The sequence below is a fragment of the Lactuca serriola genome, chromosome 7, assembly GCF_051521515.1.
Source record: "Lactuca serriola cultivar US96UC23 chromosome 7, Lser_US96UC23_V15, whole genome shotgun sequence".
Classification (NCBI taxonomy): domain Eukaryota; kingdom Viridiplantae; phylum Streptophyta; class Magnoliopsida; order Asterales; family Asteraceae; genus Lactuca; species Lactuca serriola.
In genome coordinates, this window is record NC_136414.1 from 160,483,603 (window position 1) to 160,555,691 (window position 72,089).

A 72,089-nucleotide genomic window follows, 5' to 3' on the forward strand; every position below is an offset into this window, starting at 1 on the left:
AGTTTCTTGCCCCTGGGAGCAGGTTTGTCGGCATCCTTGATGGACTGAAGCATCTCTGGAGTCACCTCTCTAGGACCCGAAGGAAGAAACTCATTGTAGGTCTTGATGATGCGGCTCTCCCCTGATACACACGCATACATTGACTCAGGAATTGAGCCAACAAAGAGAAACTTGGAAGGATCGGTGACGATGATCTTTGTAGTGTGGAAGATGCCAATTGAGGAGAGTGGAGAAGTGGCCACTATGGGGACATGATACTTGTCCATTGCCCATTTGCCGACGAGCGCCCAGAACCTGGCATAGGAGATTTCAGTGTGTCAAGAAGTAGAGGCGAGGCTTTGGATCAACTGCTGCCATAGAACTGAGCCATAGTTGAGGTTGATCCTATTCTACAACCCATAAAGAATTGTCATGAACAGACGATTGGCCCCATCAGAACCTGCACTCCTCTCAGATAAGCCTTTGAATAATATCGTGAAAAAGCCATTCCATTGAGGAGGAAGACACGACTTCTTGAACTTCGTGACAGTGGTAAGGATTTCAGTGTAACCCATGTTGTAAAACATGGAGAATAATTGACCCACAAAGATTGAATCAGGGTTAACCCTCGACTCATCAGGTTCAAACCCTAGAAGCGAGCAAAATCGTTGTTTTGAGATGGAGGTTTTGGTATTAAGGATGTCAAAGTAGATGCAATCAACAAATTTATCGTACTGAGCTGTGGAGAAAATCTGGGATAGACACTCCATAGGCACAGTTTCGACCTTGGTCAGTGCGAGAACCAGTGGAGAGTATTTGAGACACTCCACTATGGGATACATGAAGGCATCATAGGAAACTGGGGTGAGATCAATGGCCAAGCTTTGCTAGGATCTGATTGGGAGAATATGGGAGGTTTCATGAACAGAGGAGGAATCCGCCATTGTTGAGTGCTTCGAAGAAGAAGATGAACAGTGGGAGAAAATTGTCTTTGTTTGCTCTCAGAAATTTGGGTGCAGTAAAGAGGTAAAACAACTAGGGTTTAACCCTTTATACCGTGTATAGAGGTGAGAGAAAAATTCGGCCCCAAATCCTCTTGAAACGCGAATTGGTTCCTGAGTTGATTGAAGCGTGACAATTGGCAACCCTGATGATTATGCATGAGACAGAAAAACGTTTCCATTTAGCACGCCTTCCCAAAAATACCTTTTTGAATTCTTGAAACCTTTAGTCTCCCGGCTGAGTCATCATCTTATCTTTAAAATGAGCTGTCATTCATTAAATAAAAACAAACACTTAGAAAAACCACAGGATCCCCTTGTGAATATAGCATTAAGAATCGGAGCTACATAAAGAAAAGTAGCTTGTAGTGAACCAAACCAGACTTTTGGAAAATCAAAAAGATTTTCGTGCATAGAGTGTCAAAGATGAAGAAATAAAGCAACATCTATGTGGGAATTTGTGATGTCAATATAGACACGAAACAGTGGATCCCGGGCACGAATCTCTTCCTTCAAAGTCAAGAGAGACTTTAAAGTGTCTGTGTGGATTCCCGTTGAATTATGATCAAGCACTTGTTAAGAAGTGTTAAAAGGCATCTTTTGATGTGGCTTAGAAGGGTGGCTTTCGCTTCAGTTCAGAATTCCAGATCTTGACATAAGATAGAAACCGAATGAAGTACTTTGTGAGACCAATGTGGTCTATTGAACAAGTAGGTTTGGACAATATTTAGTGACTTGTTGGAAATGTTTAGTGTGAAATCTCAAAAATAATTTAAAACTGGATTTTATGGGAAGATATGTTATGGTGTGTAACAATTTCAAAAGAATCACACAAAAAGAAAAATAGAGATTTCATGGTACAACCACTTGGGTGGTTTCGTTAATTCATGGGTGAAAGCTAGAGCAAATTTAATTGTTCACCGTCAATGCATAGTTTGTATTGAATTTTGGGTTTCACTTAGCACGTAGTGACACGAAGCTAAGATCATAAACACAAAGATTGTGTAACCATAAACCTCAGTGGTTATTTCTGAGAGTCTCAAGGGTTACATTTACGAACCGAAATATGATGAAGAAAAATGTTTGAGGTGTTGTAAAGAAACCAAAGTACCTCTGCTATAAAAAGAATGACCAAGCAGAAAACTCTTAACTCATATGAGAAAAGAGTAAGGTAGCTCATGATTACAATAAATTTAGCAGCTAATTGGGAATACGAGGTTTGTTTATACCCAGTTAGTAAGGCTTTATTCAAAATCAGTTGAGACTTTAGACAACATGCAGCAGCATGCTTCTAGGGACACTTAGCTAGTATAAAGTGTGAGAATGATACCTGCCCCATCGATATTCCAGAGACAATAAACAGAAGTAAAGACAAAAAAAAAGAAAATATTTTTGGAATTTTGATATTTTTGTAAAGAGAAGAACAAAACAAACCAAAAATTTTTTTTGAACCGAATCAGAAATGGACTGAACGCTCTGTTCAATTCGGCTCCCAAAAAAAATATATTTTTGGAATTTTGAAAAACAATTGTACAAAAGTATACAACCAAAGACATCACCTTTTTGATATAAGCGAAAACAAGTGCAGTGGGACCGAACCCGAAATAGACCGAGAGTTCGGTTCATTTCACTTCCAACTTTTAGTTTTGAGAAGGTGTTTTTGGTACCGACTCCGATTCCATCATACCTAGGCCTTGTAGGATTTTGTTGAAACTTGCTTCAGGAAGGGCTTTGGTGAAGATATCGGCCAGTTGATCAATGGTTCGAACAAAGTGAATTTTGACATTTCCATCTTCCACATGATCCTTAATAAAGTGATACCTCCGTGCTATATGCTTGGTCTTGGAATGTTGTACTGGGTTATCACAGATCCTAATTGCACTTTCTGAGTCGCAATATAATGGGATCTTTTTCATATTGAGTCCATAATCCCGGAGTTGGCTTTGGATCTAAATCACTTGTGATGTGCAGGAGGCGGCTGCAATGTACTCTGCTTCGGCTGTAGAAAGAGAAACACATGTTTGTTTCTTAGATTTCCAGCTAACCAACTTCCCGTCTACGAATTGGCAGCCTCCTGTGGTGCTTTTTCGGTCTAGACCACATCCTCCTAAGTCTGCATCTGAGTAGGCTTGAACGAAGAAACCTGAGTTTGAGGGATACCAGAGACCGAGAGAGGTGGTTCGCTTCAAATACTGGAATATATTCTTCACTACCAGCATGTGTGGTTCACGAGGATTTGCTTGAAACCTGGCGCAATAGCATACTGAAAAGATTATATCGGGCCTACTAGCGGTGAGGTACATCAGGGAACCAATCATTTGGCGATATAGCGTTATGTCGACTACTGGTTTTTCCAAAGATGGTGTGTGCTTGGTGCCGAAAGCCATAGGGACTTTGACCTTTGAGTCTCCCATCATGCCGAATTTGGCAAGGAGAGTCTTTGTGTATGTTTCATGGTTGATAAAGATGCCTTGGGATCCCTGTCTTATATTTAAACCAAGGAAAAAGTTAATCGGACCCATTGAGCTCATTTCAAATTTAGTCTCCATCAACTTCCTGAATTCAGCTGTTAGGCTAGGATTCGTGGAGCCGAAGATGATATCATCGACAAAGATTTGAACGATCATAAGGTGGTTACCTTCCTTTTTACGAAAGAAGGTTGGGTCAACCGAACCTTGTTTGAATTTAGACATCTTTAAAAACTTAGTTAATGTTTCATACCATGCCCTAGGAGCTTGTTTCAGACCATAAACTGCCTTATCCAAGATGTAGCAGTGATTTGGATGCTTTTCATTTACAAAACCAGGAGGTTGCTCCACGTACACGGTTTCTTCAAGTTCCCCATTCAGAAATGCACACTTCACATCCATCTGATAGACCTTGAAATTCTTGTGTGCAACATAGGAAAGAAATATTCAAACGGATTCTAGCCTTGCAACCGGAGCGAATGTCTCTTCATAATCGATTCCTTCTTCTTGGAAATATCCTTTCACCACTAGCCGAGCCTTATTGCGGATTACATTTCCCTCCTTGTCCATTTTGTTTCTGAACACCCATTTGGGACCGACAACCGAGGCATCTTTTGGTGTTGGAATGAGTCTCCAGACCTTATTTCTTTCGAACTCATTGAGTTCGTCTTGCATTGCCTGAACCCAATCAGAATGATCGAGACCGATATTGATGGTCTTCGGCTCTATTTTGGAGATGAATGAATTAAACATGCATAATTCTACTTTGGAGAATAGAGCAGTTTGCTTCGCCTTCAGTTGTGATCGAGTTAGAACCTTTTCTGATGCATCACCCACTATTTGAGATACAGGATGATCTCTGGTCCATTTGGTGAGAGGAGGATAATTGGGATCATAGGATGGATCCAATTCAGCATTTACCATTTCTTCCAACTCTGATTGAATATCATCATCATAATGCATATTGGAATTCTCCCCCTCGACAGTTGATGAATCATCTGGATGTGAACCAACAAATCTTTTTCGACTGGGCTTTCGGGCTGATCCGGACTTTCAGTTGCTACAGAACTTTCGGGTTGTTCCGGACTTTCGGGTCTGGATGGGCTTTCGGTTCTAACAAAGATTGGATTCTTCCCCTTGCCATGAGTATTATCGTCGATTGAAACTGATGGACCCTCCCCCTGGAAATGTGATTCCTGTCGATCTGAAGAGAATTGATTCTCCCCCTCGACCGAAGTATCACTCTGGGGAGGTTCGTTTCGAACTGGTTCTTCTCTCATTTGTTTGGCTGCGTCTTCGATAATCTTCTTAAGGTGATCCATCTTGTTGTCTGCTGCCGTGGCCTCAGAGTGAGTAGCCTTCTCAGGTTCATCAAATAAATCCATGAACTGGTCAAAGAAATTGGCGATTGAGGCTGTGACTTGACTTGTTTGAGAGAAAATCTCTCCAATTGCTTCTTCGGGAGACTTCAACTTCTTGACGTAATTATCATCGAACGTTACATAATAGGTTTCTTCAATTCGTTTAGAACGCTTATTCAAAACCCTGTACGCCTTTGAAGTAAGAGAATATCCCAAAAAGATGCCTTCATCGGCTTTGACATCAAATTTGTTGCGATGCTCTTTGGAGTTGAAAATGAAACACCTCGAACCGAACACATGAAAGAACTTGACATTCGGCTTCCTGTTGTTAATAATCTCATAGGGGGTGAGAGAGAAACGCTTGTTGAGATAAGATCTGTTTTGAGTGAAACAAGCTGCAGCATTGGCATCTGCCCAGAAATATAGAGGAAGGGAGGCAAAACTCAGCATGGTTCGGGCCACCTCACACAGGGATCGGTTTTGCCTTTCAACAATTCCGTTCTGTTGAGGTGTGTAGGGGGATGAGAAATTGTGACTGGTGCCTTTTTCTGCTAAGAAATCTTCGAATTCTTTGTTCTTGAATTCCAGTCCATTATTGCTCCTGATGTTTCGAACGACTTTTCTCAGTTGCACTTCGACCTGCTTGATAAAGATCTTCAGCTTGGGAGTCGCCTCAAATTTGTGCTTTCGAAAGAATACCCAAGTAAATCGTGAGAAGTCATCAACAATAACAAGGATGTACTTGTTACCGCCAATTCTCTCGATTGATGATGGACCACATAAGTTGATGTGAAGCAACTCAAGTGGTTTAACAACTTTGGTGTTTATGATTGTTGGGTGACTTTGGCGACTTTGATTCCCCATTTCACATGCAGCATATAAGTGTTCTCGATCGAACTTAAGCAGTGGAAGTCCCCGAACATGACCACCGATGACTAGCTTGTTGATGTCTTTGAAGTTGAGGTGTGAGAGCCTTCTGTGCCACAACCAACTTTCGTCTGAATGGGCTTTGGACAATAGACATATGGCTGGATTCCCTTTGATTGGGTTGAGATTCAGAGGGAACATTTCACCTTTTCGTTCAGACTTGAGAATAACTTTGTTGGATTTCTTCTCAATTATCTCTGAACCTTCGTCATCGAACGAGACTTTGAGACCTGTACCTCCCACCAGTTGAGACACACTGATGAGGTTATGCTGCAACCCCTCTACATACGCCACCTTCCTGATTGTAAAGTCTCCATTTGTTATCATTCCATAACCCTTTATCGTTCCATAGGAGTTGTTACCAAACTTGATGTTACCACCATTTTGAAGGGACCGAAACTCCCTTAACTCCTCCTTCCTTCCTGTCATATGACGTGAGCAGCCACTGTCTATGTACCATTCTTTGTCGAACTGCTCATCACTTATAACCTGCAAAAATTAAGCAGATTTAGGAACCCAAAGTTTCTTGGGTCCTCGTGAGCCTTTTACAGAAACAGGAATAGTAAGAGAAACATCAACAAGATAATTTCGATTTATTAAGGTTGTTTCATCTTTCCTCTTAATAGTAAACACTTTGATTTTATTGGAGTTAGATGCAGGTATTTTGGATTCAGGTTCGGGAGTTTGGACTTTAGCTTGCTTTCGGTCATCATCTGCTGAGGAAATCTTACTTTTTCCTTTCAAATCCTTCTTCGAGTGTGAGCTTGGTGTAGGACGAGAATTAGGCTTAGAAGAAGAACGACAAGAATTAGAGGAATAGAAATTAGAATGAGAATCTTTCCTGACTTGAGGTTCGAAATGACCCTTTCGGTTGTGATCATTTGAGAGACCGAACCTGGACCTTCGGTTGCTATTTGTTGATGGACCGAAACTGACTTTTCGGTTGTTGTTGGTTGCTGGACCGAAACTGGGTCTTCTGCTATAAAATCTTGATGGACTGAACTCTGGTCTTTGTCTGTTGTTGTTTGGTGGACCGAAACCAGGCTTTCGGTTGTTGTTACTTTCGGGACCAAACTTATCTTTCCGGTTTTGTTCTTTCTATGGCCTGAAAGTCTTCTTCTGGTTCTTTTGATCCAATGGACCAAATCTCCTTTTACTCTTATTTTCTTCTCCTTTTGGCTTCGAGTTTCTATCAAAGTGAGTATAGTGAGGATTTTGGGAGCGCCAAAATTGATTTCGCTCTGAGAGATTTTTCTTTTATCTCAGATTTCTCTGCTGTTTTTGAGTTTTCACCTGTTTCGGTTGTCTGTGAATATTTGCCTTTTGTTTCGGCTTCTGAACAACTGGTTCACTTTCCATGGAAGAGGTTTCGCTTTTTGAGGAGACGCATTCTACCGGAACCTCTTTTGTGCCACTAGAACTGGGCACGTCAAAGTTGGTAGGTTTATTGAGTGGTTCTGCCACATATCTACCTTTGACCTTCCATGATGTTTGCTCCGATAAACCAACTGTTTCATCTACGTTGTCTATCGGTGCAGACCAGAAAAACTCATCACATCCATCTGCATTATCTTCATTCACCATTGCAGTGAGTTCGGCTATCTGATGTTCGGTTACTCTTGTGACCTTATAAACCTGATTGGGAGTGGTTCTTACCTTTTGGTATACAACGGCCTTTTCTTTAAGGACTGGGGACTTATTTTTGGATAGACGAGCGAATTCCACAGAATTTTCTGAAATCAAGTTTTTATGGTTTTCAAGTTCGCTCCTAATAAACTCGGAACAGTCAACCTCATCCTCAACAGAGATTTCACTCATGTCATCGTCCTCATTAAGTTCAGATGCATTTTCAACATCAATTTTATTTTCTAAATTTAATTTGGTACTCAATGAGTTAAATTTTTGTATAGTTTCGGCTCTGAGTTTCAACCTATCATTTTCATCCAAAAGATTCTTAAGCATGTCCTTATGGTTTTTGGATTTTATAAACGATTCAATTTTGTCCAGACCAAACATATAAGTGGGATTCACATCATCTGAAGATACAACACTTTCACAGTTGTATGCTTCGGCATCGATTTTATCCTCCTTTAGCTCAAGGAAGGGCAAAATCATGCGATGTATCTTCTGGCCTATTTCACAGTCTAAATGCAGTTGAGTAATGTTAGTATAAAGTCTTTTTGCAATCAAACAAAAACCATTTCTCTGTTTTAACAACTTAAGATTGTCTCTTTGCAAATAAATATTTCCATCCCTAGACTTAACCAGCTCCAACTCCTTCTGCTCAATCCACATTCTTCGCTCCTCACTCTTAGATGATACACTGCTTCTTTGGTCAGTCAGATTAGAATTCGTGACACGTGTTTGAGTTAAACAACTATCCAGATTTGAAATTCTTGAATTCAAGTTATTTAATTCTTTTTCATATGATGTATGTGGAATTTTAAACGAAACAAAAATGGATTGTACATTCTTGATCAGTTCATCTAGTTCACTGATCTGCACACTGAGAGGCTTCGCTGTAAAGCACACGTCCTCTCGCTCCTTAGCCACTTCGTTTCCACCATCAGTGTTGTATCCCCTCATCTGGGATACATCTGTCATCATCAAACATCTTCCACCAGCATCACCACTCTTCGCCACATAAGCCTTTCCATGAGTAGGCTTTCTCACTTCATCATCTTCTGAGTCGGTTGACCACACCTGTACACCACTGAACTCATCATCATCTACCGAATCCTGCACAACAAGAGCATTCATAGAGGGATTAGTAGTAGCTTTCTTCTTTTTAATCTCCTCCAGTCTTTTCAGAAGACTTGCTTCTTCATCCTTCTCCTCATCTTTCTCTACCATTTTCTTCAACACGCAATCTTTTGCGTAGTGATTTTTCCCTCCACAGTAAAACCAGCTGACACCAGAATCAGCTTCACCCTTCGCTTCTTTCTTTGGTTCTTCAACCTTCGGCTCCTCTTTCACTTTTTTAGAGCTGTAGCTTCCCTACCAATTTCGGTTCTTGTTGGTAGGGAACTTCTTCTTGATGAACCTCCTGGGATTTGACACCACCATTGCATAGTCTTCAGATGTCAGATCGTAGTCTCCTAGATTCAGATCTTCTTCTTCTGCTGCTGCATTCTTACCTTTAGACAGAAGGGCCAAAGACCCCAAGTTTGAAACCACGCTCTTCTCTTGTAGCACAATCTTTTCCTGGGATTTCAGAATCCCCACCAGTTTCGCCAAAGAATATGATTTGAACTGCTCATGTGCGTTAACCGTCGACACAATCGCCCTCCATTCGGGTTTTAGGCCATTTAAGAAAGTGACCTTCTGTTCGATGAGCTTTCTTTTTATGTCATGTTTGATCATCTTACTGAGAAGATGATTGAACCGATCGAATGTTTGTGTACAACCTCCTCTGGCTTCTGCTTGAACTCTCCAAATTCAGAGAGAAGTAGGGTCTGAATCGAGTGCTCCAGATCTTCATCTGTGGAATACAGCTCTCGCAGCCGATTCCAGATTTCCTTTGCTGTACCACAAGAACTTACTAACCGAAATGTGTCGGATTGAAGGGCGAATCGAATTAGTCTCAATGCCTTAATGTTGCATTGGAACTTCTCCTTTTCGTCCTGCACGAAGACCTTCACATTTTTTAATAGATCATTGTACTCCTTCTGAGTTTTAATGATTCTTGAAGTGCTTGAGTGAGCGAAGGGGCCAGTTGTGATAGCTTCCCATATCAGATACCCTTTATCTTCCGATCCAACAACGTAATCTTCAAAATGGTGCATCCATACTTCATAGTCTTGAGTGTAGAGCATTGGGATCTTGGTTGTTGATCCGATGCTGTTAGAGATGTTGATGGGATTGGATTGAGAATCGTCCATGATTGATCGTTTAACCTGTTATAAGATCAGACTTTGTAATATGTAATATTAGGACAAGATGAATAATTAATGAGATACATCAATTATGGAGTGACGGCTCAATAAATATCAATGAATGCGGAATGAACCCTAATCACTTCTTTCACAGAAGAGATGTGTATGAATTACATAGTCTCCTGCTCTGATACCAATTGATGAGTTGAAAAACTCTTTGATCGTTTAGATCTCACACAGGTTAATCAGAATAATGCAAACAGAATAACAAACAAGAGAATGAATCAAAAATAAGCTGAATGATTCAATAGATTCACGCCTCAGTAGAGATCGATAAAGAACTTCCACTGTAGAGGCTTTTAGGGTTACAATCAATAAAACTATAATCGCTGTGATTGATCGACTGAAAAGCTACGTACAATGATGCATGCAAGCATCTATAAATACTAAACCCTAATTAATAAATCACGGATGGACAGGCCCAATCCGGATACAAAATTGGACTAAGGACCGAGCCCAAGACGCAACACATAATGGGCCCTACAGTAGGCACTATCAATTAACCACTCCTCTTATTGTTCCTCCTTGCACATTACCTACAAAATTACTGGGTTAGTTTCTGCACCCAAACGAATTTGGAGCCTGAGCACAAACTGAGATTTTTCTGACTTGATGCATGCAAATGGGTTACAGGGACTGGTTTCGTGTAAGAGTTTAGACCTAGTCCTAGGTACTTGGAAACTTTAGGAATGTTACGAGGTTGAGTTAGACGCGATGTTTTCAAAAAAAAAAGTCCAAAAGAAAGAGGTTTTATCCAGACACTGGGTTTCCACATCGGTCCGGAGGGTGTGTTCTAATTCTTTTGTCCAGTCCAAGAATGACTTTTGGTCGCAGAAACCTTGGGACTTGAAAAAGTGTTTACACGTGAATTTCTCTAAGGTTTTGCCTTGAAGGGTGACTGAGATGATTTTTCAGACATAGGAGTTGCCAAAAGAACTTTCCATTTTGGATCTTTTAAGGAATAATTTTGAAAAATACACCTTTGAAAAGATGTGACTTTCTTTTTGGATTTTGCAGGAGAGTTTTGAAAAGTTTTTGTTATTGTACACTCCTTTTTGACTAAAACTTTAACTGTAGTGATTTTTGAAAGATTTTTGTCATCGATTGGTTTTTATAAATTCTTTTGTTTTGAAACTTTGGGATGTCTGAAACTGTTTTTGTATTTATCATCCAAGTTTTTGACGTGTTCCTTGAAAGCCAATTTTGCGTGAGTTTTTGGAGAACCGCAGTCAGAAATGTTCAATTGTGGTTTGAGAGTTGTTGACTGTTTTGAATAATGTCGGTTGGAATCATCTGAACTACAGATATCAGGGTTTTGTGAGCATTGTCCATTCTCAAAAATTTCAATTGGTAAAATTCATGATGAAGGGGCTGAATGCTCACTATACTTTTGACTGCGGTCTGTGGTAAGGATGATTAGACTACCGTAGAATAAGTCAAGAAGGAATTATTATTGGGACATTTTACGGAAGGCAAGTCTCATTTTTCTAAAACAATTTCTTCGTCAAACTCAGATGATGACTGAGAATTAGGACGATTTGTGTTAGAGACTAGTACGGGATGTAAGGATTCGGGGAAAATTTCCTCAATAACACAATTGTTACATAGTTCATGAAGCCTACCGAAGTGACAACTAATGTATTTGGGGAATATTTTGTCATTGATAGGGAACTGAAACTCTCGATCCGAAGGGACATATGGACGGTCTTGGTTAAATCGAGGTGATGAGTCCTTTACGGTTGAAAGCCCATTGGACCATCCCTAATTATATGTGTCATCCGTAGTCCCATTGTTTATAAGATTTTCAATGGCCTCACTTTCATTAAACAACTTTTTGATTAAAAGATTCAAACGTACATTTTCCTTTTAGGCTAAATCCTTTGATTCAAGGCTATCCCTAACTATGTTTCACACAACATCCTAGCATCCTTCTCTAACACTAAGTCCTTCTCTAACATGGAAACTTTAAGTGTCTTAACTTCTAGTCATCCTCTCACATGAAACATTTCTTGGGACGCTATGTTCTTCTCATCTAATGCCTTGTTATAGTCTGAAAGGACGACAACACAAGTGTCATTAATTTTGTCCAAGACGGTTTGACAATCATGCATGTTGTGGTTATTAGATTGGATCATGAGTGTTACCTGTTCGATGATGCTTAAAGTTCCATCTTTCGCCATGAAGCAGCAGTTTTTCTCCAAATTTGTTGATCCATCCTCATCATCAGTTGCCACCATGCATATTTTTCCTTTTCCCTTGATGTTATGATTTTCATGTTCATCTTCGAAGGACCATACTTGATTATCACTCTTTACTTGGGCTACGTATGCCCTTTCCTTTTCTTTCTCTTCCATCTCCTGATCCATTCTCCGATAGAATGCTTTATCTTTCACAACATTGGCTTTGCAGTCTTCAGCAAGTGATTTTCTTTGTTGCATTTGTGACAAATAATTACATCATTTTTTCTTCTGTTGAGGTACCATAATCAGTTGACTTGATGGACTGCGGTGCCTCTTTGGGTTGATGAGTGTTTTGTAATCACGGAGACTGGTGAAGGTTTCTGGGATATCGCGAATGATTGTTCTACGGATTGAAGTTACTGCTGATTTTTACGAAAAGAGGTTGGTGGTAGCCTGTTGAATCGTTGGCTAACTACGGCGATGGCATTTTGAAATTCTTCATCATCATCATATTCTGTATCGACTACATAGGATTAAGGTGGGTTGTCATATGAGAGTGGATATGGTTCATATGATTGGGTGGTTTTGCATTCAAATGCGAGTCAGTAAGTGAGATCATTTTAAAGTGAACATCTTCAATGATGATCAGTAAGTAAGCTAGAGATATGAAAAGTGATAAGTAGAAGTAGAATCAGAAGTGAATTCAGAAATAAGATAAGAAGTTGTGATTGAAGTGGTATTTGATACAAAGTAGGAGCATTATATTTATACATCCTCGAAGACTTACAATCAAGTTAAACTATTAATAAACTACTGAACAAAAAGACCATACAATGTCTATTAGATAGATAGATGCTATCACACGTCAATACAAAAGCTAAGTTTTCATTGCGGTTCATTTCGGTTCACTTCTACATTGCGGTAATAGCAAAGTGATTGTGGTAGAGACAAGAGTTGCGGTAGTGAAGGAACATGTTGCGGTAGATAGAAAAGATTGTGGACCCCCCGCCCACTGCATCGGGCCCTGCCCGGCATTAGGCGCCGCCTGGCATCAAGTCCCACCTGCCATCGAGCCCTGCTCGGTGTACATATATGTTTCTCTTAGGCCCCACCTGTATCTGGGCCCCGCCCGCTAAGCATATACAACATATAAGATAACACGCAAAAAATAAGCTAAACATACTCTACTATGCTCCTGATCTAAGGCCTCGCCTAACTTGGGCCTCGCCCCTGTCCTGCTACTGATGAGTCATGGAACCCCATCCACACTCATGCTGGTAGTGAGATACGGGCCCTCGCCCACACTCACCTCCCTCTTAACTCGGGCCTCGCCCCTGCTCCGCTACTAATGAGATACGAAACCCCATCAATACTCTGTTGATGGTGAGATGCGGGACCTCGCCCACACCCACCTCCCTACCAGGCACATACATGTATCATATAGACGACAAGTGTAATCTAACATGCAAACATTCCTCGGGCACCCGTCTGGCATCGGACTTTAGTCCGGAAACATACTATCATCTACCATACTACGGGCTTACCCCGACATCAGAACCCCAGTCCTAAACCTATCATTCCTACTCATGCAAGAATCACAAGGACCACTAGCATTCTAACCATCCTCGGGCCTCGCCCAGCATCAGGTCGAAACTCGAAACATATACAGTCATCACCTAGGGTTAACCCCCGGATCTTCCTACTATACATAATCATAAAATAATAGGCCGGCATTGGTGCCATAGACCCATACAAATAGTGAGGAGACTCACCTTGCACTGAGGAAGACTAGCTGAACAATCCTGACTACTATCTGGCAACTCCTAAACAGCTGATCCATCGGCTCCCCGAACTATCAATACCCAAAATAACATTTAGACCACAATTCCCTCAAAACTCAAACCAGGTCAAAGTCAACGCTCCGGGTTGACCCAACTCACCGAATTGACCCACCAACTGGTCGAGTCCCACAGTCAACACAGAACTCTGGACTTCGATCCTACTCGTTGAGTTCTCCGGGAACTCGTCGAGAGCACCCTCAACACATCGGGACCCTCCTTCATTTGACTCGCCGAGTTCCTCTTTGAACTCGCCGAGTCCACCTTCATAAATTAAGGAGATAGCCTTAGACTTGGCAAGTTCCTCCTTGAACTCGTCGAGTATGATGATCTTCATGTCCACTATGGACCGAGACTGGTTGAGTCCCTTACCAACTCAACTCACACCCGTTAACAGAAGGGTTTTAGGGCAAGAAATATGTCAGACTCGCTGAGTCCCTCTACGTCCCAATCTATTCAGACGATTTCTGAGGATCTCAAAGCATCCAAAACATAGATATGGACCCAACCACCTCATAACCATGCAAAGCTACTGCCTTTTTCCTCCATTCATCGCCTTTTGAGCTAAAAAGGCCAAAAGAACACTTCATATACTTGCATGCGGGTTCCTATGGCTTAAAGCTTGCATCTTTATATCATAACAGCCCTTAGTGGTGCTAGATCTAAAAACACAAGCCCTTGAGACGTCCATTCCTCTCATGCTAGGGTTCTTGGACCAAAAACCCCTAAAAGTGACAAAGAAGAAATCTATATGCATAATGATCAAAACGGAATCTTTCTTACCAGATAATGGAGGAGAATGCAGGAGGTTTATGGATCTACTAATCTCTTCTTATATCCTTAAGGCTTCACCTTCTTCTTCAAGCTTCATAACACTTAAAAATGATCATAATGGCTCACAATCTCATAGAAGGCACTAGGGTTTCGTTCTGGTCTTGAGAGAGCATCAAGGAGGCTAAGGAAATGAGAATGAGATGCTTAAATAGGGCATGAAGTCCTGAAATTAGGGTTTCCCAACCCAGACTAGACTCTTCAAGTCAGTCCCCCGACTCGCCGAGTTGGCCACTTAATTCGTGACACATAACGCGTTCCTACTCGTCAAGTTATTCCTTCGACTCGACGAGTTGACTCCATGACTTAGGGTTTTCCTTTCCTTTCTTGGTCTTCTGAATTCAGGGTGTTACAACTCTTCCCCACTTAAACTAGACTTCATCCTCGAAGTCCACCACGGTTAACTACCTTATAACCCGCTTATAATTTTACCACTAGATACGCACTTTGCCCATTCGGTCCAAACCTTGAAAATATCATCTTCAGCATAACCTGGTAATTACTATCCTGGAGTACAACACTGTTACTCAACCGGTAACCCTACCGGTACTTCCCGAGCACATCCACTTGACATACAAGGAGTTCACCCTTTTTCCCTGCGCATATATTGGCTTTCCCAAGGCTACTTTCCATAAGCAACAAAGCTTTCCAAACTCCATCAAGGACAAATCCTCTATGGAAGCTGCAATCCCGGCCACTTCCAGTGTCGGCCATCACACCATTACCCACTAAATGATTCACTTACAATGCTTCAATACTGAAAGCTCCACCCAGCGTCAGTGACTCAGCATTACCTGATTAGCTCACGACTCTATGCACGAATTCCCCTTATCATCACTCTTGCCTAAAATCCTGCTGACTCCCATCCACCTTCTAGATGAACCGAGACCACCCGGTCCCAACTGATTTACCATTACCTAGGATACCGCTCCCCCACCGATTACCAAACGCAAGAACAATCCCCCATTCGCTCTCAACGACTTCTGTACATACTACGACTACCTTAAATGCTCTACCAACCTAGCCACTCTGGCTCTAGAAGATTTGGGATCCTCGATCGCCTACCTTAACCCTAAGGTATCTACCAGGTCCCGCCTGCTGCTATAAGTACACGGACCTTGCCCACGAGTCTCACCCAAACTATACTTCAGAGCGGCCTCTCCCACAGGTCTCACATATGCAGGGCTATACAAGCCCACTCCTCCTCTAATCTCAACTTACTATTCTTCCTGGCTCTCATCATGCTAAATCGGATATACCCCCCCCCCCCCCCCGCGCTCACACTCCACGAACTAGGAGATACGGGCCCCCGTCCACACTCCGCTAGCTATGAGATACGGGCCCCTGCGTACACTCCGCTAGCTAGCAGATATGTGTCTCCTCCCACACTCCGCTATCTAGGCTGCTAATGAGTGTCACGACTTACCTGCAGTTTTACAACACTTCCCTTACTAACTCACTGTTTGGGAATGTCGCGGCTAACACGTAGTCTTATATCCTGAATAATCTCGCACCTTGCCGGAAGCTCTCCGACCTGGTTTCCCCGACCCAGTCATCAACTAACCGCGAATACATGCACTCAAGGTTGGAATGTTTCCCCAACTCCCAACTTGCATGCTCCCTAATCCAAGCAGCCACCTGAGTTGCTTTCTTCCTCACCAACACTGCGAAACCAACCCAGTCTTGCACTACTTCTTCCCTTGGCCACTCTGGTGGCTCTACCCCACTTCGACTTGCCTAGCTCCTCACAACTCACAGCTTGGAAAATTTCCCAATTCTCCCTACCATCCTCTGACCACTTTGTGGTTAACCTAGAATTACCATAGCTGGTGATCTAACCGATCTTTTCCCAAACGATACTTTCCCCAAAGCTAGTGAGACACTACCGAGACCCACACATGCATGCTACAGTCACTGCATCCTGAGTAACCTACTCTAAAAGGGAACAACCCCTAACTATCATTCTGAAATCCAGGGCATGCAGGTGGCATATAACTCAATCACATGCAGGCCACAAAACTCTAAAATAGCATTACCAATACCGATGCAGAGCCATAACATTAAAATCATAACATAACCTGACAAATAAATGAAAGATATGTAACTGACACGTCATGGGCTGCTTACACCTCTTCCGAAACCAACTGATACGCCCTGTTCCTTACCTTCGGCGCCTCTGCCCGGCCCTGACGGCCATCGGTGATCCTCAAAGTCGTAGGGGTAGGTGATATCACCTGTCCTGCTGAAAGAAAACTCGGGCACTGGGCCTTCTTGTGGCCCCTCTGACTACCGTGGAAGCATATCAGGTTTGATCCCTGGGTGTTGGTAGCAGTACAATCCCTGCTAAATTGGTCAATCCGTCCGCACTTGAAGCAACCAAAATCACCACCGCTGCCACTCCTACACGCACCCTCGTGCGTCCTGCTGCACTTTCCATAACGGCCCCGGTCCTGAGGACCTCTCAATCTAGAATCTGATGTCATTGGCCTCTTGCCCGATCCCATAGATATCTGAACCTTTGCTAACTTTCTCTTCTTTTCTGTGTCAAGATCATTCTCTCTTTCTCTGGCCCTAGCGATCATGTCTTCCAGCATCTTACAGTTGGACCAACTCACAAATTAACTGATATCGCTCCTCAACATCTTGTGGTACCGATCCTTCTTCATCTCCTCGTCCGCCATATACTACGGAACTAGAAGGGCTCTCTCCCTGAACTTGGCGGTGACCTCCGCCACTGTCTCTGTAGTCTGCCGCAAATCCTGAAACTCCCGGGCCAACTGCTGCACCTCAATCATCGGTGCAAACTCGGCCTTAAACCTGGCCAATAAATCGCTCCATGTCACCGCGTCCAATGTGACATCATCCCTGACAGCATGACCAATCTCCTCCCACCAATCCTGCACTCTGTCCTTCAGAAGACAGGAGGCGAGCCGAACCTTGTCCCCCTCGGGACACCAGATAGAACGAAAAGCATTGGCAACGTCAGGCAATCACCTACTGCTAGCAATGGGATCCTTATCCCCATGGTAATCCGGACCTCCACAAGCTCTGAACTCACGAAATGTCAATGTACGTGCTACCATCATAGCCATCATCTCAATGCGAAAGGCTCCCAGCCTCTCATCCAAAATCTCCAGTATGCCCTCCTTGACCATACCAAATTTCACAAGAGTCTGGTCTAGAATATTGCGCGTAATCTCAGCTGATACAAACTCCTCATCCGCTCCTCGAGCTACTCGGTTCCTAAATCCGAGCCTGATCCCTCTTCGACACCTGATTCACCCCCTGGTCTCTCATGCAACATCACCATGCATGTTGAAAACATAAAATAACAACCATCAAAATACACATCACTACCGAGGGATCACACACGCACTACAAGTTCCTTGGTTTTATCTCGGCCCCTCTTGACTCAAGTACGGATCCTCTGCTTTCCGTAGTACACGCCTATACTATCTTCCAAATCTATCCATACTTTCCTCAAGAATTTCCTCGACTCCACCAAGTCCCTTACGACTACTACTGCTCCCAGCACTTCTCTCATCCTAGGCTTGCCCTAGGGTAACCTCCAACCCGAACCTAGTCCTCAGCTACTGAAGGCATCTTCACAATGCCAGTTAGCCACTACCTGAATACCATCACAAATGACGAGGCTCAGATAATCCTTCAAGTAAAGGAATCATCCCTACAACGGTTGGACTCAAACAAGAGTTGTGCAATAGGGCCAAATCCAACACTTTGAGATTATTCAACCCTAATCACATATGAGTTGGCATATTCACCTAATGGATAACTCCCGTTACTCAGAGTCCCACAAAGCACAAAGCAAGTAGCATTTAGACAAAAAGGAAAATCTAACCATAACATCAGCAAGCAATCATTTTCACATATCAAGAATTTGAACTAGCGTGCGATATAAGCTCATATAATCAGGCATAACCTAATCAGGCTATCCTACCACTGTCTAACCAATACTAACATGTTGTTCCATGAACACATATAATGGGCATATAAGGCATCCTTCCTAGATCCTTAGCCCTAAACTATCATGCTGATCACATAATCACATCATAACATAAACTTGTATGGGTAATTTGGGAGAACTTACTTGAGCTCGGCTGATTGCATGCAACACACCCTTTTCTCTTTTTCTAAAGTTTCATTCATTTTTCAGGGTTCTTTTCCTTTCTCAAAATTCTTTTCTTTTTGCAAGCTCTTTTATAAAATGATTCTCTTTTGAAAATTTTCATACCAAGTCCTCAGTTTGAGTTCAGACACACCTGAGAGTGTACCTGAATCCCTCAAACCAAGTCTCTAATACCAACTTGTAACATCCTAAAAATCATGACCAAAAATTTCTTTTTAAAACATTAATAAAACCATAAGTATTAATTCATTTCAACCATGTCTAAAGGATTATATAACAAAAGATAGTATCATTTCAAAACACTTGCTCGTTTTAGCAGAGTAAACATCCCAGGCTAAAACTCCTTTGGTGTGTGTGTGTGACATGCGATCACACCGAGCTCTTTCCTCCGATACCGTAAGTACCTGAAACCAAAACTGAAAACTGTAAACATGAAGCTTAGTGAGTTCCCCAACCTACCACATACCACATACGTATAACCACGTACTGGGCCCCCGCCCGCTGCATCGAGCCTTGCCCGGCATCGGGCCCCGCCAAGGACTAGGCTCATTACAGCAGGGACTAGGCTCATTACACAATTAAAACATGTGAATGCTCAGAGTTAAAAAAAATAATAATAATAAAAAGTAAAAAATAAATAAAACAAAACTTATGGATCAAATGTGTAATTTTCACCAGACCATAAGGATCATTCGTCTAATTTTCTCAAAACTATATAGATGAAATTGTGGAGTAATGAACTCCATAAGGGTATGAGAACATGTAGAGTTTCCTAAATATGTGATGAAGTGATCGTATGATACCGAACTTAAAGGTTAGTACTCATGAGAATTTCAATGTAAAATTGTGTAATGAATATTATTTTGTATAAAATAACCAAGATTGCAAACCTTATCAGAAATCTTGTGGATATTATAAAATAATTTGGGAAAACACTTAATTATTAAAGGAAGACAATTTTAGTTTGTATGTTTCTTTTTATGGTAAGCTTCTCAATTAAACTATATAAATACCAACTACGATCATTCATTGCAAATACCAACAGCTCCAAGAGACACTTGTACTTGGACCATGGAGTCGTGTCTTTCTTTCTTGGCTCTCTTTTTTCTCGTCATGGTAGAGAAATTTTTATTGTCTATAAATCTATGGTGCAACATTACGATGACCTTATTTTTTTTAATTAGTTTTGTTATGCTAACCAATAGTTTTTCAAATATTGTTTAGCAGATCACGGTCACTGTGTATGCTAGGCCAAATCCTGAAGAATATAAGCAACACTCGCATGTTGGAGGAGGTACTTTGGTGTCAACCGATCCCACAAAGAGAAGCCCATGCAACCAAAGAAAGTCCCCCAATGAGGACTTCGAACCAAGGCCTAATATCTCAGTGTATGATAATAGTGCTGGTTTAAAAGATAAGAAGATGTTTCCCAATGATTTTGAGCCGAGACCAAACATTTCGATTTATGAAAACGGAGCAAGTGTAAAAGGTAAGAAGATGTTTGACGAAGAGTTTGAGCCAAGGCCAAATGTCTCGGTATACGATAACAGTGGAAGTCTTAAAGGTAAAAGGACATTTGATGAAGAGTTTGAGCCGAGACCAAGTGTCACAGCGTACAAAGGTTAACGGTACTTAGTGGCGATAAGGTTTATTACCAATGAAGTGTGTACTATATTTGAAGCAAGAATAAAGCAAGGCTTATATGTCTTGGAATAACGCTTTTAAATTTCGGATACGGAGGATATTATGTAAATTATATCCATATGTTGTAGGTTTTTATGGGTCTATATTTAATTTTGCTTTGTATGCCTTGTGCAATATATATATTCTTATAGATATTTTTGGGTTCAACAGTGAGATAGTAACACCGACAAACAATTATCAATATAAATTAATAAAAAATAAAACAAATATGTCGTCGAGAAAAAAACAAATAATAGAAATAACTTGCCATATATGGAGCATGTACATTCGAGTTGAAAGTTCTTTATATGGGAAATATCAATAATTTAAGTCTTAAATATCTATATGATAGAGAATTGTACTAAATAAGTGATCTAGACATGAAATGTCGGTCATGAGAAGATAAAATAGAAATGATTATTTCATTCTTTGTATATTTTTAATTTTGGCATGAAAATTTTTCAAATTTAGAATGGAAACATTTATAAATGATTAAATATTCTCTTTTAAATAGATAAAAACGAGACCGGCGATTTCGGCATAGGTGATTTTCCAACGGGTGCAAACGCCGGAAAAGGTTTTTCCCTAATTCGTTGGTCGTTCTTGTCTTCTTTTTTTTTTTTTTTCGTATTTCTTGATGGCAGGTCAAGAGTGGATACGAAATATCCCTCTGTTTTCCAACCATTAAGGCAAAATAATAAAAAAGATTTTAAGGGCATCAACAATGCATTGAACTTCATAGAGTTCAATGGATTGACACATCATTATTCTATAATCCATACAACTCTATTATTTTTTCTCTACAATGCATTGAACTCTACAAAGTTCAATAGAATGTTACAAAATATAATTTATAGTAAATATTTAAGAATTAAAACTTTCATTTTTTCTCATTGAAGAGTTCAATGGCCATTGAACTCCAAATCCATTGAATGTCAATGTCGCATCTCACAATGGTTGAGTTTCATCCATTGAATGACACATGGACTTGCCACCTCATTCAACTCTCTCATTCAACTCACCATTGTGGATGCTCTAATGAAAAGCAACTTGCAAAGATTGCGACCACAATATATGTCTCTAACTTTCCATCCCATCTCTTTGTGTGTGAACTTTGGAACATATGTGATCGTGTGGGGGTTGTAGTTGATCTCTTTATCGTGAAAAAGAAGAATCAACTAGGACAAATGTTTGCTTTTGTAAGGTTTAATTATCAAGGTTGTTAATCAGAAAACCTTAATAAAAAATCTTTGCAATACTCAGATAGATTATCTTCATTTGCATGTTAATATGGCTATTGGAAATCAGGCCCTCATTCTACTGCTATAGATCTTACACAGTGGAATAAGGAAAAACCTACTTGCACACCAAGTGGAAACATAAAGTTATTGAAGAATTTTCTATGTTATTCCATGCATAAAGTAGATTACAAAGTCTCTTATTTGTAGCTAAACAACAAAAAGAAAAGGCTAATAACTTGCAGTTGCATGTGTTCCAATGAAAGTGGAACTAAGCCATATTATTCTCCTTCAACTTGGTCAATATATGACCAAATCAGAAACTACATAAATCTGAATAAAACCCCTCACGTGACCCATCAGCACAACCCAATTAATCTGACTTGAACCATCAAGATTAACCCAACATCGAATTCCGTACTCAACTTTGGCATTAGGATTTTCTGTTGTATGTGATTGGCGTCCCTTCGCAACAAGTTTCTAGATTTTGACCTTAACAATTTTACTACCAAAGACACCCCCCCTAAATCCCAGAATACACTGGTGAGTGCCCTTTTTCATAAAATTGTCCAAGATATGGAAGTGCATCTCGACATGACGGCTCGGTAGAAAGCGGTTTTCCAGTGCTTACGTGCACCACATGCTCAAGATTTTCTTCTGGCTAAGATGGGTTTGACCAACACATGTCTCCCGTAGAGTATCGTACTATTCTCAAATATCGACTCATGATTCCCATATTCCCAGCTGACGAGATATGTCATGTGTGTCGCAAGGCATGTTTGGACTCTTTTGGAGAGCATGCAGTTCACTGTAAAGAACTCTCGGGGTTCAAATACAGGCACGATAAGGTTAGGGATGTTTTGTTTGACATATTTAAGCGTGTCGGGGTTTACGTTAAGAAAGAGACACCTGTTAATTTCTTGACTGACCCGACAGAAAGAAGGTCAACCCTCAGACCGGCTGACATTTTGATTTTTGGATGGGTCGGAGGGAAACACGCATGTGTGAATCTTACAGGGGTATCCCCTCTCGTGGGCCTGAGGGCTGGGGGTTTCACGGCGGGACATGCTGCTTTAAAAGCAGCTACAGGTAAAGTCACCAAACATGAGAAATCGTGCATGGAAAATCAACACGTGTTCATACCATTTGCATTTGATACGTTTGGTTTCCTCGCACTGGATGCGGTAAAGCTTCTTAAAAGAGTACAACGAATCATGCATAATAATGTTATATCCCCTAAATCTTCGGATATAGTCTTTAAAAGAATTAGCTTTACCACTCAAAAAGTCTTAGTGGCACAGCTTGTTGCCCGTTTGCCATCTCACTCATTGTACGATGACAACTAAAAAATGAATTTTGAGATTTTAATACGATCTTGTATGTGAGTAAATATATTGTTTTTCTTATATCAACCAACTTATGTTTTTCTTTTTTCCAGATTCAAAACAGAAGTGATGGTGAATGGTTATGCCAAAGAATTAGGGTAGAATACAATTTTTCCTTACAAGGCATGGTTTAATGGTAATGAGGTTAATTACTCTAATTCTAACTTTTTATAAATTTGTTTTTCATTTATCTATTACATTAAAAAGGAGTTGACTAAGTTTAGTTTTGTTTTTGTAGGTTCATGGATAGACACAAGTATATGTTGATGTTTTATCTTTTGTAACGATAAGAGCGGCAATGCATGAAGTTCGGTTTTCTCAACCAAAGCGATCACTTGCTTTGTTGAAATGGTTTTTGGGTGGAAAATCATTACCATAATCAATAGGAAAAACGGTCATCTTCATACGGTAATTTGTGTATTACGAATCAATTAGGGTGATGAAAACCACTTTCACATGTCTCTTGATTCTAGACCCTTTTGGTTTTAAGAATAAATAATGTGCAACGGATAACAAAGAACGCTTGCAACAACTAAAAAAATGAGAAGTCCATTGCTATTTTTGTGTCAACACATAAGTACGTTGTTATTTTTGTTTCCACTATATTATCATACAATGTGTGTTTGGAACTGAGAGTTATCCATTATTTTCTTTTAGAACACGATGATTACTCTTAATATGTTATTCTATGCATTTTATTTTTGTTGCAATAAAGTATGTTGTTACAAAGGGGAAAAATAAAGCTATTTTACATCCATCTACTTTTCCTTGATAAAAATGTCAGCAAGGTTAGTATGTTGCTATTATAGATACAAGATACAGTACATTGCTCATTGTGGTAGTATACGTAGAGTACGTTGCCATTTACTACAATCTTTCATGTTATCTATATGTTTTTTTTCTGTTCCGCTTCTGATTTTAATGTTTTTTTTTCCTATGTATATCTGGGATAAGTAATGAAATACAGCCTCACCACCTTCTTCAAATGTAAGTGCTTTGTTTTATTTGGTTTTTCGACTAAATTTGAGCGAATAAATGACCATTTTATCCTTTAGGTAGACAAGAACTAACATGAAGGAGGTGCATCTTCCTGGAAAAATTGCAAATATCCTTTGTGAGAGTTAATGGAAAAATTGCAAGCTCCTTCATGTGGTGTATTTAGTTCAGTTGAGTAGAATATGATAGTTGATTTGGTTTATGAGCTTCAAGATATATGAGAAAAATGGAAAATTGAAAGGTTCGTTTGTCTTTTATTAAATATAAAAGATATTTCCAACACTTTTATACTAACTCTTCGGTAAAAATCTTGTAAAACGAATATATATTGTTGCTGAAAAATGGCTGAGAGGAAAAGGGTGTGTGATTCGATTTGGATGTTGTTACAGCTATGCAATGTTAAGTTAACTGTTCATTAATTTTAGTAGGCAATAATCGGAGAGGGGAATGGAATGGACGTTTAAGACGAAATTATAAATCAAAAAATCATGTTTGTTAGCTAAATGGGGTGGGTCCACCAATAGCGATTTCAAGTTCTTCCCTTCTATTTCTTTGCTATCGTTCAAACAAATTTCATGTTTCTATAGTTCTATGATTTTGTCTTTAAATAGGGTTTGGATTTTGTTTGTAGTTTAGAATGTGGGTGTTGCGATCGTTAAAGCTACCAATGATGTTCAGTGCCCACCAAACGAAAGATGCACTATAAGAATAACAATGTGTAGAGATGAAACCTATCCCGACGACATATGTCGTCGGCAAAAGCCAAGCTATCCAGACAATGACATATCGTCTGTATAGTATTTTCCAACTTTGACCCTATTTTTTGGACCGGAAAAGCTAAGCAGACGACATGTTGTCGTCGTAGAGTTGGCAGGAGTGAGCAAAATCTTGGCGGTATATTGAAAACTTTTGCTGATGACATGTCGTTGGTATAGGGTATTAAAAAATATTTTTGATTTATTTATATTCCATGTCGCAGAAAATAAAAATGTTTTCCTTTTCATCAACCTATGCAGATGACATGTCTTCTGTATAGGGTATTAAACAAATAATTTCGATTTATTTTTATTCCGTCTCACTAAAATTAAAACGGTCTCGTTTTCGTAATCCTTTGTCGACGACATGTCATCTGCAAAAAGATGGGTCGATCCGCGTGAAATATCTATCCAGACGATATGTCGTCTACAAAATTGTTTTTTTATTATTTTTTTACTGGCGTAAAGAGGAAACAACGTAGTTTTGTTGACCGATACCGATGACTTGTCGTCGGCATAGGGTTTAGCTGTAACAAAGAGGCGACTTGCGTTCATTTTGCAATCGCTGCCATTTTTTGTTTTCTCTCTCACGCTGTCGGCAACCCAGATGATCCTCCGACCACTCCCGTTCATCAGCGGCCTAAAGGTATGGTTCTTGGTCCTTCTTTTCTTCTTAATTTGTGATAGCTTGAGTTTTAACTCCAATTTTAGGGGATTTTTTTTCCTGTTGTTGGAGCCTCTAATTCACAGCCTTCACCACCGCCGACAATAGCCTTCACCACTGCCGGAGAAACCTATTTATGGTGATTCAGCTACCTTCACCACCGAATTTGAGGTATGTTTGTGATGTCTCTTACTTTCTTGTCAATACACTACAATGAGGATTTCAATGCCTTTTCAAAAGCTCAAAGTGCATAAAAATGGAAGTTGTAGTGATGTGCTTATATATGTTTACTTTGATTTTGTTTGGTTGAGTGATTATATTATATTATATTATATTATATTATATTATATTATATATATATATATATATATATATATATATATATATATATATTTGAGGTATGAAAATGTGTTTTGGTATGAAAATGAAAACGAAATTAGGCATGATTTGTTTAAGTTCACTGTGGTGTATTGGCATGAAAATGAAATTAGGCATGATTTATTTGATTTTGTATTTAGATATATACATTCGTATGAAATTGAAATTGGATGTCTAAAATGTTAGGTGTTATAAGGTATGATTGTATGAAATTAGATATATTGTTTAACTGTTTGAAATTGGAATTTGAATTGCATGTATTGAATGCTTAATTGTATGAAATTGGAATATGAAAGTGGTATTGTATGTCTTAAATGAAATGAAAACTGGAATTGAATGTGTTGTATAGACATATGAATTTGTGATATTTAGGTTTAATAGTTTGAGTGTATATAAGATGGAGTGATAATGTTCTTAATGATAAGTTATAGCTTTTGTATTTCGATGCAATTGTTTGTGTTGTAAAGTGTTTAATTGATAAGTTAAAGTGTTTGATAAGTTGAAGTGTTTGTATTTACGTGTATGATCGTATTAGATGTTTATTATGTTTATATTTTCTTATTAATATGGTTTCAATTTGCTTAATTTTGTTAGTAACTTAATGTTGGTCGTTACGACTTTAGCTTAATTAGCTTATTGGTAGCAACATACTTTTAGTAATTTTAAATTAATTATAAAATTAAATTAAATGAAATATAGAAAAATCAATAAAAAGAAAATATTAAACTATTTTTAAAATCAAGTTAAATTAGATTTAAAATCAAACTAATATTAATATTAAAATAAAATCAACTTAATTATAAAATCAAATTAAACTAATTAAAAAAAAATAATAATAACCAAAAAGAAAATATTAAACAAATTATAATAACAAATTAAGTTAATTTTAAAAAGAAATTATATTGATTATAAAATCAACTTAAATTAGTTATTAAATAAAATTAATATTAATATTAAAATCAAATCAAATTAATTTAATTTAAAAAGTTAAATTAACAACGAAAAAGAAAATATTAAATTAATTATAAAATCAAACTAAGTTCATTTTAAAATAAAATTAAATTACTTATAAAATCATATTAAATTAATTATATAATAAAATTAATATTAATATTTAAATAAAATCAAATTAATTATAAAATCAAAGAAACTAATTTAAAAAAACTAATAGCAAAAAAGAAAATATAAAAGTTTCCATAAAATCAAATTAAGTTAACTTTTTAAAATCAAATTAAATTAATTATAAAATCAAATAAAACGATATGTTTTTTAAATAGATGGCTACACATGTTGCAAGGGGCATGGAGGAGACGGCGAGGGCCGACCTCCACATGAGCACGCAGGCAAGATGCTGGCGGACTGTCAATCTTGTAAGTTACATAAAATTCTTAAATATATTGGATAGATTTTTTAAGTTTTAAATTTATAAATTTTCAATTCTATGTGTCAATGTAGCAAACTTGACGCGTCGGCGTGGAAAGGGAAGATGTTTAAATATGCAAAAAAAAAGTTCAATGACGGCAGTCAAAAACCTTTACCTATGGAAGTTGATAGCGACGTGGGGACTTATAAATTCATAAATACAAATGGCAAAATGCTGACAAGGTTTATCTCAAACATTGTGCCAGATCATGTATCACTCCATTATAGGGCTTGGAGATGTGTTCATTTCCATTACTATCAAGCTATGTATCCTGAGGTTGAAGTAAGTACAAAATACTTTTTATATGTGAAAAATTTTATACTTCATAAATATTTTTTTACTAATTAAATTTTTTTATTACAGACATTTTTTGATCTTGATATGTATCGGGTACATATATGTGGGAAGTTGTTCAAGCAGTTGTACAAAGCGACTGCCAAAGAGCTTATAAAGAGCACAAACATCAAGTAGGGTTAGTGGATATAATGATGTGGAAGGTGCAAGACAATGTCTATCGGATGATATGGACGACGAAACTTAGGATAAGATGATTGATCTTCTTTTTTTGGATGAGGGTTATAAGAAGCAGTGTGATAAAGGTAAAGAAAGTAGGTCCAAACTTCCATATATGTGTGCTCATGGAAGTAAATCATATGATAACAGACGTTGCGAGGAGGTAATTACATTTTTTTTGTATTATATAAAAAAATTATTAACACTTATATAGAGAGCAAAAGGACAAGACCCGCAATATATCGATGGTTGAAGACAAATTGTTAAAGAAACTCGGGGTTGATGTTCACCGCAAGTGGAAGTAACTTGGGTAAGTAATAAACAAAGTTAATATAAATATATTATTATTATTATTATTATTATTATTATTATTATTATTATTATAGTTATTTTAAGGTGCATTATTATTATTTTATTATATAAATTTAGTTATTTGTTTTGATTAATATATGTTTATTGTTTTCTTTATTTAAGGAAAATATTCAACGAGAGAAGATATTGATGCAAGAAGGGCTTATTGAGAACGAAAACTTAAATGAAGAACATTGTCTCACTCGTGCCCTCGATGAGAGACACGGACTTATTCACAGTGTTGGAAGGAAATTAAGCATCAACAATAATTTATTTCCAAATGAACATACCAAGAGTTCCAAAGCTTCCACATCTCAATCTTCAGATAATTCCCAAATTACCGCATTGACCCAACAAACGCAATGCATGCAACAACAAATGCTACATATGCAACAAATGTATAATAATACATTCGCGTCCTTCACTCCTAACTTTCAACCACAACCAATGCCACAATTCCAATGCAATTCCAATACACCAACCAACAAGCTTGAGGAGGAGTAGAACAAGGACGAGAATGAGAATGAGGACGACGACGACGACTATGAGAACGAGAACAATAAAGATTATGATTGATCTTTTATGTTTTGTTTTTTAACAATGATTGTTGCAGACTTGTTTTTTTTTTATTATTTTGCTATGTAGTAGATTTTTTTTTTGGAGTTTTAATGGTTTGTTATGGTTATTAACTATTTGATATTATTCTGCGTATATACTATTTGGATTTGTTTTAAAAAACAGGTTTGGTATGTATTAAAAAAACCTGTGAAAATATTAAAAGAAAGTTATACAAACGAAATGTCGTCGGTAAAGCTTTATAACTGTAATAACCATTTCACTTTTCCAGACGACATGTCGTCTCTAATACTAAAATGGAAGTTGTTTGCCACCCGCTTTTATAGACGACATGTCGTCTGTATTTCTTAAACTTGTCCAAGTGACATGTCGTCGGTAAATGTAACATCCGAAATTTTGAAGAGAATTTGTTCAGACTAACCCTATTTCTAGGTCAACTCGACGATTTAGAGGGACCAACTCGACCTTTGAAGATGGAAGGATTGCGAGGGTTTAATGAACCAACTCGACCAGTTGAGATTCCTCAACTTGATGAGTTGAGAAGACTGATAGTATGCTGTTATTTGTATATGTTATCTGATTGGGTGTCAGTACTTTGGGGGAACTCACTAACCTTCGTGCTTACAGTTTTGGTTTATGGTTTCAGGTACTTCAGTAGACCGTGACAAGGTGAAGGCGTGACCGTACACATCCTCACATTTTGGACTTATGATTCTAGGAAACTCTGATAATGTGAATGTGTTGGAAACTATGTTGAAATCGATTTTGATTTTTAAATAATGGTTTGGGTACCGTGGTTCAAGGAAGTGGTTCTGTATATGTCAATATTTTGGCTTGGGCTGCCCAGGAGAGGATGGGATTTGTGTTTGTTCAGGCCCCCGAGGCGATATTGATGTTGGTTGAGTGGTTAAGACCTGGATATGTAGGTTGGTTGGAGGTCTCAGAGGTTGGGTAGAGGTCGTGGCTTGGGCCTCGAGGCACAAGGAGGAAGCATTTGATATGATCAGTTTGGAATTGCATTTGGGATTTATGTGGCAGATTGTCGGATTAGATTGTCGTTATCTGTGGCAAGGATCTTTCCCTCCAGATTTCGGAGTTCGAAGGAGTGGGCAGGCTTGTCACCTCCCAAGTTAGGTTGGATTCTCAGCTTGATGTAACACCGTAAATTTCAAAACAATTTTTCACATTTTTAAAAACATATTTCCATTTATCAATATTATAAAATCTCATTGTTTCACAAATCCATCCATAAAACACAGCCCAAGATCATAATGTATAAAAAGAAACTCCTCATGTGTGCAGGGACGGATCATTAATAGGGCCAGGAGGGGTCTTGCCCCCCCTGAATTTTGGGTTAGAAGTAGTCCACTAAGTTCAAATTTTCGGAATATAGGCCCAGGTAAGTGAAAATTGGGCTGTGGCCCTCCTGCCCAATCGAAAGACATGAACGACTGAAGGTGAATTGAACGAACGCCAATCCTAATCTTGTGTTCTTCATTGGTCGCTTATCGTTGCTGGTAGTTGTCGACTGAGTAGCACGCCACAATCACCACCGTCCACTGTCAACATAGCCACCGCAGGTCACCCTTGACCTTCCAGCTCCGACCCCCTGCCTCCACCACCAGCAGACACACTAACACAGCACAACAGGGCACAGGCGGCATCAACTAAGCAGTAGACCTTCAGTCTTCTGATTTCTGTCTTCTCTTCTTTGTTCTTTCTTTTAATCTTGTTCACAGTTCAGTGAGTTCACGGAAGAAAATCAGAAAATTAAGTATGTAATTCTGAATTTCTAAATTCCCTTTTTTCTCCCTTTGCTTAAATCTTAATTGCTTCATTCAATGGTATGTATTTTGGATTGCAACATGAAAAAAAACAAGAAGAGTTCATACAATCATACATTAAAAGTATACACAGCAGGGACGGATCTTTTAACTGTGTATACTTTTAATTTTTTAATTGCTTGTTCAGTTGTTCTAGGAAGTAGGAATTTCACACTCACACAGTTAAAAGATTTCACACTTTATTGACTGTTCACTGTTGTTACTTCCTCTAATAGTCAAATTGCTTGTTGTTTGTCTAAATGAGTTATTGAGCTGAGATTGTTGATTAATATGAATTGTTCCTTCATTGTCTTGTTGTTGAAATTTGAGAATCAAGTAATTAGGATTTCAAACAATGTTGATTAATATGAATTGTTCCTTCATTGTCTTGTTGTTGAAATTTGAGGATCAAATAATTAGGATTTCAAACAATGTTATATTTTTTCTTTTGCTGTTTTGCTGAAATTTAAGTTAGTGGCTAATTGTGAATGAATTGTTCATACATTTTGATATTTTTTTATAGATATAATTATGGGCAAGATGAAAACCATTCATTCTTTTTTCAAAAGAATGGGTGATGATGAAGACACACTTAATGAAAATCATGAGAGTAAACGTCAAAAAGCTTCAACAAGTGAACCACAACTGCAACAACATGGAAATCAACAAGAGAATGACAATTCTGAAGCCACACAATCAAATCCTAATGAGGTGGATCTTAAGCAACTAGAAAGAGATCCTGCTAAACGAAAACAAATGTGGGATTATTCAGTTAATTTAAGAGAAGAAGTAAGACGAGCTTATATGACTTTAGAACCTTTCCAAATACGTCTTAAAGAGTATCATGCTAAAGGTTCAAAGAAACACCCTCGTAGATTCCAATATGCTTGGTTCAACATTTTCCCTAATTGGTTAGAATATTCTCCAACAACACACTCAACTTATTGTTTTATTTGTTATATATTTAACGATAAACCAAGTGTGTGTCATTGTTATAATGCATTTACTGTTAAAGGATTTGACAATTGGAAAAAAGTTAATGATGGGAAAAATTGTGCATTCTTGAAGCATATTGGTTGTTCACAACATAGAAATGCAGTTGCATTCGCTGAGAACTTGATGAACCAAGAAGCACACATTGAAAGTATCATAGTGAAGCAAAATGAAGCGCAAATATTGAAGAATCGTTTACGATTAAAAGCTTCGATTGACACGGTTCGTTGGTTGACATTCCAATCTTGTGCTTTACGAGGAAATGATGAAAGTCCTAATTCCAAAAATCGTGGTAATTTTCTCCAACTACTAAAACTTCTAGCATCTTATAACGATGAAGTTGCAAATGTTATATTAGAGAAAGCTCCTTATAAATCAAAGTATACTTCTGGAGAAATTCAAAAAGAAATTCTAAGTATTATTGCAAATAAAGTTCGAAAACATATTCATAGTGAAGTGGGGGATTCATACTTTTGTGTCATGGTTGATGAGTCACAGGATGAGTCTAAAAAAGAGCAAATGGCCATAGTTTTGAGATTTGTTGATGCAGAAGGGATCATACGGGAAAAATTCTTGGATTTGGTTCATGTCAAGGATACCTTATCATTAACCTTGAAAATAAATATGTGGAGACAACTTTTACACTATCAGTTTGATGTTAGTAAAATTCGTGGCCAAGGGTATGATGGTGCTAGTAATATGATAGGGGAATGGAACGGATTACAGGCACTTGTTCTTAAGGATTGTCCTTATGCGTATTATGTTCACTGCTTTGCTCATAGATTACAACTAGAACTGGTGGCTGCTTCAAGAGAAATTATTCCTGTGCACCAATTTTTTTCAAACTTAATTTTTACAATTAATGTGATTTGTGCATCTAGTAAGCGTCATGATGAGTTACAAAAGGCAAAGGCAACTGAGATTGAGCATTTATTGGAACTTGGTGAAATTGAATCAGGAAAAGGATTGAATCAAGTTGGGACATTAACAAGAGCTGGTGATACACGTTGGGGTTCTCATCTTCGTTCCGTTTTGTAGTTTGCTAAACATGTTTGATTGTACTCGTGTTGTGCTTCAAGGAATAATTGATGACGTATCTGCTACTTATTCTCAATGCGGAGATGCCGATGCAGCTTATTGTTACCTGAAATCATTTGAGTTTGTGTTTATTCTTCACTTGATGAAGGAACTAATGGGAAAAACTGATATACTTTCTCAAGCTCTAAAAAAGAAATCCCAAGATATTCTTAACGCCATGGAGTTAGTTTCAGCAACAAAGGAAGGTCTAAATGATTTCAGAAACAACGGATGGGATTCTTTACTTGCACAGGTACAATTTTTTTGTGAGAAACATCAAATAGATATGCCAGATATGAATGCTCCATATACTTCTACTCGATACCGGCCTCGAAAAACAGATAATCATGTTACTTTTGAACATTTTTATCGAGTGGATTTGTTTACATCCACATTGGACAAACAATTACATGAGTTGAATAGTAGATTCAATGATCAGGCGATGGAGTTGTTACATCTTAGTTCTACTTTAGTTTTAAAAGAACACCCTAAAGTGATTAACATTGATCAGATTTGTCTTCTTGTTGAGAAGTATTATCCTGAAGATTTTACGGAGCAAGAGAGAATTCAATTACGATATCAATTGGATATTTTTAATATTGATATGACAAATAATCCCAGACTAAGTGGTGTATCAACTATTGCTGACCTATGCAAGGGACTTGTGGAAACTCAGAAACGTGAGACATATTATTTGCTTGATAGAGTGGTTCGGTTAATCTTGACACTTCCAGTTTCTACCGCTACAACAGAGAGAGGATTTTCTGCAATGAAAATATTCAAGAACCGTCTTCGCAATAAGATGTCAGATGACTTTCTCACAAACAATTTGGTGGTTTACATAGAAAGAGAAATTGCTGAAAACATTGATTCAAAGTCGGTAATTGATGATTTTAAAGACCTTAAAGGTCGCCGGGCTGAGTTGTAATTCTTTTTTTAGGTATTGTTTGTGTTTAGTTGATAAAAAATTTGCTTTTTTTTGTGTAAGAATGGTAACTTTAGGTATTTTGGTGTTTAAATGTGGAAAAAAATAATTTTTTATTTGTAATAACATTAATTTTAGATTTTTTTTACTTTCGGCCCCCCCAAATTATATGTTCAAGCTCCGTCACTGCATGTGTGTACTGATAATGCTGACGCCTTCCCGCAATCCTCACTGGTACCTGAAACAGATAACACCAGACACTGTAAGCATAAATGCTTAGTGAGTTCCCCAAAATACCACATACAACATATATTAGCCACTCGAGGCTACAACTCTGTATGACCCTCTGGTCAAAATGTCTCAGTGGGACCCTCTAGTCCCAGAACTCTATGGACCCTCTAGTCCTAACTCTGTGGACCATTCGGCCCTAACTATGTAAACTCCGAGTCAAATATAACACAGAATCACATAGGTAACACATAGTATACAATATACTCTGTCATATAACTCTAATTACCACTCTAGGTAAAGTATAGTGACAAGACTCACTTCGGGTAACGTGGTAAACCTCGAACTCTGACATACTACACTAGCCTCCGCCTAATCACATGAATAATTACTCTAATTAATACAACTTCTACAGGCCAGGCCAACCCCTCTCTATAAGTTCTCTAAGAAGGGTAAAAGACCATTCTACCCCTCTAATGGCTCATAAGTCCAAACACTGAGTAAACCCTAAAAGTTAACCAAAGTCAGCGGTCAGACTTTGACCCGACTCGTCGAGTGCACTCGTGTGACTCGGCGAGTACATGCGTGTCCTCTTCGCCCCTGGCCCTCTCTCGACTCGCTGAGTCAACGCTTCACTCAATGGGTCATCACAAGTCGCGAATCCTGGATCAATCCGACTCAACTCGTCGAGTCCCTTATGGGCTCTACGAGTTCCTCCCATGACAACACTCATCTGACCTCTTGAGGTCAGATCTGCTTCTCTAATCTATAGATCTGACTTCCCTACGACCAATAACCACGTAAAGGTCGAATCTTGACCCACATGCAATGTGTACAAGGCTTATTTTGGTGAAATTCCTTTTAACATGGCAACCTAGTCTCCTTTACTCCATAAACCGTCATAAAGCAAAATGGGGAAAGATCTCTGGACCTCTATGGATCCAGATCTAAAGTCTAACATAGTAAGGGGCCATAAACTCCACTTATCAAACCCAAAAAGGGCTATACAAAACCCTAGATCATGGATCTTAACCCAAAACAGAAAGGGAGTTCGATTTGATACCTCAAACGTGTAGATCTGAACTTGAAAACCCTGGATCCACAGCTCCCTTGACCTCTTCTTGCTAGAAATGACTTCTCCTTTGCTTAAACACACGAAAATCGATCAATATGGCCTTAACTCACTCTCAACTCGCTCAAGCTCTTAAGGGACAATCTCTCTGGACAGGTAGCCACACAAGAGGGCTATAAGGTCCTTTAAATAGGGCTCAGGCCCGGGGAATTAGGGTTTCAGCTTACAGCGCGGACTTTTCGAGTCCACTCTTCCCGACTCGTCGAGTCCATTCATTAATCCAGTTAGCATTCGCGGTCCTACCCGACGAGTCTACGACTCAACTCGTCGAGTCCGTCTCTTTTCTCACAAATAAATGAATAAAATAATACCTGGAATACCGGATGTTACACTCGAGATCTGTTGGTCACGGTGGTTGGTGAAAGTATGTCACCGCCGGTGTACGCAAGTGGTTTGATGTTACACGAGTACCTTAGCGAGACGAGCAAGGTCCTTATTCTTGGGAGATGGGAAAGCCAGGTGTCGGATTGTCGTCTAGGTTGCAAGCAAGGGGTGTATGTTTGGATTGTAATTTTGTACTTTCCTATGCTTTGTAAGTGGTTATTATGGGAAATTCAGAGGCTTTCAGCTAAAATTCTGGTTTTTCTTGGGTTTCGTTTGATCCATATCTGCACGATCATTCTGTAGATGCTAATCATTCCATGGTCAAGTATGGTTGTACCTGGTTGGGCTATTTGGGGTATGTTTTGGTTTCACCACCAATGGGTAGTGGTTCGAGTTCTAAGTGGGGGAGAATTGGGATTCTCAGGTTGAGCATCAGTCATTGAGGGTTCTTTCAGTCGCTGTTCGGTTTGCTGGTTTCAGATTTGTTAGGCAGATGTTGATCGGTGAACCCTTTCCAGAAGCGGGTATGTTTAGCTCCAGGTGGGTTGTGGTTCTCTGGTTTAGGTGACAAGGTGGCTTAGACCATTGGTCGTTGAGTTCGTCTGTCAATCGGAATTCTCTGAAGGATTCAAGTGGTGACAATTTAAGAGCAAGGAATGTGTCACCCACCGTCCAGTGTAGTATGTATGTTCCCTAGGTTCTTAGGTATGCTTACCCTCAATGGTGAAGTGGAATTTTGATTCATAGCAGACTCAGGTTTTGGTACTTTGTAGGATCATCTTGGAGTTCTTCTCGAGCTAGTGGTGTAGTGATGGTATCTGTGCAGTCTCAAACAAGTATTGGGTCTTGTTTGACCAATCATGAGGATGTTTTCTAATTTGATTAAGGTGGCCTTTCGATTACTCTGGTGTTTCTTTTATTTTCGGATGAGATTATGGGTTTCTTTAGTATGCATATGGGGGTGCTCCTTATGAGCTGGGCAAGAGGGCGCTGGAGCATTTGGCTCAATTTTTGTGCATGATCCTTTTTGGGTTATATTTTTTGAATTTGACCAAGTGTACGATCGTTATCTAATCCGTGGATCGTGTGCGACTTTGTTTTCGTAAGGTTTTGCTTGGTACCCATTCTGTGGTGCTCAGTTGGCATTGTAAGGGAGTCAATTAGGTCCCTTCAAGGTAATGGAATGAGGTGGACATCTTCAGGCCTGGAGTGTTGGGCCAATGATTTGATGATGTCAGTGTCGATTGGTTATCAAGAGCATTCTAGTCATAGGCTATAGGCCTAATGATCATAATTGTTCATTTATTCTACTTGTAGCGCTTTCGGTGTACACGCATTGGTGGGGTTCGGGCAAGTCGTAAACATGTTGGTTGGATAAAGGAAGCATTAAGGATTGAGGGAAGTATCAATCAGGTATCAGAAAGTCTCGGTAGGTTGTATGCAATATAATTATAATTGTTTGCAAGTTATTGTTAGATTTGTGATTCTCAAGTTGGAAATTTCTTATGCAGTCGTAAGTCATCAAGTTATTGGTGATTGAATCGAGTGGATGTTCAGGTGGGGTGCACCAGAGCCGGTAATATTTGGATGTATCGCAGAAGTTCATGCTTTGATTTCCTGAGAATACAAGCAGTTTGAAAGAACATCAACATAAAGCTTGTGAGTTCATAAGTATTTGTTTTTTTTTTTTTTTGAAAAATGTTTCTTTGATTCTTTTGAAAAGTTTTCCTCAAGAAAATCCTATATTTTCTTATGAAGAGTGTGTTTGAAAACCCATTCCTTCCATGACTCCCAGATTCATACAAGTTATGTACAATCCAAGGTATCGTGGAATGAATATGAAAATCCGTTAGTTACTTGTTAAACAATCCATTTATCAAAGGCTGAGTTATCCCGGGAAAATCCTATATATTTTCCATAAAAGTAGCTTGCTGGTTATCCGTTCTAAAATGAAGCGTACAAGTATCTACCATACTTATATCGTTAAACGTAGTTTCCTTGAAAAACCCTGGTTACTCCAAGTGAAGTATATTAGCCTTATTACATAAATAAAACTAATAATACATGGTGAACTAAATCCTGAAGGTATTATTAATACCTTTTAGAAATCAAATTGGTTATTACTTTGAGGTTAGTTCACTTGATTCATTATTACAAAAGTAAATCTCTGCTATATGGGTTGTGAGTTTCATAACCATAACTGACTGGATATGACCCGCAACGGCCGATATCCTTTATGACTTTGACACCCATAGACCTGCCAGTCCGACTGTAGCTAGCAGCCAGGTGCGGGTTGTCAGTCCCGTATAGATCTATGCACAACAATCACGCTCTCCCTACAAGAGATTCTGGTCACAAGTGCTAGTCATACACTCTGAATCTTTGGGAGTGTTACCAAGGACGTGTCTCTAACATAGACTAACAAATTTATAAGTAATAATACTAAAAATATTGTTTACGATTTGCATGAATCCTTTCTAAAATAATACATTTTACTACATGATTCACAAGTTCATTACCCTAGTTTTGAAAACTATTTCTAGGAGTTGATTTCTTAATCATTTGGTAAAAACTGTTTTCCTTATTAAAAGCATACTGAAAATATGATTATCTTGAACAAAATAATATATTTTGAGCACAAGTTTCCTTGTACTTTTGCTTGTATTCGCCCCCCCCCCCCCCTTGAAAACATGAAAACTCGGAAAAACGTACGGGTATGAACTCACCTTGAGCGAGTGGTTTGATTGGAGGATCGATACGGAAGGCTAGATGTTCAAGTGAAGCCTTGAACACAATTTGATCCTAATTAACACTCAATGACACATAAATGAATCAAATGAGGGTATTTCACTACTAGATGTGATGGAGAACCACTCTAGGGACTTGGAACTACTTGCACTAAGTGTTAGGACCTTAAAGGATTGCATGAGGGAGGTGTATGGCCACCTTGAAGGTGTGTGCAGCCATGGGTGTGTAGCCCAAGGGGTGTGCAGCCATTCACTCATGATGAGAGGTGCCTTTTTGGTGTTTTCAAGGTCCATACTTGCATCCATGAAGTGTTCTAGGTCTATACTCGATTGTAGTGCAAGTTAAGAGTCCTAGAAGTGGGTTTGACTTCTCGGTCCATGATTTCAGCAGGTTCTTACACAAAACATAGACTTTCGTCTAGATCGATCTCGTTGAGAGGAATCACAAGTGTCTCGTCGTACATACACTTCTTTAGGTTCGACACGTGGAAGACAGGATGAACGTTGTTGAGTTCTAAAGGTAACTGGAGTCTGTATGCTACGAGACTGATCCTAACAAGGATCTCGAATGGCCCAATGTACCTTGGGTTGAGCTTCCCACGTTTTCCAAAATGTATCATGCCTTTCCATGGTGAAACTTTCAAAAGTACACGGTCAGCAACCTGGAATTCCAAGGGTTTCCATCTCTTATCGGTGTAGCTCTTTTGTTTATCACGTGAGGCTTTCAATCGTTCTCGGATTTGTACGATCTTTTCAGTCGTCTCTTGGATGATTTCTGGACTAGTGAGAGTGTTATCAGGGACTTGACCCTTGACTAGCTGCGTGCCACCCACTTCAGCCCAGCACAGAGGGGATCTGCACTTGCGGCCATAGAGGGCTTCAAATGGCGCAACCTTGATGCTGGTATGGTAGTTGTTGTTGTAGGAAAATTCAACCAAGGGAAGATGAGTGTCCCATGACGTGACGAAGTCGATGACGCAGGGTCTCAACATATCTTCTAATGTCTGAATTGTTCTCTCACTCTATCCATATGTATGAAGATGATAAGTCGTGCTCATATCCAACTTAGTTCCAAGAGCCTTCTGTAGTGATTGCCAGAACCTCGATGTAAACCTGCTATCTCGATCGGAGATAATGGATACAGGTACCACATGAAGGAGAACTATTTCTCGAATGTAGATCTGCGTGAGTCTCTCTATCTTGAAGTTTTCTTTGATTGGCAGGAAGTGGGCGGATTTAGTCAACCGATCGACAATTACCCAGATGGCGTCGTGACCACTCGGAGATCTGGGTAACTTGGTGATAAAATCCATGGTGATCATTTCCCACTTCCACTCAGGTATCTCCGGCTGCTGAAGCAAACCTGAGGGCTTTTGATATTCTACTTTTACCTTGGCACAAGTCAGGCAATTGCCCACGAAAGTAGCAATTTCTGTTTTCATGTTCGGCCACCAATAAAGTTGTTTGAGATCCAGATACATTTTATCCGAACCTGGGTGAACGGAGTACCTTTTCTTGTGAGCTTCGTTCATGACAACTTCTCTGTAACCACCATACTTCGGGTTCCAGATACAGTCCATGAAATAGTAAACTCCGTCTCCCTTGACCTCTAAGTTCATTTCCAATCCTTGCAGGGCTTCATCCACCATGTTTTCTGGTTTTAAGGCTTCTAGCTGAGCCTCTCGGATGTGTGTGGATAATCGGGAATGGATGGTCATCGTCAATGCCTTCACTCTACGACCCAAATATTCATTCCGGCTGAGGGCATCCGCTACCACATTGGCCTTGCCAGGATGGTAGCGAATTTCACACTCGTAGTCACTAAGTAGCTCTACCCATCGCCACTGTCTCATGTTTAACTCCTTCTGATGAAAGATACGTTGCAAGCTCTTATGGTCGGTGAAAATGGTGCACTTTGTTTCGTAGAGGTAGTGTCTCCAAATTTTTAATGCGAAGACCACTGCTCCCAACTCTAGATCATGTGTTGTGTAATTGACTTCGTGTGTTTACAACTGTCTCGAGGCATAGGCGATAACCTTTCCTCGCTGCATGAGCACACAACCTAGGCCCTGATTGGATGCATCATAGTAGTCCATGAAGTCTTCTGTCCCTTCGGGTAGGGACAAGATAGGTGCGCTGCATAGGGTCTGCTTCAATGTTTCGAACGTAGTGTCTTGCTTTTCTCCCTAACTAAAGGTTACACCTTTCTGTGTCAGGGTGGTTAAAGGCTAAGCGATTTTGGAGAAGTTTTGGATAAATCTGCGATAATAGTCAGCGAGACCCAAGAATTGGCGGATTTCTGTGGGTGTCTTTGGCATTGACCAGTTCTCAATCGCTTTGATCTTGGAAGGGTCCACGTGTATGCCTTCCTCACTAACCACGTAACCAAGGAAAGTTACCTTCCTGATCCAAAACTCACACTTTGAGAATTTTGCATATAGTTTCTCCATCCTTCGTGTTTCTAGCACCTGCCTCAAGTGTTGCTTATGATCATCCTCCCTTTGCGAGTAGACAAGCATGTCGTCAATGAACACGATCACAAACTTGTCTAGGAAAGGGCGGAACACCCGATTCATCAGGTCCATGAATACTGTTGGTGCATTGGTCAGACCAAAGGGCATTACTACAAACTCGTAGTGTCCGTAGCGAGTTCGGAATGTTGTCTTGGGCACATCATTCTCGTGAACTCGCAACTGATGGTACCCTGATCTTAGACCTATCTTCGAGAAGTAATTGGCTCCCTGAAGTTGATCGAAGAGATCATCGATTCTGGGTAGGTGATAATGGTTCTTGATGGTCATCTTGTTCAGTTCTCGGTAGTCGATGCACATCTGGAAAGATCCATCTTTCTTCTTTACGAATAAGATCGGGGCTCCCCAAGGTGAGGAACTCGGTCTTATGAATCCTTTGCGGATCAACTCATTGAGCTGGCTGGATAATTCTTGCATTTCTGCCAGCACTAAACGATAAGGAGACTTAGCTACAGGATTAGCTCCGGGGATTAAGTCGATGCGGAACTTGATTTGACGCGCGGGAGGAATTCCCAGGAGTTCTTCGGGGAAGACTTCAGGAAAGTTACAGACTTCGGGGATGCTCTCGAGGTCTTTAACTTTTTGTGTCTTGTCGAAAACATGAGCTAGGAATGCATGGCTCTCCTTCTGCAAATATTTATGGTCTTTGATGCATGAAATGATTCGAAGGTTCGAACTGGGTTTATCACCGTAAATCATGAGGGCTTCACCTGAGGGAAGATTGAGGCGGATAGATTTCTCGAAGCAAAGGATATCAGCACGTGGGGCTTAACCAATCCATGTCGATAATGACATCAAAACTTTTTATGGAGACTGGCATAAGATCGATGGGAAAGGAATGATCGTCTAGGGTAAGAGTATAGCCTACGAATATGTCGCTAGTGCTTTCTTTCTTTCCGTTAGCCATCTCGACGGTGAATGTTTTGGTTAAAGGTTGGGATTTATATTTGATTAGATGTTCGAATGCATGACTGAAGAAACTTCTCTCTGCACCAGAATCGAAAAGGATGCATGCATAAGATTTGTCAAGGAGGAACGTACCCGTAACAACAGTAGGATCAACGACCGCTTCCTCCTGGCCCATTGCCAGCATCCTTCCTGTATTGCCACCTGTTGTTTCCTTGGGACAATCTCTCTTGAAGTTCCCAACCTCTCCACAGCCATAACAGGCTTGACCAGCTCCCGCTCCAAGAGCGTGATTGGTTGGTTGGACGGGTCCTTTACAGAATCGAGCTGTGTGTCCCTTCTTGCCACAGCTGGTGCACGACATCTCCCGGCACTGTCCCAGATGATGGTAGTTGTACTTGTTGCACAAAGGTAGTTTTCCAGCATAGCGACTAGGGTTTGTTGGAGTAACGAGGACTACAGCAGGAGTAGTAGCAGTGTGGACTGCCATTGTTTGTTGCTTCTTGGAGTGATCCTGAGAGAACTGGCCCTTGAGTTTGTTGCCGAACTTCTTCTTCCTCCCGCCACTCTCCTTTTGTGGCTCGGGGACGGCTGCCACCTCATCAAGATCGGCTCCATGATCGATCAGTGTCTGCACCAGATCCTTGGCACTTTCAAATATAGTCGGTCTAGCAGCCAAGACATTTCCTTTGGTTTGGGCCATCAGTCCCCAAATGTATCTCTCAATTTTCTTGCTTTCCGGGGTGACCATTCCTGGACAAAGAAGAGTCAGATCACAGAATCTAGTGGTGTAGGCAGCGATGTCGGAACCCTTCATCTTCAAGTTCCAGAGTTTGTGTTCCAACTTTTGCACCTCGCCCCTCGGGCAGTATTCCTCAAGCATGAGTTCCTTCAGTCTTTCCCAAGCCATGACATTAGCCACTGGCAGGGTTAGGGTTTTGACTTGACCATACTACCAGGTCAAAGCTCTGTCGGTGAAGGTGTAGGCGGCGAACTTCACCTTGTTGGCTTTAGAACAGGTGAAATTTTCGAATGACTTGACCATCGAGTCAGAGCGATAACACCTCAATTTCCATCGAATGACTTGGGTTTTACGCTCATGAAGTCCTTGTAGGAACACTCCTTTTGATGTCCCTAACTTCCATCTTTCCATTATGGGTCGGTTCCACCTCCAGCTCCACCAGAGTTCACTTGTGCCATTGCTATAGTCACGACGGCTGTAACTGCTTCCTGGAACATGACGGGGTCGAACTGAGGGGGTAACGGTGGTGGTAGTGTGTCGTTGTTCCTTCTGATGGGTCTTGGTCGGGGAGGCATCTTGTTCTAGAAACAATCAGGAAGAAGATGATGGTAAGTCCTCGAGATATATGAAACAAGATATTTCGCATCCTGATAATAAAAGTATTCTACCAAGCGATAAGCACAAAAAGGTTACTAACGCAAGTAAGTTATCGCTTAAGAAAGAAGAGGTAGCAACACTTGGAATGAATTTGTATACTGAATTTGGTTCTAGCTAAATTATTCCTATAGTAATTTACATTAGATGTTTTTTTGTTCTTGGTAAGTTTTAGGCTTGCTGTAACACCACAGTCACTCACAGGAACATGTTGGTCATGTCTCGAATGAATATAGTTGATCAGGCTATATTGACCATAGACATGATTACATAACTGCCCAGGTTTAACCACGGTGTCCCAACATCCAAATACTTTTGTTTTGTTCTTCGTATGACACAGATTCTGGTACGCAGATATATTTGTATACTTTTAGTTTAGAGCACTTAGGCCCCTTAATGTTTATAGTTGTATACCATGTAAGGTTCGGTATACTTAGTTCGCTATAAACAAGGGCTCTGATACCAATCTGTCACACCCTAAAACCAGAACAGTGGAATCGTTCCGGGGTGGAGGACGTCATGTTTAGCATCACAAACATTGTACAATAGCAATCATAGTAACACAACCATTACAATGTGTGTGTATATATATATATATATATATATATATATATATGACAAATGTTTACATCAGTTTGGTACATGTTTTAAATACACCGAAAGCATGTAGAATATAAAAACATGACTCTTATTGCTCCGGATCCACTAAGTGCCAAAAAGTACCTGTCTACTGATTTCTTGAGAATACAAGCAGTTTGAAAGAATATCAGCATAAAGTTGGTGCGTTCATAAGCATTTGGTTTTGGTGGAAAATGTTTCTTTGATTCTTTTGAAAAGTGTTCATCAAGAAAATCCTATATTTTCTTATGAAGAGTGTGTTTGAAAACCCATTCCTTCCATGACTCCCAGATTCATGCAAGTTATGTACAATCCAAGGTGTCATGGAATGAATATGAACATCCGTTAGTTACTTGTTAAACAATCCGTTTATAAAAGGTGAAGTTATCCTGGGAAAATCCTATATTTTCCCTAAAAGTAGGTTGCTAGTTATCCGTTCTAAAATGAAGCGTACAAGTATCTGCATTACTTATATCGTTAAACGTAGTTTCCTTGAAAAACCCTGGTTACTCCAAGTGAAGTATATTAGCCTTATTACATAAATAAAACTAATAATACATGATGAACTAAATCCTGAAGGTATTATTAATACCCTTTAGTAATCAAATTAATTATTACTTTGAGGTTAGTTCACTTGATTCATTATTACAAAAGTAAATCTCTGCTATTTTGGTTGTGAGTTTCATAACCATAAATGACTAGATATGATCTACAACGGCCGGTATACTTTATGAATTTGTCACCCGTAGACCTGCTCGTCCAACTGTAGCTAGCAGCCAGGTGTGGGGTTTTCAGTCCCGTACAGATCTATACACAACAGTCACGCTCTCTCCCTACAAGAGAATATGGTCACAAGTGCTAGTCCTACACTCTTATTCTGTGGGAGTGTTACCAAGGACGTGTCTCCAACTTAGACTAACAAATTTACAAGTAATAATACTGAAAATCCTGTTTATGATTTGCATGAATCCTTTATAAAATAATACATTTTACTACATGATTCACAAGTTCGTTACCCTAGTTTTAAAAACTGTTTCTACGAGTTGATTTCTTAATCGTTTGGTAAAAAACTGTTTTCCATGTTAAAAGCATACTGAAAATATAATTATCTTGAACAAAGTAATATATTTTGAGCACAAGTTTCCTTGTACTTTTGCTTGTATTCACCCCCTGAAAACATGTAAACTCGAAAAAATGTAGGGGTATAAACTCACCTTGAGTGAGTGGTTTGTTTGAAGGATCGATATGGAAGGCTGGATGTTTAAGTGAAGTCTTGAACACAATTTGATCCTAATTAACACACAATGACACATAAATGAGTCAAGTGAGAGTATTTCACTACTAGATGTGATGGAGAACCACTCTAGGGACTTGGAACTACTTGCACTAAGTCTTAGGACCTTAAAGGATTGCATGAGGGAGGTGTATGGCCACCTTAAAGGTGTGTGCGGCCATGGGTGTGTGGCCCAAGGGGTGTGCGGTCGTACACTCATGATGAGAGGTTCCTTTGTGGTGTTTTCAAGGTCCACACTTGCATCCATGAAGTGTTCAAGGTCTATACTCGATTGTAGTGCAAGTTAAGTGTCCTAGAAGTGGGTTTGTGGTCCTAGGGTGTGTGTGTGGTCGCACACGGGAGTGTGCTGCCGCACACAAGGAGTGTGCCGCCGCACAAAGGTGTGTGCGGACGTACACAGGTGTGTGTGGTCGTACACCCCATATGAAGATGTCCAAAATGTCAAATCCAAGGTGCAATAAGGCTAGGGTCATGTTTATCTCGAGTATGGAAGTGAAAATCTCACTTTGGAGGGTGTTTTAAGGGTGTGCGGCCACCGAAAAGGGGGTGTGCAGCTGCACTCACTTCCAAACACGAAGAACATGATGAATATTTCACACTTAAGTCTTAGATAGAGTGGTCTTTCATGAATATCAAGTTAGAGGATGAATTACTCACTTTCTTGAAGCTTTGGAGGGTTTGTGGTTGAAGAAGCTTGAGAGAAGAAAGTGTTGTGTGCTGCCAAGGTGTCAAAGGAATGAAAAGAAAGGGGTTACCCTTTATATAAAGGTGGGTGTGCTGCCTACAAGGGAGAGTGCGGCCAAGAAGTGAGTGTGCGGCCACACACCCATGTGTACGGACGTACACGCCCCGTAAGGGTGTGTATGGCCCGATTTTTTTCACCCTATGGCTTGCTGACTCTTTCCTAACCTCAACCTTGGCTATGCTTAAGCTTAGAATGCGTAAATGAACCCTTAAACAGTATGAGAAGTCAACAGAACAAGTTTAACATCGACTGAATTGGCTAAGTGTACAAGATAAAAGTTTCGGGTTGTCACAACGTGGTTTTCCAGCTCAAGGAAGTCAGATCTATGTTTTGAGTAAGTTCCTTGTGGATTAAGTGCTTAATGTATTAAGATGAGGGTTTTTGGCGAACTCGGCGAGTTTATGGATAAACTCGGCAAGTTGGCTTGGTTTTCCCCGACATTTTCAAATTGATAGAGGAACTCAGCGAGTTTGTTGGTCAACTCGGCGAGTTGACTTGGTTTTCCCCGACTTTGACTTTCAATTTATGTCTTTGAACAAGTTTTTGGCAAAGGGTACTCGAGGAAATATGAATATTAATAAGGAAATTATGGGCTTAGAATAAGGCCCATATGGGGTTGTGCTCAATTTGGAAAATTAGGCCACTAGTGGGCCTTTATGGATATTTTGGTTTTGGGCCTCAATTTTGGTCTATGTTGGGTCAGTGGTAAAATGGTCATTTTACCCCAAGTAAGGATTATAGATTATAGCATGGAACCCAATTGCTAATTGGGTGTGTTGTTGGTACTGATAGCTCAGGAAGCCGGCAGGACAACAGCTAGGGATTTCTTTCGGGAAGCTTGTGTATTCGAGGTGAGTTTTCCTGACTGTACTTACAGGTTGAAGGCACCAATGTCGGCCCTTTGGATTTTTATCCTGGTTTATCTTATGATTGAGTACTATTATGATTTATTAGATCGGTATCCAGGTAGATAGGATGTTGTTATGCTGTTATGATCTGTTAGATCAGTGCCCTAGTAGATAGGATGTTGCTATGTTGTTATGATTTGTTAGATCGGTATCCTGGTAGATAGGATGTTCCTATGCTTAGTGATTTGTAGATCTGTTTTTCTGGGTGTAGACTTTCATATGATTATCTGTTATATGTGCACATGTTTGGTCGGTGGATGAGGCTTCACTGCTTTTTGTGTAAGCCAACAGGTCAGGGCATTCCAACCCGATGCTTGAATGGGCCCGAGGGTATCCCATCCCGATGATGATTGGACCCATAGTATGTTGGCATTCCAACCCGATGGTTGAGGGCCTGGGGTATTCCAACCCGATGGTTGAGGGCCTGGGGTATTCCAACCCGATGGTTGACTGGACCCATAGTATGTTGACATTCTAACCCGATGGTTGATTGGACCCATAGTATGTTTTTATTTGTATATGTTATCTGATTGGGTGTTGGTACTTTGGGGGAACTCACTAAGCTTCGTGTTTACGGTTTTAGTTTATGGTTTCAAATACTTCATTGGACCATGACAAGGTGAAGGTACGACCGTACACATCCTTGTGTTTTGGACTTATGCTTTCTGGAAAACTCTGATAATAGGAATGTTTTGAAAACTATGTTGAAAGCGATTATGATTTTTAAATAGTGGTTTGAGAACAACGGTTTTTGTAAAAACTTCTTTAGAAAAATGGTTATTTTGAAAAGTTTAAATTTTATGATTTTTTATGGATGTTACAATAAAAGTGACATTTATACCGACGACATGTCGTCTAAATATGTATATATTAAAACCATTTTTTTTCGCGAAAATCAGTCCTGACGACCCTTTGGCGAGAACATGTTGTCTGCATTGGTGGCTCTGTACCAACGACATTTATCCCGACGACATTTTCCACTTTTACCGACGGAGCTATCCAGACGACTTTTTACCGACGGCAAGTCGTCTGTATAGGCTTTACAGATGACATGTCATCTGCACAGCTGCTAAAAATGTCATCGGGATAGGCCTCATTCCTTGTGGTGATGCATCAGAAATAAGTGATTTTATTTTCTGTATTCCATCATTTGTATGTTTATTTGGGGAAAAATCTTGGAAACAGAAACAAATTTGAGAAACTAATAAGAAAAAAAAGGGCCAGCCACTAATAAATTTGTATGTTTAGATGTATCACCGGAATAAAAAAAAAATGCTTACTTTGAGACACTAATAATAACAAACATACAAGAACAAACCCAAACACACTAAACAGAAACAATTTGAAGAGCGCTTGAAGAATTGTACACACAAGAGATATGTCAGATTTTTTAAGTTTAAATACAACAAAATAGCAATCTGCTCTGCAAGTAATTTTTTTAGTAGTTGTATGCTTGACTCTTTTAGAAAATGCATTTCTTGCATTACATGATGAAGTATTTGTATGTTATTTAACTTGCCAATGTCAAACACCATCACCAAAGTGGATTTTTTAAGATTAAATACAACAAAATAGCAATGTACTTTGCAAATAATTTTTTTAGTACTTGTATGCTTGACTCTTTTACGAACTGCATTTCTTGCGTTACCTACTGAAGTATATGTATGTTATTTAACTTGCTGTCATAAAAAATAAAAAAATAAAAAAATAAAAAAATAAAAAAACTGACAGCAGGGGACTGTTTGCACTTAGTTAATATATAACTAAATAAGTTTCAAAAAGTACTGTTTACGTATGCTACTAATAACAATTTATTTATTATTTAGTCTAGTAACAATGTTTGCTTTTCAATTAAAATCATAAATAAATCTCAAGTAACATCAAATAATAACTAATAAACATTTAAAATTCTAAACTGCTATTTTATTTTTTCTAAACCAGAGGCCATCCCAAAATTTTATTAATATCTTTTCTGTAAATTGTAAATTAATTATGTTAATATATTGTGTAATGAATATGATTTTGTAAAATATAACCTCGGCTGTATACCTTATCAGATATCTTATGAATATTATAAAATAGTTTGAGTAAATATTATATTATTAAAGGAAGACAATTTTAGTTTGTATGCTTCTTTGGATGGTAAGCTTCTCAATTAAACTATATAAATACGAACTATGATCATTCATTGCAATTACCAACAGCTCCAAGAGACACTTGTGCTTCGAACATGGAGTCGCGTCTTTCTTTCTTTGCTCTCTTTTTTCTCATCATGGTAGAGAAATTTTTATTGTCTGATGTTATAAATCTATGGTGCAACATTACAACGACCATATTTTTTTAATTAGTTTTGTTATGCTAACCGATAGTTTTTCAAATATTTTTTAGCAGATCACGGTTACTGTCTATGCTAGGCCAAATCCTGAAGAATATCAGCAAGACTCGCATGTTAGACAAGGTTTTTTAGTGTCAACCAATCCCACAAAGAGAAGCCCATGCAACCAAAGAAAGTCCACCAATGAGGACTTCGAACCAAGGCCTATCATGTCAGTGTATGATAACAGTGCAGGTTTAAAAGATAAGAAGATATTGCCTGATGATTTTGAGCCGAGACCAAATGTTTCGATTTATGAAAACGGAGCAAGTGTAAAAGGTAAGAAGATGTTTGATGAAGAGTTTGAGCCAAGGCCAAATGTCTCGGTATACGATAACAGTGGAAGTCTTAAAGGTAAAAGGACATTTGATGAAGAGTTTGAGCCGAGACCAAGTGCCACAGCATACAAAGGTTAATGGTATGTAGTGGCGATAAGGTTTATTACCAATGAAGTGTGTAATATATTTGAAGCAAGAATAAAGCGAGGCTTAAATGTCTTGGAATGATGCTTTTAAATTTCGGAGCTGGATGACATCATGTAAATTATATCCATATTTTGTTGGTTTGTATGCATCTATATTTAATTTTGGTTGGTATGCATCTTATTGTGCAATATATAATCTTGAGCTATTTTTGGGTTCAATAGTTAAATAATTAAATTAAAATCGAAGTGAAGACACTTCTTAAACCGGGTTTTTTTATCGCTGAAGCATGGAGGGATTTCTTGTGCGCAGTTGTCTTCCTGATAGGGGAGGGGAAAGTCAATCAAAACTGTGATGAAAAGTAAGATGGTAGAGCCGACAAATAATTATCAAAATAAATAATAAATAATAAAATAAATATGCCGACAAATATTTTCTTTATTTGTTAAAATATCAATAAGTTTTTCTTCTTTTAGTTATTATCTTATATTTATATATGTGAAATTTTATTCGGTTTAATCAGTAAACTGAACTGAAAAAACCGAAACGAATTAAAATGAATATTAATTGGTTTAGTTATGGTTAGATTTAAATAAATTAATAAATAAGTAAATAAATAAAACCCAATAAAACCAAACCAATTTAACCAAAAGCCGAATAACCGAACCGAATAACACCCGACGTTATTATCGTCTTTAACTTATGTACCAAAAAACATGTATTGGAACGAACCATTTATATTTAAAATTAGGTCAAGAAAATATATTGCATAACAAGATGCATACAAACCAACAACATATGATAGAATTTACATAATATCCCCCATCTCGAAATTCAAAAGCATGATTACAAGACATTAAGCCTTACTTTATTTTTGCTTCAATATATCAAACACTTCTTACTACATTACTGAACATTGTTTATAAACCTCATCCTCACCATAAACCCTTAACCTTGGTATGTGTAGCACTTGGTCTTGACTCAAACTATTCATCAAATATCTTTTTACTTTTAAGACTTGCACTGTTATCTTTACAAGACATTTGGCATTTGCTCAAACTCTTCATCAAACACCTTCATATATTTTACACTTGCACCATTTTTATAAATTAAAATGTTTGGCTTTGGCTCAAAATCTTCAATAAATGTCTTCTTGCTTTTAAAACCAACATTGTTATCATAAACAGAGATATTAGACCTTGGTTCGAAGTTCTTATCGGAGGACTTTCTTTGGTGGCAGTGACTTCTCTTTGTGGGATCAAGTCACTGGTGATACCAAACAACCTCATCGAACATACAAGTATTGCTGATATTCTTCACGATTTGGCATAGCATAGACAGTGACCGTGATCTGCTAAAAAACATTGAAAAACTATTGGTTAGCATAACAAAACTAAATTTAAAAAACACGGACATTATAATGTTGCAGCCTAGATTTTTAACATTAGACAATAAATTTTTTCTACCATGCTGAGAAAAAAGAGAGCGAAGAAAGAAAGATGTGACTCCATGTTCCAAATTCCAATTACAAGCGTCTCTGGAGGTGTTGGAATTAATGAATGATATTTCATATGTATACCAATTATGAGACACATGTATTAAATTGGTTTATATATATATATATATATATATATATATATATATATATATATATATATATATATATATAAAGGTCAAAATATTTGAAAACTTTAAATTTATAAAAAAAAATAATGAATTATTATAAATGAAATGTTTTTTTTTTATCTTTTAAATTTAAACAAATAATTTAAATAAATAAACAAAAGAAACTAATGAGCTTTATTTTGAAATTTTTGAAATTAAAAGGTAAGTTAATTAATAATATTAATATCCATTTATTACTTCATTTTTTGCAATTATTAATTAAAATGTTATGTGAAATTTAATAAAATAGAAAAACTTATAAAATGACATGTAGAAAAAAATTAATTCAAAATAACCACAAAATGATATTTGGTAAATTGAATGAGAGTATGACATGTGGCAAAAAAAAACCTTAATTTATTAGAGTGGATAGATAAAATGAGATGTTTATCATACAAAAAAAAAATTTTAAATCTAAAATTGACGTTCATTAATAATATAACTAGTGTAGGATCCGATACGCTGCATGGGTTAGATACATGTTTATCTTTTTGATGAATGTGTATGTTTGGACGAATCAAAATGATAGAATTGATGGTAAGATCGGAGAAGGGATACAAAAGATGTAAATAACAGACATAATATTGAAAAGATGGGTTTTCGTTTTAGCTTCCTTTTTTTATGATTTCATTCATCTCCTGTTATGTTTTGATGAGCTTCTTGTTCAGGACGATGGACATTCACAGGCAGCGTAGGGTGCCTATATTAAAAAAACAATCAGTACCAAATACCAATTGCTAAAAAAAAAAGAAAAAAAAATACAAACAGCTATTTCTATGTAGTCAAAAGTGCTAGTCTTGGGAACTACCCGGTGCAAACAATTTCTTTTAAAAATGAATAATGTTTTTTGTTTGACTAACTATTAAATATATATTCAATGCATCTAAAAGAAAATTAAATATGCTTACATGTAACATATTTACTTGTATATCTTAATTTGATTAAAAATGGTCATGTGGGCAGAGAAAACATTATAGAAGAAATGGTCCCTTTGACAAAAAATTATTACATAAAAGGTTGAAGAAATGGTTCCTTTGTCAAAAAATTATTACATAAAAGGTCCTTATAGCAGGAAACTGTTTGAAAGATGGTCCCTGTGATAGGATAAACATGACAAAAATGATCCCTTTAAGAAATTGTTGCAAAAAAGATCCTACTGGCAGGAAACTATTATAGTGAAGATCAGAAAGAAAATCAAAACTAAAGTATGGGAAAATTGCTTACACATCAATTAAAGCAGGAATCAAAACAGTTTCACCATAATCGATCATTGGCTTGTCGTTTGTCCACATTCAGAAACCATTGACACATCACTTAATCATTTTTTTCTCAGATTGATGGATATAGTGATAATCAAGTTAGAATTTTCAATTTTGTCACTTGCAACCAATATGTTTTTTGTAATTATCGGTTCTACTCCTATATGTTAGTTTTAGGCCTCGTTTGTTTTTCTACAAAAGTACTTTTTGAGCACTTTTCCTTTCTGGCGAGTAGACGTTTCACAAATGCACATCTTCTTCCGCAAACTTGGAAAATGACAAAAGAAATTTAACCACTTTCAAAACAAACAACACCTTAGTTTCTAGCTATAATCATAAAATCATCTTTTGTTTACCAATCTGTTGTGAATAAAAGACATAAGGACAAAATGGTCATTTTATATATAATTAAATCACAACAATCTTATGAACAAAATCTAAAGATACACCAAGCTTTCCATCCCAATCTTGGAGGGATTATTTCAGAGGGTAGTTGGATTTTTCTTCTTTCACAAAACCAATACAATTGAAAACTAATGCACAACAAAAGATATGCATACCTTCTTAATATCTGAAATTGCAAAAAGGTTAAAGTCACTGCTAAAAGTAGCAATCCCCTAATCCTTCGCCTTTCAAACACTCCCAAATTCCAATCACCTAAAAAACTTTAAATAAAATATATATTAAATTCATTCAATTTTTTTAATAAAAAAGAAGTATTCGACTTACATTTCACTTGTATACCTCAAAATAGCTGACATAGTAACTTCCATTAAACTTCATATGTTGCCTTAGTTGTATTCTGATAAAGTTCACGTAATTAATTGTTGCAAAATTATAAAGATATAATGCAAATGAACAAAAAAACTACTTACTTTTACTTTTTTTTTTGTTTATTATAGCATGTTAGTGTGTTATCCCTTTTGTGGAAATCAAATACACATCAGACTATGACCTTGCTGTCCTCACCTGGAGCTTGACCAATGCTCCATCCATCATAATTCCATTTTGGCAGCTTCTTGGGATCACCTACAGGTTTAGGAAGTGTCTAACAGAAGAAAATGAAATTAAAATCGCTTAAATGATGATAAAAAAAAAGACGGATTTAATGAAGAAAACACAAAGAAATCGACGTTTCAAACTACTTACTGTTGCTTTGCTTCGAAGATCCATACCCAATCCACCGATCGTATAAGAGATTTCATGAAATTTAGGATGTGTTTGGATATAATAATGTTTTCTCTTATGATGTTGAATCCAAAATTAAACAAAAACTTCAAGATTATCATAGGAAGAATTGTGGAAATTACTAATTTGCGTGCTTTTTGATGGTTGACCAGAAAGTCAACCTTTCAGAGTCGAGATAGTTTATAAAATCGGGGATGAAAAAATAAAAAACCCCATAAACCAAGGTACCAAGGAGGTAGTATGATTTGTGGCAGATTATATTGTGATGTTTTGATCCACTCCATAATGGAAAAATAAAAACAACCCCGAGTTTGCCTCTTATAACTCAAAACTATTCTTTAACATGGAAAAATAATTATGAGGCATAAATGACCTTTAATTATGACATAGCTATAGCATAAGTGACCCTCAAATATAAAACCAGTCTAAAGTGACAATTATGTCTTTAGGTATGTATGTGTATCAATTGACAAAATAACAACTACATGGGAATGTTTTATTTTAATAGAAAAGATGATGTAAACAAACCTTACCAGAGCTTGGCAAATCAATATTACTTCCATTCTCCAACTGATAAGTTAAATTAAAATCATGTTGTTGTGCAGGTGATCGAAGAACAGAACATCCATCTCTAACCACCATAAAACCACTATCACCCAAGTTGATAGCATCAAGACCCTACAAAACAACAATCATAATAACTTAACAACAATATTAATCATAATTGACTAATTAATTATTGCGAATTCAATCATTACTACCTGATTTGTGAGTTCAATAATGCAAGCAGTTGAGAACCTTTAGCTTGAGTGTTTGTGTAATGATTACTCTCTGCTAAGGTTTTGGAGAAAGTTTAAACAAAACTTTAGCTTCATATTCTTTAACAATGTAAGAACAAAGAAAAAAGAAACATTACCCATCACTATTGGAAGAAGATGTAAGCCGATCATCACGCATAGAGTTTTTTGAGAACACATCAGGGGCAGTTTTGGCATTTAAAAAAGTTGGAGATTAGATGTGGAAGATTTTCCAGTCAATACCAAGAAACAGGTGTTGCAGTTGAAATTTGTTTTGGCAACATGGTAGATGAAGTATCCATAAAGAGAGAAGCTTTCTGATTATAGGCCTGATTTTACCTAAGGCACTCCCAATCACCAAAGCATACATGTCAGACTTTACCTCCATCTAGTATGTGATCCTTTCTACCATTTCCTTCCGGTCCACATTCCCAAGCCCATATGAAATCAAATACTTTGATGGGTCCACAATTATTACAGGAACAATTTATTATAAAATCGCCATTAGCATAATTACTACATTAATAATAGTTTTAAGAGAAAGAAACAAAAGTAACCTGGTAGTCTTGGAACCATATAGCCGACATGCTTGTGACCAAGGCCTAATGGACCCGATGTACTTCTTATAGATAGATAGTCGGGTGCGGCAATTGGGATTTCACCAGATACCTGAAATTGAAAATAACACTCTGAATTTAGTTAAGAAAGCAATGCCTAAAACAAAAGAGTAAATAAGTAACTTTCTTACTTAGGGGAACTGGTTGTTGTGATTCATGTCTTCTAGAAGATGAAGAAAGATCCGGATCTTCTCCTTGCCATTATCGTCTCCCTTGAGCATAATCAAACTCGTTCATGTAGTGAGACGATGACTCTTTATTGCTTTATTTTGTCAGCAAAATCACAAATGACGAATTAGTGTAGAATAGAGGATAGAGTATAACAAATTAGGGAAGGACAACAATAAACTACCACTTGCCAGGGCATCATCGTTCGATTTCAGAGAAGGGATGCGACCGCCGGTCAATTTTAGACAGTCGACTATACACGAAATCAAAGAACAACCGAGTATCGAGTCGATTTTCAGCAAAATGAAAGTCGTGAAGACCGGCGGAAGGGCGTGGATAGGCGGAAGGGTGTCTGGAGCTTCGACGGTTCCACAGTGGCGACCGATTCCGGAGCTTCAGACAAGAAAAGGCAATTTTGTATACATGCCGAGTGGTGGATCAAAAAGTATTGGTATACGTAGGCGGTGGATGAGGAAGCGGTGAAGGGAAAGGAACGACAAAGAAAGCAGAGTCGGTGAGAGAGGTGGTGAGAAGCAGTAGTGGCAACTATCCTGATGAACAGTATTCAGGGTATGATACTGTTCATAAGATTGTTGTGATTTAATTATATATAAAATAAAATGCTTTTCGCAATTATTGTATAATATTCAAAAAAAATTCTAGTTCAAATAAGGCTTATAAATTATATTAATTTTAACAAAAACTATTTATTACAAGATATTAACAAAATTAGTCTAAATTTACAAAATGTTATTAATGGCCTCTGGTTTAGGAAAAAAAACAATAATTTAGAATTTTAAATGTTGGTTATTGTGTTACTTAACAATTATTTATTATTTTAGTTGAAAAGCAAACATTTTTAATACGCTACATATTAAACAAAATGTTATTAATAGTATATACAAGATGTTGTGAGCCGTAGCGTGACGGTAAGATCAAATCTAAAGTTTTACGCGAGATGAACATTCTCAATGCTAAATTTAAAGAGACAACTATATATATATATCACATAATTGTAGATTTATATAAAATATATCAAATTTTTATAAGTGTTGTATGATCATCTAATATAAAAGGAAAAAAAAGAAAAAAAAAGTATGGTTTCATGTTTGATTAGGAAAAAATTTGTGTTTTAAAATTAACCTCACACCATAACGCATAAATTCAAGTCTAACGAAGCCTTTTTCGGACACTACACTAACACTTACGCTATCATATTTTTGAGATAACATATCCACTCCTCGTGGCCAAGGTAGACTTTTTAGAAACTTGAATATATCTTTTTAACCAACCATATTTTGTCAAGGCAACCCAGAGGGAATGTGACAAGCTACCGGGACAAGGGCATAATGTCAAAACCTTTGTCAAAAATGCACAATAACCACAATTCACTAGACACCATACAACCAACAACCAACCATTCCCTACTATCATTCTAAAACTGGAAAACCTGACAAATATGTTAAAGGTATATCCTACATACTACTTCATTTTTCTAGGACAAAAAAAAGATATTTATCCTATATGTTAAGTTGCCAAGAATATAAATACCACCCTAAAAAATGAGTTAGTATCACTCTCCACTATTTATCCTTACTCTTATTTATACTCTCTTAAATCTTCCCAATTTTTAGTTGGGTGTCAGTGCATATCTTGGGCTCACCCCCGATAACGGTTAACCCATGTATTTACTTTGTGAGATCAAGTTCTAAAAGCACTCGTATCAACTTCAAAAGCAACCCACATCGAATCTAAAATCGTTCTCTACACTTGGTTGCATCATTGGTGTCATCAACGATAGATGCTATTACCAATTACCATTATCCCAAAACATAAAGAGAATATTACAAACAAACAAGGAAGAAAGCAATTACAGCCCTTACAACCAATGGAATCCCATAACCACCCTTGACCCTATGATCCATGAAACACCCATCATAAGCACAAACATACCTTACTTGATTCAAACGATGAGAACACCAACATTCTTATTGTAATGTCCATGTTTCTAGGCTAGGCATTAATGATGAGGTAATAGTCTAGGTCAAACTTTGTAACCTGTTTTGAAATAATAAAGATGTACTATTTGAGTATTATGTTCTTATACTTAATTATTTAATAAATTATGGATAAAAATAAGCATTGAAAATAAATATTAGATAAAGCCGATATATATGAAGAGAGTTGTAGTGGTTGAAACAAGGATTCCGAAGATATAAAGAATACCGAAATCTAAGTTATAACGAAGAAGTTATGACCTATCGAATTTTCACGATAGAAACGATGTGTGACGTAAAAAGTGAATTTACGATAAATTGCTTTTTAGCCTTAGCAATCTAAATGAAAGTGGTAGTTCACGTTAAAACGACAGTGTGTATAAAATGAATGTCCAAATCTGACTTCGTATGAGGAAATTATGAATTTTCTAAGATTTGGTATAGTAGTATGCAGCCCGAAAACTCGAATTTTAGATCGAGTGATTTTTAGCCAACACAATCTAAACGAGAATCGAAGATCTTGTCGATTGTAGTTTAACAGTAAGAATACAGACGAAAACAGATGTCGGATGAAGAAGTTATGAATTTTTAACGGACATTTCCTGTCCCGGCCTGTTAAAATATAACTTTAAAAATAAACTCAAAATTAGCCGACGGAGTCTAAACGAAGGTTCTAGAGCATAATTTCACTTAAGCATGGATATAAAGAACGTTAAAAACGGAGCCCGTATGAGAAAGATATGAACTTTTGAAGATTCAGGCACAAACATCGAGGTTGGAAGAACGTCCAGCGTACCAAGTGGTACGCTTCGCGTATAAATATGTACGACTAGTGTACAAGGTATGTACGCCCAACATACTATTATGTTCATGGTCTATAATTGGCCATGTATCCCTACTCCATTGCATGGTGCACACATGTTCGTAGCCTTGAAGCGTCCACGATGATCCCTTTGTACGCCCAACGTACTCGACGTACGCCCAACATACTAGTTGGTGAAGGAGTACGCCCCGATTACCATAAAGTTACACCCAGCGTAACTCGAGTGTTCAGCCACTATAAATAGTGAGCAAGGCCATCTGAATTTACGTTTACAATTTCCATTCTCCGACCCTATTCTTTCCTTTATGTTGCACTAAATATCCCTAAACCTTAAATACTATCCTAGCATCATAAGAAAGCCCCGAACATCCCGAGAAAAAGAGTTTTCGAGCCAAAACTCTATCCACGTGAAGCTTGGTTTCTGAGAAAACATCCCGGTTTTATCAGAAACGAGTATTTTAAGAGACGAAGTGTTTCCCAATTATCGTCAAATCAAGTGAGTGTATGATCACTTTCATCTTATATATAGATATGATGCATTTTCTATAAAATACATGATATGTGTATATATATTGTTTGTTTATTTGAAATGAGTGTTGAATGAATGTTTTATATTGGTTTTAAATTGTATATGTATTTTTATCTACAAATATATTGGGTATAACATGGGTAGATGAAATAGTTGATGTGTATTAAAATGATGAGAGGCCTCAATGTTGTTGTTCTAGTCATCTAGCGGAGTATAGATGATGACCACGAACTATTCTAGACAGTCCAGCGGAACACTGGCAGGCACGCAACCTGTAGGTGTTTTTGGACTAAGTGTTCACCATATGTACTCCAGCCCCCCATGGTTGCCTTATTTGACATGTATTGTTGAGGAATCCCTTAAGCAGTGTTGTCACCCTGAAGAAAAATCCTTAGGCTAGGTCCCTTATGATAGATATTTAGGGACATAAAATGAGGATAACGGGAATGGGTATTCAAGGATATTCTTGGTTGATGAAATTAATAATTTTATTTATTATGGGTTGAAAACTCTATATGCTCATCAGGTTCCCAAGCCCGATCCACTCAACTTTCTATATTACGGTTAGTGGACCCAGAGCATAATTGGATGATGACGATGGATTTTTGGATTATAGGCCATTAGATGTAAATATCTGTTGTAAGGTCTGTAATATGTTGTTTATGCTTTTGGTCTGTATCGATGTGGATATCCTGAGTTTTGTAATGAAATGAAAAATACATTTCATTAAGAAATGCTTTGATAAATTTTTATCAAATTTTGTTTTGGGACAAATTTCGCATATATTATTGGATAAATTACTCTAATTTTATTTTAAAAGCATAAACTAAATCGGTCTTTTCTGGATATAAAATTGGGGATGTCACAGTTGGTATCAGAGCATTAGTTTAAGAGAACTAGGAATTTGTAAGATATCTAGAATTGAACTTAGAATGTGAAGTGATGATCGTGAGATGAGTGTCTACCATATTTTAGACACGAGCACTAGTATATTTTAGGAAAGATGCCTAAAATGTTATTAGGTGATAAATGTTATATGTTTTCCATTTATGATATTATTTTTTCGGATCTATGGTCGGTTGTCAACCGGATCTGGAAACTTTATGCGTTTAGGAATCTAAGCGTATGACTACGATATTAGAACTAGCATGTAAAGTTTCAGAGTGATAAGGAGAATTTAAATATCTATCATGAATGAAGATCTAAATTCACCTAATTTGATTTATAAATCATAATGATGAAACCCGAAGTGGAGCTAGAAATGCAAATAGAAATCAGCAACCTCAACCCCAATTGATGGAATAGGTGCCTACAACAGAAGTTGCACCAGAACCAATCACAATGGCTGGAGTGTGAGCCATGATTCAAGCAATTATGGCTGAACAAAGGGAAGAAATGAGACAATTGTTGCTGAACAACGAAAGTGAACCTGCAATGCCTATTGAACAACCTGAATTAAATGACGATCAGTCAGAGGAAGAAAATTACAATAGATCTGTTGGTTAAGCTGAGCCGCTTGTGGTTAGGAGTAATAACCAAGAAGATGGATTCGAGAGAAATGGATGCAAGTACAAAGACTTTATGACTTGTAAGCCATCAAATTTCACTGTAAAAGAAGATCTCGTTGGAGTAATGGATTCGATCTCGGAGATTGAATTAGCCTTTATGACATGTGGTTGCCAAGGCAAGTTAAAAACCATATTTGCAGTGTGTCAGTTTAGAGGTGGCACTGTTCGTTGGTGGAACACTCTTGGGAAGAACCTAAGTCCTATTGAGCCACTAAAACTGATTTAGGCAGAGTTCTTGGTGAATTTCAAGCCCAAGTACTGCTCGGCCCAAAATATGCTTGAGCTAGAAAATCAATTTCTGACACTGAAGAAGGGAAGTATATCAATTGATGAATACACCAATAACTTTACAGACAAAATGGAGTTGCTTTGCATATTGTCCTAGACGAGCTGATAAAAATTGACAGATACACCAAGGGACTTCTATGGGAGTACACGGTGCCAATACGTCAAGCACTTACTCTGGAGGCAGCTATCCGGGCTGCCAAGTCTGTTGAAGATATGATTAAGGGAAGAGCCGCCAGCAAGGTTGAAGTTGGCGAAAAGAGAAAGTTTGAAGGAACTTCAAGTTCCAACATGAAGAGCAAGTTCTCGAAGTCTGGTTTGAGGAAATTTGGAGGAGGAGCCAAAGTGAAGTGGTGTGAGAAGTGCAAGAAGAAGCACTATGGGAAATGTGACGAAGAAGTCACTTCTTATAAATGTGGAAAGCTAGGGCACTACGCCAATGAGTGCACATCCAACAAAAGGGTATTCTATGGATGCAATGAATAATGTCACATTGCTAAGGATTACCCGAAGAAGATGTTGGATTAGATGTCTAAGCCCATAACTATTATTGGTATGTACTCAACCCGAGAGTAGCATGGTCCATTTGGGTTGCATATCATCAGGACAATTTGTTACGACGGACTTTTGAGAAGAGGTTATATATTATTTATTAATATATTATAAGTTTTAATATATTAATATGAAATCATATGATTTAATTAGTATTGATCAAGAGTTAGTTTGGAATTAATTTAGTGATAAAAGAGATTAATTAAATATATGAGGACCAATTATGGTAATTAGTATATTTATATGTGTTGGGCTTATGATCCATGGTGGACCAAGTTTATGTGTGGATACATAAAGAGTTGGGCCACTTGAACCATGGATCATAAACCCATGAGTATGGATTTGGGTTATACCGATGCCCTTGAAATCCTACATATAAATATGTGCTCCATTGCCTAAAAATGCCTACTTCTAGTTCTTGGAGTTCATGGAGGTGTTTTAGTGCATGTAAATTGTCTCTCAAGAGTCACCTTTGTCCTAGGTGTGTTGTGAGCCATTTGAGGCATTCATACTTTTGGTGCTATGCTCTTAAGGCCAAATACTACAAGGTTTCAAGCTACAACAAAAAGGTATGTCATTCTATCTAGTATTTTATATTGTTTATGTCAATTGCATGCTAATTATAGGCTTATTGTTTTGGAAACACTATTACATATATAATCATAGAATACATAGATCCAAAGTATTTAGGGTGGTTTGTGCATCATAGGATGTTGTAGTATACAAAACCCAACGTGGTATCAGAACCATGGGTTGTTTTCTATTATACTTGATGTTTTATTGGTTTTCACAGCAAACAAATTGAACTTTCTGCCTTCTGCCCAGTGAACTCACCGATTCTACTAGGTGACTCGCCGAGTTGCCTGAATATTGTCTTGGACTTGTTGAGTGCATCAAGGGGCTTGACAAGTTGGCAGTCCTGAATGCAAATTTTCAAGTTTTGTGGCCTGTTTTGGATTAGGATTATTACCACAAAATGTTTTTGTTCATAAAATTTGATTTGGATGCTATGGTAATGATTATCCTCATCCAATTAAAGGATAGTTGTTAAAGTTTCAAGATTTGTATTAGTTTATGTGATTAGCTAATTTCTTGAAAATAATTGATGTAAATTATCTTTACTTATTAGTTTAATCTATATCATAGAAAAATTATTTGATTATTGTGTTAATTGGAATAATTGATCTTAATGGTTTTTATGAACTCCAAAACTTGTCCTCAAGTTACGGAAAACGAAGAGTTTTTCTTTTAAAAGATTCATTAAAGTTCATAGGTTATGAAAAATGAAAGGTCTTGTTTTTAAAAGTCATCATAAAATAGTTTTATGTCTTCCATAACTTGTCCTCAAGTTATGGAACTTAAAAAGCCTTCCATAAAAACCATATTAAACTCATAAGTTATGGAAACCAAAAGTTTTTAAATTTCTCAGAACTTGCCCTCAAGTTTTGGAATTTGTAAAGTTAACCCCCCATGTATACTTTAATTCTAACCCTTAGAATTTTAGAAGTTAAAATTCAAACCTTATACTATTATAATATTAAAAGTTCATATTTTTATATATGTATAATAGCAAGTCAGTCTTACCGTTAGTAGGCCTCATTCACGAAGCCGGTCTATAAAGGGGTATAAGGTTACTGCCTATAAAATGGTAGTTTAATGGGTGTCCACTCTCACCCACCGCTTCCGTCACTGGTGTAGGGTCGTTAGCCGAACGGGTAGGACAGGACATTAATTCTCCCTTCATTAAAAGTATAATGATAAATATAAAGTAACTAAACTTTATTAAATTCTCAATCTTAGTTACTTTAGGAAAAATGTGAATTTGGTGCTAACCCATGAAATTGAACTTTGCACCGTGTTAAGTCGTTAGTGGAGTGTGTGTGGTTAATCGGCAAACTAATTTGGGACTGACAATGCATGAGAAATGGTAGCTTGATGTTAACCATAGATCGATGGAGCGTGTGTGGTTTACTGGTACATTGATTAGGTGGTTGTAACATTAAGTGTACCAAACTAATTTGCATGGTTATCCACTCCTTGTTTGTGATCCTTGACATCCCAGTCACAAACTTGAAGGGCACAATCAAGATTTAAAGATGCCATTGAATAGTTCAATGAATCTCAAAGAATCTAGGAATTTCAATTCATTTAAAACCCAATGTTAAATTTCGTTTTTCCATCGCGGAAATTGGTAAATCGTCATTTACCTACCTTCAAATATTTCGCAAATTGGATTACGGCATCCCTCTTCCAATTTGTTAAATATTGTGTTGGGTCCTAATCTTAATATTTCATATTGGGTGTTATATTAAGGACATAAATCCACTTGCTTGAATTTCTCCCTCATAGATGTCTAGTTCAGACAACTATGGTCTTCCTTATCCTTTTGGATAAAGCTTTCCTAATGAAGATGATATCCCACATAGCGATCAAGGTGAAAGATTAATCCCTTTATCGTGCATTAATGGGACTGGAAATCATACTTCACTTCCTCCACCTCCTCCAATTATTCTCCATAACCTACAAGTTCTTGAAAAGTTCAAGGTCACTCAATCCCTATTGGCAAGCAATGACTATATGTGCTCACATCTTGGAGATGAAGTCACATATTGACAAGTTAGGAGAGTTGGGTGTTGAAGTCTCAAGGAAGATGGCTATTGACTGGGTTCTTCAATCGCTTCCTAAGTCATATAGTGAGTTCATTAAGGACTACTATGTGACAGACCATGACATGACTCTTAATGATCTTACCTATTTGCTTGACGCTGTTGGATCAGCAATGATTTGGAGCACTAGTAAGGCAAAGAGAAAGGCTAAGTCTTCTTTGCTTGATGGACATTGACAATGGAAACATTGGAAGTCCAAAAAAGTCTTCCCTTCCCAACGGAAAGGGATCGGCCATGATCAAGTCATTTGACCCAATGGTAAAGAGAAAAGCTAAGTATGAGATAGTCTCGTGTACCATTTCCAAAGAGTCTATATGTTTCTTTTTCCAAGAGAAGGGCCATTGGTTGCAAAGCTACCCAATTTACCTGAAAGTCCATAAGGATGGTAAAGTCAAAAAGTTTGACTCTACTACAGGTAAAGTCCACTATCTAACCCTATTAAGTTCCTATTTAGAGATTCTTATTACATGATGTGACTAGGTCGCATTTTGATGTTTTGTAGAATCGGGAAAAAAAAAGAGGAAGCTTAGAAGAAGAGTATGCTGAATCTGATCGAGAAGATGGATTTCGATCGTATGATTCGAAGGTTAGAATTTTGAGTTGTTGCTTAAGAGTTATGATAAATTGCTTAGGAATAGATAACAACATAATTTTCATTGCATTGTAAGGAAAGGTTTTTCCACAAATTTATAAAGATTTTTTTTTATTTTAAGTATCCTTATAATGGCATTTGTGAAAATTATTGTTTATTTGATTCTTTCGTCTGTAGTAGTGTCATAATTTACCAAATAAGGAAAGATTCTCATCACCCAAGTTTCAGTTAGACAGAAAATTGGATTTATGCAACTTGTATTGTATGATGAATGAGAATTTTCATCTTTGGGAAATTAAGACTAATTCCTTATTCACATATATATGTGAGTCAGGTGAAGGACTGGGAGATCGGGTACAATTGGTTGTGCATTAATCAGGTCCACCACAAAGAACGATAAAACTATTCATCATGATTTACTAAAGTTTAGTAAATATGGTTATGCTTACAATTTTAAGCATAATTCTAAAACATTGGAAAAGTTCCAATGTATGGCAGGACGAATGAGATGAATCAAATTAGGCAGAAAGATAAAAGTTTCTCCAATCTGAAGAAATGGGAGAGTACTTCAGTATCATGTTTTATGATCATCTTAATGATTATGAAAAACCATATCACAATTGATCCTACAAGGACATCTTAGTGCATTTGTTTGACTAAGAAGAGGAATCGTGAAATGTTGAAATGGTTAAATCAAAAGATGAATCATAATTCGTTCCAAAATTGAGTCTTAGAGTAACAGATCGAGCCTTGAGTGACATAATGTTAAGAAGGTTTAAAACACTTATCAAATATAGAGTAAAATGGTTTCTACCCTTGTACATTTAAAACTAGTAAGTGGTGATGTTTTTCTTAAAACAAAATACCAACTAAGACCAAATGTGTGAAGTGTTTATCCTGATAAGAATCCGCACTAACTCTTTAATATTTGTTTGTCATGTAATGTTCCTTGAGAAAGTGAATCTTATATGTCAAGAGTTCAGTGGGAGTCTTAAAGATCTTGAAAAGTTTCAAGAACTAATCAAGAATCAAACCTATAGTTTATCACTAGCACATGACTTGAGGTTTGTAACCTATCGTGTTAACATATTCTTTTTTCTGTGCCCATTCTAGTTAAAAGTTGACTATGCATGTGAGTTCTATGAGTTCTCAATTGTTTTCATGACAACTTGGAAGACATGGTATGCCCTTTTGCTACCAAGTGGCAAGAAGTTAAGATTGTAAAAGTTCAGTTCATATGAGTTTGGATTTGTCGCTAACCTTGTCTTATGATTATGGTTTGACAAATTCACATGGATAAGAACACATACACCATAAAATCTAAGTGTCATAAGGTTTCTATCTAATTCATGGAAATAATTGTGAGGAAACGCTTTCACTATGTAGATTTTAAGGAGATACAAAATTGTGATATTTGCATTCTCAAATTCAATTGTGATTACATCATCCCTGTTCATAGTTCAAATTGTGAGAAATGGAAGATAGTTTGAACATTCGGGACTTATTAGTTTAAGTTCTAAAAGGTTCAAACACATACATGTGCTATTTAATCTGAAAAAGTGTATGGGCTTGAGAAGTCTTGTAAAGACTTATTGGAGCATCAAGTATTAGAAATCCAAACTTTGGAAAGAAAGTCAATGAGTATTGATTTCTAGAAGTCCAACTGATTTTTAGATACATGTCAAAGCTAGTGGGAGCATAAGTGTTATGCTAACAAGGACATAATCATCATGTTATTGGTAGCATGATTATTATGTTAAGTAATGCAAGTTAGCAATGTTAATTATAGAAAACAAAAGTTTCAATTTGCAAAGTTGCAGGGTTTGAAAAGTTGTTTTGCTATAAGTAAGGGAGAAGAAATTATACTTCATTCCAATTCTAAAAGCTTAGATTGAGATTTTAATCAAATTTAGTCAAGTATATATATAAATGTTATGTTGGAATGGTTCAACATAAGGAAATTCAATATATGGAAGTATTATTTGCATTCTAAAATTCGATTATGATTACGGCATCCCGTTTAATAATTCTGATTATGAGAACATGGAAAATAGAAATATTATATCAAAAGACTGGTCTAGTATCATGTCCTTATGTGAGACATCATGAATCGTGTCCCATATACTGCGGATATTGGATCGATTACATGTGTTGTAATATTCATCCATACTAATTTTTCCAAATGCCTATAGGGTATTTAGAGGGAAAAAGGAATAGAACTGGATATGACTAAAATGATTAAGCAATTGTCGAGGACAATCTGAGGTTTATCAAAGATTGGTTGCTCAGGGACAGTTGGAAGTATAGTGTAAATTTGGGAAAGAACCATATTGACATATTCTGAAAAGATGTGACTCTTGTTCAGAAGTGATAGTCAAAATGGGAGTATGGAAATGTTTCCATAGGTGGAAGTTATACATTAAATATGTGTAAGATTAGAAAACTTAATGCAAGAAGGATGTTCAAAGGAATGTACTTTAAATATGAGACTTTATTTCTATGGAATTGCTCTCCATTGGAATACTTTGTAATGTATGTTGCCAAGCCTTTGTGACTTTTGTGCGTAGTCATTACAAGAGGACCATTACATATAAGTTTAGAATCTAACAAATTTCAATAAATGGCAAACAATCTTGTATTCTTACACTTATCATAAGGATTTGGAATTGTGAAATGAGCATCATTGAAATGTTTTCGATTGATCTATTCCACAAAGAAAGGACCATATGTAAACATAGTGTGCATGCATGTAGCATGGGACAACTATTGTTTTAGTTCTAGTATTAAGTTGATTATTTGAAACATTATACAATGAATAATGAGTAATGAATATGACTCAAAAATTTTGGGGTCATATAGGATTAGTATTATTCTTGTGTTTCACTCTGCATGTTTTGACTTCCATATTAACTAGGTTATTCAAACCGTCCACAGTCGATCATACTTTGGAAGTAGGTTTTGAGGCAAGAATATCATGAATGGGTCTGTAGTTTGTCTAGGTGTTTTAGACATAGTTGTAGTATTTATGAGAGCTCCTGGAATAAGATTCGAATATTGGATTAAACCCACGATCATTTGAATCACTTCATGGATTTTATCACGAGCCATCATGAGACGATAATATCTTATATTCTTAAAATGGAGAGATATGAATTGTAGTCTACAAGTCGGTTGCACATTGATAATTTGAAAACTCACCAGTAAATTGGTGTTATAAAACACATTATTGTGTGTGATTTGATGAGTAGATAGAGCAAGCATATGAGTCGAAGTTTCTCCATTCCTTTTACACTTGGAGGGATAAAAGCGATATATGTGGGCCCCTTGATGATTTAGTGATGACAACCCCAAGTGCTTGGCTGGGCCTAGATTGATTTGATTTGTTCAATTAGCCGGTCATCATAAATCAAAATCGGGAAACAACAGATGGACAGAGAGAATGATTATAATACATGTCTCAGTCCATATGATATCTAGAATGGAGGAATATATGATCCCTCATCTAATGGACTCGTCATTAACTAAGTCAGAGTTCGACAACGACTTTTAAGAGCTACGATTGCTAGTCAGGATTTTGGATTCATATTTGTAATAATAGTTTTAGACTTATCCAAGTAGGAGACTGTTGGATTAGATGTCTAAGCCCATAACTATTATTGGTATGTACTTGACCCGAGAGCAACATGGTCTACTTGGGTTGCATATCATTAGGACAATTTGTTAGGATGGACTTTTGAGAAGAGGTTATATATGATTTATTAATATATTATAAGTTCTAATATATTAATATGAAATCATATGATTTAATTAGTATTTATCAAGAATTACTTTGGAATTAATTTAGTGATAAAAAGAGATTAATTAAATCTATAGGACCCATTATGGTAATTAGTTATATTTGTATGTGTTGGGCTTATGATCCATGTTGGACCAAGTTATGTCTAGATATATAAAGAGTTGGGCCACATGAACCATGGATCAGAAACCCATGGGTACGGATTTGGGTTATACGCATGACCCTTGGAATCCTACATATAAATATGTGCTCCAGAGCCTAGAAACTACTACTTCTAGTTCTTGGAGTTCATAGAGGTGTTTTAGTGCATGAAAATTCTCTCTCAAGAGTCACCTTTGTCCTAGGTGTGTTGTGAGACATTTGAGGCGTTCATACTTTTTGTGCTAAGCTCTTAAGGCCAAATACTACAAGGTTTTAAGCTACAACAAAAAGGTATGTCATTCTAACTAGTTTTTGTATTGTTTATGTTAATTACATGCTAGTTATAGGCTTAATGCTTTGGAAACACTATTACATGTATAATTAGAGAATACATTGATCCAAGGCATTTAGGGTTGTATGTGCACCATAGGATGTTGTAGTATACAAAACCCAACAGAAGAAGGAGGCAGCAAGGCCTAATCACCCACCAAAGCCAAAACCCAAAGCTTTCTAGATGACATTAGAAACCACAAAGGATGCAGCGGATGTCGCTTCAGGTACTTTTCTTGTAAATGGATTGCCTGCCAATTTATTGTTTGATTTCTGAGCGAATTACTCCTTCATATCCCATAAATTTGGTGGAAGACTCGCATTGACTATAGAAAACCTAAATGATTCCCTAATGGTAGAAGTTGCTAGTGGCAAATTCATACCTGTTAGCGATTGTATTTAGAACATTGTCATCGACTTAAACGAAAACTAATTCCGCGAGGAGATATTATCCATTGAGTTGAATGGTTTTGAGATCGTTTGGGAATGGATTGGCTTAGCGCCAGTGATGTCGAAATATTGTGCAAGAAAAAGATAGTAAGGGTAAACCCGCTTGGAAAAGAGACATTTATGTTGTACGGATACAAGCATAGAGTGAATTCTAGAATCATTTCCCTGGTGAAGGCCAGAAAATGTCTTTCTAATGGATGTACATCATACTTGGAATTTGTGATCGATGCCAAGAAGGAGAAGAAGGAAATGCACAGCGTACCAGTGGTGTGTGACTATCTAGAAGTCTTTCCCGAAAATATTCTTGGATTGCCCCCTGATAGACAAGTGGAGTTTAGAATAGACTTGTTACCAAGAATAACACCAATAGAAAAAGCACCATATCGATTAGCATCGACAGAGATGAAGGAGATTATAAGACAACTTCAGGAGTTGTTGGACAACTGTTTCATTAGACCTAGTTTATCACCATGGGGAGCTCTGGTGTTATTCGTAAAGAAGAAAGATGGGAGCATGAGAATGTGCATAGATTACATAGAGTTGGACAAGGAAACAATAAAGAACAAGTACCTATTGCCAAGGATTGATGACATGTTGGATTAGTTGCAAGGTTTTGGGCTATTTCTCGAAGATAGATCTTAGGTCAGGATATCATCAGCTAAAGGTGAGAGACCAAGTTATTGAGAAGACTGCATTTAGAACAAGGTATGGACACTATGAGTTTTTGGTTATGTCATTTGGACTAACCAATGCTCCAGCAGCCTTCATGGATTTGATGAACAAGGTTTGTAAAACCATTCAATTGCAATAGAAAAGAAAAAGGGAGGTTTGTGATGATTTTGAAATCTTTTCTACTAGGTAATCTAGTATCCTTATGCATGAAGATAATCAATTCGGTCGTTGTGGTCAGACTCTATTATGGATTTCTGACCACATTCTCCATTGGGCCTTCCTATCTCTTCCTTCTCCGAGCTCACATTATGGAAGAAGGAGAAGAAGGAACCGAGAAGAAGGTATCAGCAACAATTGGTTTTATTATGGGACAACTCATAATGTTCATATCGATCTATTATGTGCCTATGCATCTAGCAATCGGTAGACCTCATACAATAACTGTCCTAGCTCTACCGTATCTTTTGTTTCATTTCTTCTACAATACTCACCAACACTTCAAATCTGTGATAGTGTTCATAGATGGCATTTTGATTTTTTTCAAAAAGTAAGCAGGAGCATAACATGCATCTACGTGGAGTGTTAGAAGTTCGGATAAAGGAGAAGTTGTATGCAAAGTTCTTCAAATGTGATTTTTGGATTCAAAAAGTCAATTTTTGGGTTATGTGATTAACCAAGAAGGGATTATGGTTGAACCAGCTAAGATTTAAGCTATAATAAAGTGGGAACAACCAAAGAGTCACACAGAGATCCGAAGCTTTCGGGGATTAGCCGGATATTACCGAATATTTATCCAAGGCTTTTCTTCAATAGCTGCTCCATTGGCAGCTTTGACCTACAAAGGAGCAACTTATACTTGGAGTGAGAAGCATAAGGAAGCATTTTGAAGTTAAAGAAGAAATTTTGTGAAGCACTGATTCTTTCTTTTCCTGAAGGAGTTGAAGACTTTGTAGTTTATAGCGATGCATCTGGAGTTGGGTTAGGTTGTGTTCTGACCCAAAGGGATAAGGTGATAGCATATGCATCGAGACAATTGCAAGAACATGAAAAGAACTACTCCACTCATGATCTGGAGTTGGCAGCGGTAGTGTTCGCCCTAAAGATATGAAGGCATTATCTTTATGGTACGAAGTGCAAACTTTTCACTAAGCATAAGAGTCATCGGTATCTCTTTAATTAGAAAGAATTGAACATGAGACAATGACGTTGGCTAGAATTGCTTAAGGATTACGACTATGAAATACTTTACCACCCTGGTAAAGCAAATGTTGCAGATGATGCTTTAAGCAGAAAAATGAGCCTTGAAAAGAAAAGGCCAAGAGCATTAAGAATCAAAGTTGTCTCAACGATTGTAGAAAGCATTACGAAAGCTCAGATAGAAGCTTTAGAGAAAAATGACCAAAAAGTAGAATGTTTGGGCTAAACGTTAGTGTTCGATATAAACGGTCAAGGACTGAAGGTATTCCAAGATAGGATTTGGGTACCTAAAATGGAAGGAATAAGAGATCTTCTGATGGAGGAAGCTGACAAGACTATGTACTCAATTCATCCCAGCTAAGCTATCAATTGCACGCTATAGCGGCGCTATAGCGTTTTGCGGAGGTCAATAACCGCTATTTTCAGTTTAGCGTTTTCATTTTGCGGTACCGCTATTAGCGGTGTTATTCACCGCTATTTACCGCTATTTTAAAACCGCTATTGCGGCGCTACGGGCGCTATTCCATTTTCGTTCACATTTTGGGTCATTTGGTTACTTTGACAATGAAAAACTAGTTTTAATGATCTTGCTATAATTTCATTTTAAAAAGTCCGAACAACTAACATAATTAAAAGCATGCATAGCAACTACGTCTACTGACAACACTCTTTCTCATCTCTTTCTATACTCACGAAGACTTGAGCTGCTATGGTCGGACTCCATTAATGCTTGTTGTAAATCGACCCACACCTATGATGCTACAACTTGGGACTTAACTCCTTAAATCAACCACGGCCTACTAATACGATATTGAACCCGTGCAATGCCATTAAACACTATTTGACACTTTGACACTAACTAGTTTCCATATTACTATAATAGAATATTATGTTATGTTTTTATATGACTTTTTAGATTTGATGATACAAATTCTATATAGACTTATAGTGTTAATACTCAAATATATAAATTCTATATAAATATAATATAAATTATAAATTATAAGTAATAGTAAAAAACCGCTATTGCACCGCTATACCACCGCGATAACCGCGATCTCAAATAGCGGTATGTGACCGCTATTAAAATTTTAACCGCGATAACTGCATAGCATCCCAGCAGCACGAAAATGTACAAGGATCTGAAATCCTACTACTGGTGGCCGACGATGAAGCTCGATGTTAGAAACAAAGTATATGGCTGAGTGTGTGACATGTGCGAGGGTTAAGGCACAACATCAGAACCCATATGGGAGTTTAGAACCATTACTTGTACCCATAGGTAAATGGGAATACATCACTATCGATTTTGTGACTAAACTGCCCATAACGAAGAGTGGTCACGACATGATTTGGGTGGTTGTTGATCGGTTTACTAAAAGTGCACGTTTCATAGCAGCCAATGAAAAATGGTCTATGGATAAACATGCAAATGCCTGCGTGAAGGAGATAGTGAGACTTCACTGTGTTCCTTTGACGATTGTATCGGATCATGATAGGCATTTCACGTCAAGGTTTTGGAGAAGTCTACAAGAGGAATTGGGTACAAAATTGTGTTTAAATACAACTTACCATCCGCAAACCGATGGTCAGAGCAAACGAACGATTCAAAAATTGGAGGATATGCTGAGAGCATGTACCCTGGAATTCCAAGGTAATTGGCATAAACATTTACCTCTTGTAGAATTTTGCTACAATAATAGTTTCCGCTCGAGCATCAAGATG

General features: G+C 37.6%; 2 protein-coding genes and 1 long non-coding RNA gene across 17 annotated transcripts; 2 read left to right on the forward strand and 1 right to left on the reverse strand.

The window, feature by feature from the left end:
• Positions 1 to 30,080: 30,080 nt before the first annotated feature.
• LOC145061925 (uncharacterized) lies at positions 30,081 to 33,560 on the forward strand. The gene is made up of 2 exons (XM_079009516.1): positions 30,081 to 30,403; positions 30,976 to 33,560. Exon 2 carries the CDS (start codon positions 30,984 to 30,986, stop codon positions 32,481 to 32,483), a length of 1,500 nt encoding a protein of 499 aa, XP_078865642.1. The 5' UTR covers positions 30,081 to 30,403; positions 30,976 to 30,983; the 3' UTR covers positions 32,484 to 33,560.
• On the forward strand, positions 32,494 to 33,450 carry LOC145064499 (uncharacterized). The gene has a single exon (XM_079011940.1). The coding sequence runs from the start codon at positions 32,494 to 32,496 to the stop codon at positions 33,448 to 33,450; it is 957 nt and encodes a 318-aa protein (XP_078868066.1).
• Positions 33,561 to 49,854: 16,294 nt separating the features above from the next.
• Positions 49,855 to 55,331, reverse strand: LOC145061926 (uncharacterized). Of its 15 annotated transcripts, none has more exons than XR_013687337.1 (10): positions 54,951 to 55,331; positions 54,730 to 54,860; positions 54,539 to 54,650; positions 54,101 to 54,435; positions 53,946 to 54,015; positions 53,718 to 53,862; positions 52,872 to 53,044; positions 52,726 to 52,798; positions 52,557 to 52,653; positions 51,144 to 51,437 (listed from the first exon to the last, which is right to left on the reverse strand). It is a non-coding gene; the product is annotated as an uncharacterized LOC145061926 (long non-coding RNA). The 15 variants fall into 15 exon arrangements; XR_013687338.1 differs by having other exon boundaries at positions 53,713 to 53,862; XR_013687336.1 differs by having other exon boundaries at positions 53,146 to 53,862.
• Positions 55,332 to 72,089: the final 16,758 nt, after the last annotated feature.

Excerpts from the sequence above, each read along its gene's own strand:
- LOC145061925 (XM_079009516.1), top strand. The coding sequence starts at position 30,984 with ATGGGCAAGATGAAAACCATTCATTCTTTTTTCAAAAGAATGGGTGAT.
- LOC145064499 (XM_079011940.1), top strand. The coding sequence starts at position 32,494 with ATGTTTGATTGTACTCGTGTTGTGCTTCAAGGAATAATTGATGACGTA.